At 33.5% G+C, this 72,089-nt stretch overlaps 4 protein-coding genes across 5 annotated transcripts; all 4 read left to right on the top strand.

Annotated features, from left to right (window-relative positions):
* Window positions 1-25,853: 25,853 nt before the first annotated feature.
* LOC133306361 (translocon at the outer membrane of chloroplasts 64-like) lies at window positions 25,854-34,646 on the top strand. The gene is made up of 13 exons (XM_061506671.1): window positions 25,854-26,180; window positions 26,578-26,730; window positions 28,885-29,009; window positions 29,325-29,450; window positions 29,564-29,746; window positions 29,921-30,062; window positions 30,423-30,591; window positions 31,180-31,314; window positions 32,177-32,377; window positions 32,770-32,897; window positions 32,977-33,028; window positions 33,365-33,434; window positions 34,153-34,646. The coding sequence occupies exons 1-13, from the start codon at window positions 25,975-25,977 to the stop codon at window positions 34,233-34,235; spliced, it is 1,773 nt and encodes a 590-aa protein (XP_061362655.1). The 5' UTR covers window positions 25,854-25,974; the 3' UTR covers window positions 34,236-34,646.
* A 2,173-nt stretch (window positions 34,647-36,819) lies between these two features.
* On the top strand, window positions 36,820-39,027 carry LOC133306350 (protein C2-DOMAIN ABA-RELATED 4-like). Of its 2 annotated transcripts, none has more exons than XM_061506652.1 (3): window positions 36,820-37,049; window positions 37,177-37,272; window positions 38,539-39,027. In XM_061506652.1, the coding sequence occupies exons 1-3, from the start codon at window positions 36,870-36,872 to the stop codon at window positions 38,827-38,829; spliced, it is 567 nt and encodes a 188-aa protein (XP_061362636.1). In that variant the 5' UTR covers window positions 36,820-36,869; the 3' UTR covers window positions 38,830-39,027. The 2 variants fall into 2 exon arrangements, with proteins under 2 accessions (XP_061362636.1, XP_061362637.1); XM_061506653.1 differs by having other exon boundaries at window positions 36,847-37,025; window positions 38,539-39,018.
* Window positions 39,028-49,499: 10,472 nt separating this feature from the next.
* On the top strand, window positions 49,500-53,382 carry LOC133306359 (probable auxin efflux carrier component 1c). The gene is made up of 6 exons (XM_061506669.1): window positions 49,500-50,865; window positions 50,972-51,218; window positions 51,344-51,429; window positions 51,906-52,063; window positions 52,921-52,997; window positions 53,123-53,382. Exons 1-6 carry the CDS (start codon window positions 49,668-49,670, stop codon window positions 53,187-53,189), a joined length of 1,833 nt encoding a protein of 610 aa, XP_061362653.1. The 5' UTR covers window positions 49,500-49,667; the 3' UTR covers window positions 53,190-53,382.
* Window positions 53,383-61,640: 8,258 nt separating this feature from the next.
* On the top strand, window positions 61,641-63,051 carry LOC133306345 (protein ALP1-like). Its single transcript, XM_061506647.1, has 4 exons — window positions 61,641-61,890; window positions 62,026-62,162; window positions 62,249-62,480; window positions 62,588-63,051. Exons 1-4 carry the CDS (start codon window positions 61,641-61,643, stop codon window positions 63,049-63,051), a joined length of 1,083 nt encoding a protein of 360 aa, XP_061362631.1.
* The last annotated feature ends 9,038 nt before the right edge of the window (window positions 63,052-72,089 follow it).

The following is a 72,089-nucleotide window of genomic DNA, read 5'->3' as shown; positions in this document are numbered from 1 at the left end:
AGCTCATTTGCTCCGGTTATCGCCGTTTGAAGTTGGATAAGCAATTAGCCCAAACAACCCCAAAAACAGCTCCAAACCACTCACATTGCTCGAATTACTGCACTCAATCGACTCAACCATTTGCTCTCAAATTTTTATCCTACAAACTAGACATCTAAAAATTCATTTTGATATATCACACGCTTAATTTGGCGGAGAAACGAAGCGGGAATTAATTTCCCAAATCCGGTCCAGAATCTGCCTCAGGTGCAGGGGCACATGGGCAGTCCGTGTTTCTCTATTTTTTTCAGGCCGAAGATCAACCCAGAATTTCCTAAAATTTTGACACAAGGTAGAGGACATCTCAACCTTCAAAATGGCGTATGGCACGTCCCTAGGGGACCTCTATGGAGGGAGATATGCTCTCCCGAAGTTTGCCTAAAATCTGCCAATTCTACAGAAAATTCGCCAGAGTTTCCTTTGTTTTTCCAATAATCCCAAATTTGTAAAAGATCATTTAAACCTCAAATGTACCTAATAAACACATGATAATACAGTAATAATCCAATGGGTGGCACACACAAGGACCAACAACGCCTTGGGGCACTTACAACCCAATCCAGTTTATAGTTATTAAACATAGAGTCCATATTAGTCATTCTTAAGTAGTTGCAATCACTAACACCTTTTTCATGCATATTTCCATCATACATATTATCATAACCTAAAATAGGCCTAAGGCCCTTCCATCATAATTAGACATGCATCAATACTATTACAATATGGCTTTACAAATTACAACTTGAAACTAAAACTTCAAATTACATTCTTCTAAAATTTCAACTTAATTTAAAAGACAACATAACCAAATACATCACTACTAGACTTAGGCAAAATGGCATGAACAAGATGCTAATGAAGCTACTAATAAATACAAATGACATGTTCATGCCCTAAGTCTAGCCTAGGCCACACGGCCAACAAAATGCAAAATAAGAAACGCTCCATCGCTCACTCTGCGGGCCTCTTGCCCGAGGCTCCTGCTCCACTGCTACCTCCTGAAATAAATGCCCCGAGACGGGGTGAGATATACAAATATATCTCAGTAACCAAGAGGTTCTGGAGAAAACTCCACCCAATGGTTCACTTCGATGCATATCAATAGAATACAACAACCACTTTGAAAACGGGATATAGCAAGGGATTTAGAGAATGGGGAATATAAAGAAAACAAAATACGACGATACGGGATGGTAACCCCAATTCCACGTACGCCCTCGGCATATATAAGCCTATGGGTATCATCCAAGGTGTGTTCACAGAAACCACAACCATGATGCCCAAACCAACCAAAACGCCAAAGACATTCCTAGTGTGCTCCTACCCGGATCACACACCATGACACGCGGTCAACTGGAACTCCCTCCTGGAGACCTATCCAGCGGAAGTCCGAAAATGCCCGAAGGCTAATAAAACTGTCTACTGGCCAGAGACTCGGTACATAAGTACCCATAGCAATAATGCATGAATGCTCATGTGTTATATACTATTCATACACACTTCCTACCGTTACCATCAACTGGCAAGGTGGAACAGAAAAGGGGAACAAGCCCCAGTACCAAGAGGTTACCTTAATTCGTGTTTCCACAAGCTCCGCAGCAGCTTATCCCTCAACTCGGTACACAGCGGAATGCCTACACAGAGGACATTCCCAATCACTCTCAGTTCAACCCATACATGTTAATTTATAATTACACATGCAATGAACCAATTTCTTACCTCAATCCACTTGGTCCCGGACCAAGGGCAATTCACTGATTCAAGATTCGGGATTCAGGTCGACGTACGGCAACCTATACAATAACGTACATCCATCAGTACTCGTCAAATAGTATCAAAACGCAAAAACACAAAAATCCTCCCCATCCTCCCTTGATGGTTCGGCCATTGTAGTGTAAATGTGAGATTTATTTTTCTAAATTTTCTTTCTCATTTTGTTACGTCTCATTAGGTTGTCAATAGGCCAGTTCAAGTGCCGGTTCGTCATTTTCGCGTCGAATTACATCAAAACGCGAAAATCGCCAAATCACCCCTTTTCCCTTGGAGGTTCGGCCATGTAGGTGTAAATTTGAGATTTATTTTCCTAAATTTTCTTTCTCATTTTATAACACTCCCTTAGGTTGTTTAGAGGCTAGTTCAATCGTCGTTTTACCGTTTTCCGACATTTACGCATCGTTTTGCGAAATATTTCATTCTGGGCTCATTTAGGTCTCTAACACAATTCATTTTTTCCCATTGATTCAAACACTCTCCAAGCACAACACAACCCATCTAAGCACCATATAACTACACAAATCATCATCCAAATCATTTTTCAACATCAATTCCTCAATCTTTCCTCAAAGAATCGAATTTTACCCTATGGCATTCCAAGGAATTTCCATACAACTTTAATCATTCCACACCTCATACAATCCTATTATATCAACATACAATCATACAACAACTCATCAATCCAATCCTAACACATTTTCAAAACTCAAAGTCATGACAACCTCAAAATTTTCTAAGAAATCAGTCCACTTTTCAAGATATCGATATGCAAATCAGGGTTCCTGACTTTCATGTCTATGATCATAATCCACCCCTTTAATTAGGCTTGATCAGATGAATTAAGAGTCCTCCATTCGTTCGGAGAAAACACTGTTTTAAGCTATTATGCGCGCCATTGGCGTTTGTGATGATGATCCAATCTATGATGATGAGCCGATCTATGATGATAATCCAATTTATGATGATTATCCGATTGTTGATAATTATCCCATTTATGATGATTATCCATCTTACGATGAAGATTCAGTTTATTATGATAATCCAGTCTATGATAAATCTGATGGAGAATCAAATTATGGAGATTTAAAAGAGGAAGATTTATCATTTGAGTTTTTGTCCAAAAAAATTGATATCAGTGGAGATAAACAAGATTCGAGGACGAATCTTTTCCTAGCAGAGGAGAATGATGCACTTACAGTTGGCCAATTGTACATGGCCCAACCATTGATTGAAGAAGCTTAAGGAACGAGAGAAGAAAGCAAAGAAGGCTGCTGCTGTTCCCAATCCTGAGGAACCAGCAAATGAAGTGGCGGGGGAAGCTACCGAACAGGAAAAGCTTAACGATACCATCGAAGCCTCGGCTCCGGTGGTGAAGGAAAAGGTCATAAAGGAGAGCAGCATTAGGTCCAGGAATCGAGTCAGGGCCTTTGGTTCGATTCCTGGACCTAATGCTGCTCTCCTTTATGACCTTTTCCTTCACCACCGGAGCCGAGGCTTCGATGGTATCGTTAAGCTTTTCCTGTTCGGTAGCTTTCCCCGCCACTTCATTTGCTGGTTCCTCAGGATTGGACAGCCTTCTTTGCTTTCTTCTCTCGTTCCTTAAGCTTCTTCTCAGCTTCCTTTTGTGCTCTGATACCAAATAATGCCGAAGCAGCAACCAATTGGCTAAACAGAAGTAAAAACAAATACAAGGATTGCGAGAAAATACTCTTCTCTTTCTCTTAATTTTCATTAACCAAAAACAACCGAATAACAATAGGGTTCTCCACGCCTTAAATAGGCAAAATAAAATAACAAAAAAGGAAATAACTATAATTATACGCAATCAAAGGAGATAACGCACAATCAACGCACACTCAAACATAATCTAAAATAACAAAAGGAAATAACTAGTAATTATTAAAATTCCCTAAATAAAGAAATAAATTATGGAAATGCCCAATCCAAGCGAGTCAGCTCGGGTGCATCAGATATAGATAATCTTGTAGAAGAATTTGATAAAAAATTAAAACCTATATAGCCAAGACCTAAGAAACAAAAACAATCTTGTAGTTTTTTAGTTTATAAAAATGAATAATACATCTTTTCCTGGAACTAGTAGAACAATTATAGACCAGCCTAGAAAAAGTACTAGTTTTAGATCACCTCTTGAGATATTCAATATTAAAAATAAAGATAAAATAAAATTAGAAGAAGAAATAGATATAGATAAAAATATAGAACAATTTAGAGAATCTGCTCTAAAAATATTAGAACCTAAAAGATTATATGAAGTAGGAAGATTCACTATGAACACAGGACTATTTAGAAATTATTCAGAAGAACAAGTGTCATGTGTAGGAGACCAAGTAGTAGTTTTAGACTGCATGAGTAAAAAAGCCAAAGAACAATTAAAGAAATCTCATAAAAATTATATACATACAGGATTATTTATTATAGGAGTAAAAGGATTAGTAAGAAGTAGAACTGGATGTAAAGTTTTAGTAAATCTTTTTGATAAAAGATGGGGTAAAGATGTACAAAGATCATTAATATCCTTAACTGAAGTAGATTTAAATAGTGATGTAGGACTTTTTTACTGCCCTCCTAATATGACATTACCTATAGAAGATTTTTGTAAAAGTATTAAAATAGGAATACAAACTAAAGGATTTGAAGAATTTATAAGTGGCAGTAATTTAGTAATTACGATAGGATTTATAGGAAAAACTATGCAAAATATAAGTATTAATTATAAGATCAAAATAAATGATGTAATTGAATATATATCAAGTAAAAATATTAAAATTATAAAACCTAAAGAAATATCTTCCCAAGAATTAGCAGGATTAGAATGCAACACTAGTAAATTCTTTGAAGATAGAGAAAATAATGATAAATTAATTCCAGAAAATGGAGTATTTTATAATGATGGAAGAGGAGAAACCTATGTAAGATTCTTAGATTATAGACAAAGGGTTAGCAGAGAAGAAGATACAGAAACAGAAATTAGCAATGAATTAATGTGTAGGATGGAAAATTCATACGAATATTATACAAATAAATATAAACACAAAATTGAAGAACAAAAACAAAAAATATTATTAGAAAAAGATAGGATGTTAGAAAAACAAATGGAAGATGAACAAATAATAGAAGATAATATAATAATTCCAAGATATGATAAATTAACAGAAGAAGAATTATAAGAATTAGAAGAACACGAAAAATTGAGTGGATAGGCAAGTTTCAGAAAAATCAGTGAATAGTGTTTTTCGCGGGTAAAATTACCGCGTTACGATTGCACCGTAAAACGTGCCAGTTGAATTTTGAGCTCTAGGTTTCAAATATGAGTTATAAATGGTTTGTTGAGTTAGGAAATATGATTTTGATGAAATTTGATGGAATTAAGTCATTTTGAGAAAAATTGATGAATAGTGATTTTCCGGTGTAAAAATACTGCGGTATAATTGTACTGATAATCGTGAAAATTTTATCAGTATTTTTAGAAAACAAAAATATGTTATGAACCAGAAAAATACGTAGATTATGGATTTGTAGTGGAAATTGATGATTGGATTAAAGTTAAATCGCGTGTGGGACCCATCCCACTCAAATCCACTTAAATCACCTCACTTTTCCTCACAACTCACGATCTTCTCTCTCTCCTTCCCTTCTTCTTCACGCATGACAGCCCCTCCACCACCATCTTTGTGCAAAATTTTCAATTCACCATAACTTGGTCGTTTCTCCACCGAATCCATCAATTCTTGTCTTGAAATTCGATGGAAATCATCATCCGAACCCATTCCACCGATTAGTTTCCCTTGAAACCCTCTCTTTGGTGAGTTATTGCCCATTTACAGCTGCGAATTTTTGGAGAAATTTGAGGTTCATGGAGTCATTTGAGCTTCCATTGTTTGGAGGAGTCTTGGGGTAGCATCAAGCCTTGGTTGTGAGTATATTTCCATCCCATTTACATGGTTCGATTGTAGTTTATTTTCATGAACCCTACACCTTGATTTCGTGATTGGTGATGTTAGAGAGCTCAATTGAAAAATGTGTATTAGATGATAATGTCTTAGAATGATGTGTTAGAGCTAGAAATGCCATGAAAATTATTGGTGAAAAATATGGATTTTTAACTTAGAAAAATTGATGATCATGACTTTGGACTTTTGAATTTTGGTGTTGAGACTTTGTATGATGAATTGTGGCATGATGGTATGATGATATAATAGGTTGTGTGAAGGTTGGAGTGATTAAAATTGAATGGAAATTCCTTGGAATGTCATAGGGCAAGATTCGAACCTTTGAGGAAAAATGAGTGAAATGATGTTGAAAAATGATTTGGATGATGATTTGTGTAGTTATATGATGCTTAGATGGGTTGTGTTGTGATTGGCAAATGTTTGAATCAATGGGAAAAGTGAATTGTGTTTAGGGACCTAAATGAGCCCAAAGAGAAATATTTCGCAAAACGATGCGTAAATGTCGTAAAACGGGAAAACGACGATTGAAATAGCCTCTAAACAACCTAAGGGAGTGTAATAAAATGAGAAAGAAAATTTAGAAAAATAAATCCCCAATTAACACCTATATGGCCGAACCTCCAAGGGAAAAATGGGGGATTTTGCGGTTTTCGCGTTCTGATGTAATCTGACGCGAAAATGACGAACCGGCACTTGAATTGGCCTATTGACAACCTTATTAGACGTAACAAAATGAGAAAGAAAATTTAGAAAAATAAATCTCAAAATAACACTTCATTGGCCGAACCATCAAGGGAGGATGGGGAGGATTTTTGTGATTTTGCATTTTGTTGATATTTGACGCGTACTGATGGATGTACGTAATTGTATAGGTTGCCGTACGTTGACTTGAATCCCAAAACGTGAATCTAGGAGTTACCCTTGGTCTTGGACCAAGTGGATTGAGGTATGTATTTAGTTCAAGGCATGTATAATTATAAATTAGCATGTATTGTTTGAATTATAAGAGATTGGGAATGTCCTCTATGTAGGCATTCCGCTGTGTACCAAGCTGTGGGATAAGCTGCTGCGGAGCTAGTGAGGAAATTACTTAAGGTAACCTCTTGGTATTGGGGCTTGTTCCCCTTTTCTGTTCCACCTTGCCAGTTGATGGCAACGGTAGGAAGTGTGTATGAATAGTATAGAACACATGAGCATGCATGCATTATTGCTATGGGTACTGCGGTACCGAGTCTCTGACCAGTAGACAGTTTTATTAGCCTTCGGGCATTTTCGGACTTCCGCTGGATAGGTCTCCAGGAGGGAGTTCCAGTTGACTGCGTGTCATGGTGTGTGATCCGGGTAGGAGCACACTAGGAATGTCTTTGGCGTTTTGGTTGGTTTGGGCATCATGGTTGTGGTTTCTGTGAACACACCTTGGATGATACCCATAGGCTTATATATGCCGAGGGCGTACGTGGAATTGGGGTTACCATCCCGTATCGTCGTATTTTGTTTTCTTTATATTCCCCATTCTCTAAATCCCTTGCTATATCCCGTTTTCAAAGTGGTTGTTGTATTCTATTGATATGCATCGAAGTGAACCATTGGGTGGAGTTTTCTCCAGAACCTCTTGGTTACTGAGATATATTCGTATATCTCACCCCGTCTCGGGGCATTTATTTCAGGGGGTAGCAGTGGAACAGGAGCCTCAGGCAAGATGCCCGCAGAGTGAGCGGTGGAGCGCTTCATATTTTGCATTTTGTTGGCCGTGTGGCCTAGGCTAGACTTAGGGCATGAACATGTCATTTGTATTTATTAGTAGCTTCATTAGCATCTTGTTCATGCCATTTTGCCTAAGTCTAGTAGTGATGTATTTGGTTATGTTGTCTTTTAAATTTAAGTTGTAATTTTAGAAGAATGTAATTTGAAGTTTTAGTTTCAAGTTGTAATTTGTAAAGCCATATTGTAATAGTATTGATGCATGTCTACTTATGATGGAAGGGCCTTAGGCCTATTTTAGGTTATGATAATATGTATGATGAAAATATGCATGAAAAAGGGTTAGTGATTGCAATTACTTAAGAATGATTAATATGAGCTATATGTTTAATAACTATAAACTGGATTGGGTTGTAAGTGCCCCAAGGCGTTGTTGGTCCTTGTGTGTGCCACCCATTGGATTATTACTGTATTATCATGTGTTTATTAGGTACATTTGAGGTTTAAATGATCTTTTACAAATTTGGGATTATTGGAAAAACAAAGGAAACTCTGGCGAATTTTCTGTAGAATTGGCAGATTTTAGGCGAACTTCGGGAGAGCATATCTCGCTCCATAGAGGTCCCCTAGGGACGTGCCATACGCCATTTTGAAGGTTGAGATGTCCTATACCTTTTGTCAAAATTTGAGGAAATTCTGGGTTGATCTTCGGCCTGAAAAAAAATAGAGAAACACGGGCTGCCCATGTGCCCCTACACCTGAGGCAGATTCTGGACCGGATTTGGGAAATTAATTCCCGCTTCGTTTCTCCGTCAAATTAAGCGTGTGATATATCAAAATGAATTTTGAGATGTCTAGTTTGTAGGATAAAAATTTGAGAGCAAATGGTTGAGTCGATTGAGTGCAGTAATTCGAGCAATGTTAGTGGTTTGGAGCTGTTTTTGGGGTTGTTTGGGCTAATTGCTTATCCAACTTCAAACGGCGATAACCGGAGCAAATGAGCTCCGAATTGAGCGTATGATAGCTTGTTAAAAAGGGAATTAAGTAATACAAAAATATAATCTGAGAAGAAGGGTTGGTTGTGATCGGTTTGGTCGCAGAAAAATTTAGAGTGAAACATGTTTGAATTGGTAAAAGCGTTAAGTTGGAAATTGGCTAAGTGAGTTTATGGGAACTCCTTGGTCACTTATAATAAATGATGTAAGTTATAAAAATGGTTTAAGTAAGTCTTCCGCAAGAGTTTACGGTTACGGTCACAACTTTTAATTATTACGCCTTTTTATGTTTTAAATGCTCGCGTAATAGTCGGAAAAAATTTATTCTCGTTTTTATAAATGAACTGCTGTGATTGTAACTGCGCTTAATATCATAATTAATGTTAACAATATCGGTACGTAACGGGCTGTTACACAATTAGTAAGAGAAAGAAAAATTGAAGTAGAACAAGTAATTTATCAAGATAATAATAATAATATTAGAGTAAGAGATATAACAGAAGAAGAATATGAAAAAGAATATATGATGGCCGTAGATGATAATATAGAAATAACCAATAATTTCATTGGACAAGAAAAATATGAAGAAGAATCTGAACAAGAATTTGAAGAAAGTGAAGGAGAAATAGATTTTAAAATATTAGATTTACATTTTATGGAAGGACGAGATAGTAATATACCAGGTACATCAGGAACAAATTATACAGAACCTAGAGTTTATAGATCAGGAAATTTGCCAAGACAACCTTATAGAAGTTATGATGAAACCAGAGAAAATAAATTTAAACCCAGGGGAAAAAGATATCCAGTAGAAAAACCTATACAATTACAACCAATAGAATCAGGAAAAATTTTAAATTTAACAGCACATAGTCCTCAAATATGGGATAAAGTAATAGACATTTAGAAAAATATTGTAGTAAATGATTATATAGGAAAAGATTTTGATCATAATCCAGAAGAAATGTTAAGATATTTAGAAACATTTTTAGGAGAATCTGTAAAAGCTATATGGGAAAAATTTAAAGAAGAATATCCGCAAGAGATAAATACAATTTTATCATTAGGAACAAATCCATTCAATTTTGTTAATAAAATACATATGTTATGCACTGGACAAGATCCTAATTCAGGAGAGATTAAGATACAGTATGAAGCAGTAAAAGCATTAGAACAAATGACTATTAAAAATTGGCAATATATAGAACAATTCTTAGAAGATTTTACTTATAATGCTTCTATTTCAGGAAATATATTTAATAGAGAAATAGGAGAAAAATTATTTAGGAAATTACCAGGACCACTAGGAGAAGAAATTTATAAAAAATGGCAACAAAGACTACAAGAAAACATTATGTATCAAAGTTTACCACACTTTGATAATGTAACCATTAGGTGTAGTTTTATAATGTCCTGTCTAAAAGAAAAATGTTCAGAAATACAAATAGCAAAACAATTAAAAGGAGATTATAGTTTCTGTAATAAAATATTTGTCCCACAAAGATATGGAGAACAGAAATCCAAAAGAAGAATACCCAATCAGAATTACAGAAAAAACAAAGGAAAGGTAAGAAAAAATTATTATTTAAGAAAAACAGAAGCAAAAAAGCCATACTTAAATAAACAAAGACATGTCAGAAAATATCATCCAGAAAGAAGTTATAAAAATAAACTAAAATGTTTTACTTGTGGAAATGAAGGGCATTTCTCCATAAAATGTCCTTATAGGAAAAATATGGAAAGCAGGGAAGCTTATTTAGTAGAAAAAACAAATCTAAACCTAATTAATATAGATGAACACATTAGTGATACAGAAAGTATATATAGTGTATGTTCTGAAATTATAGCAGTAAATAATGAATCCTCAGATAACGATGAATTCATAGAAAAAATATCAAGCTATATGAATGTATTTCCAGAATGTAAAGAACATAATTGGGAATATAGAAAAGGAAGTCTATATAAGAGTTGCACAATATGTAAACTATATCCTAGTATGGAAAATAGGTATCAATGTAGTAATTGTTTTGAAGAAAGATGTAATAGATGTGTACCTCAAAAAGAAGATAGAGGAAAACAAATTATGAATTTACAAGAAAAAGATACTAAGAAGATATACATTATGCAAACAGAAGTGAAAGCATTACAAGACCATATTAGTGTACTATATAGTGAAATAAATGAATTAAAAGAAATAATAACAAAACAAAATGAAAGATTACAAGGATTAGAAGACTATTTGTACCAAGGCTCTCAATCACAAATGCTATGTGTAGAACAAATAGAAGAAAAAAGGGAACAAAGTAAAGAAATTTTTAAGACAACTGAACCTATAAGATTTATATGTGATAATAAAAAATTATTAAAAGAAATAAAAGTAGATTGTAAACTAAAATTAGAAAATGGGAAAATACTTTATATAAGAGCTATGATAGATACAGGATGTACTAGAAATGTAATAGACCAAAAGGTATTAGAACAAGAAGATTATGAACAGGCAGATCATATCAGATATAAATAATAATACTACAAAACATAAATACCAACTTAGACCAGCGAAAATAGGATTTCTAACTCAATGTGGAGAATATTCAGATTATTATTCTTTTACAGAAGTAATAGCAAGACCATTAGACATAGGTTTAAGTTTAATAATAGGATTAAGATTTTTATTACAAGATTCTAGAGGAATGCTCCTTACACAAAATAATTTAGAAATATTTAGAAATTCAGTATTAACCCCAATACAAATAAAGAGAAAAGACTCTTTAATTATAGATTATAAAGAAAAGAATAATAATTCTGAAAAGAAAATAGCAAAGCAAAATAGAAATGAATGGAATAATTCTTTAAATAAACAGAGAAAATTGGAATGTGATTGTCCTATAAAAGGACAATGTAAAATTAATCAACTTATTAAAGAAGAAGAATTTTTAGATATAGATTCTTTAGATATTGAAGATAATTGTGTAATAATAGACTTGGAAGACTTTAATGAAGTTTTTAATCCCATACAAGCTTATAATATATTAGAAAACAGTGATATACAAGATTTTATTAGTAAATTAGAAAAGTTAGAAATATTTGGAGATAACCCCTTAAAATATTGGGACATAGATAAACCTATGTGTGAAATAAAATTAAAAAATCCAGATATAAGAATATCTACTAAAAGCATTAAACATACTACGATTGATGAAAAGGATTTTAATCTTCATATAGAAGAATTGAGTAAGCTAAGATTGATTAGGAAATCTGATAGTAGATGCAACACCCCGTTCTAGAACCGGATTGTTATCATTATGTACGGCATTAAGCGCAGTTACAATCACATTGGTTCAATTAGAAAATCGGATAACTTTTTCCATTTTAAACAAGCCGGATTTAAAATAACCAAGTACGTGATCATAACCATATATGCTTCGCGGAATAGTGGGACAAAACTTAATATTATATTCCCATTTTATTTGACAATCCGTCATTAAATGTCTTCATCTCTTTAATTATCAAATTAATTCTACACTTTCTTTATGCTTCCCATCTCTTACTATGTTATAGGATTTCTCATTAGCTACGCGTGGGTTCAAACCGCGCTCAAATCGGAGCACCGTAGCCCAAGTTATGAGATTTCAAGAAAAGGATACGGAACTTTGCAGGACTCCCACGCTCTTAGCGTGGATTCCCACGCCCGTAGCGTGAGATCGTCCCAGGAGGCAGAAAGTCGGCGCCCCCAGCGCCAATGCTACTGTCTCGTTTGGCCAGTTGACGCCCTTAGCGCCAGTTTGGCGCCCCTGGCGCCACACAAAAGGGCTGGATGCCCAAAATAGGGACTTTTGACCTACGTATGATGTTTAGTTCATAACTTTAGTTATACTTATCCCAATTACACAATCTTGGTCTCTATGGAAAGCTAAGAAAATTATCTACAACTTCCATTAAGGCACAAGGGTCCAAATCTATCATATAGGACACTAAAATTGGACACCAACATAGGGTATCTTTGTTTTTACATGGGTTATCAACCTAATTGACAACATATAAATCTTCCATAAATGATTCTTAGTTCTTGCAAGATACTTTCACTCCAAAAGAACATGCATACACCTTCATCATACATATGTCTTCATTACTTTCAACATTACAACAGATCATAATTACAATTCATGGAACTTAGCTACAAAAGGAACTATGATCACTCCCTTGGTTCATAACAACAAAATAGATACCGAAGGAAGTGAGCATAGGCTAAGTCCATTCAATAACTCATGATATACATATGACAATTGGCTTTCATATACAAGTTCTACACATGGTCTTTCTACATGACATGCATAATCCCAAGAAAATGCAACATCTTCATGCGTCTACTAATCCAAGTACGGCCACTTGCCACTGGTGGCTCCCGCAACATCTTTTCCTGAAGGGGGTCCCCACAACACGGGGTGAGATATACGAATATATCTAGTAAACCAGGGGTCCTTGGAGCATTTTTCCACCCCACAGTTCAATATCAGTGTAATAGCAATAACAATAATAATGCATTAAATACATATCCATGCAGTGTGTAAACAAACATCTCCAGGAGAAATCCCTCGAGCTCTCAAGCTGTCCTAAGGATACTCAGATGCAAATAGTCCTACTGGCCAGCTAAACTACTATGTATGATTTACGCATCGTCATGCAACATACCAACATAGGGAAACACCATCCTATGCCACACCAAAGCATACACATACGTATAACAAAGCATTAAACTATTTCATTGCATTTATATACACTATCACAACCACTACCCATTCAGGGCTTGGTGGAACAGTAAAGGGAATTACACCCAAGGTCCGAAGGCTTACCTCAAAGCTTCAGTCAACCTTTGTTCTTCACCAACAGGTTCCGCAACCAATCAACTTTGGTTTCAAACTATAGCTTACTAGGTACACACCTACACCAAGGTGCCATAACATCAACCAAGCAATCCAATGTATATTTACATATATCCATTAATACAACAACAACTCTACATCATAACTTAGCTTGAGCTTACCTATTCCAAAGAGCTAATCAAGCTCCATAGCTTGCTCCAACGGTTGGTCACTCAATGTTGATCCCAATGCCTCAATCCTAACATCATAAAGACATAATCAACAACCAACCAAACCATGATCATAATTGCAAGAAAACCCACAACCAAGTATCATGTTCTTGCAAATTTTCAAAGCATAATCAAATGGCTAACTAAGTTCATTTCTAGCATTTTTCATAACATGCACTAAGCTCCATTCTTCCAAGAGCATAGCTAATCTGCTCACACTATCAAAAACCCCCAAAACACTATTCATCCATAACCCTAACCATGAAATTTTCAAGGAAACAAGGTACAAGGGTTAGAATCTTACCACCAATGGTTACACAACCAAGGATTGATGGTTCCTTAAGCTTCCAAGGAGAGAATCACCTCCAATCACCCCAAAACCTTCAAAGGGTCGAAACTTTGGAGAAGAAAATCCCACAACACAACACACCCCACCAAGAACCAATCTAGGATTAGGAATGAGGGCGAGATTCTAAGTGATTTAGGCTTTTGAATCACTCAAATCAGTTGAGAATCAACCTCCCTAGGTTTTCTCTCTCTCTTCTCTCTCTTTTTTCCTCTCCTTTTACTTCTTCTTCTTCTCTTCTTCTGGCGTCGACGGGAAATGGGGAGGGGTTGGGGTTTTCTATTTGTTATATCACTTAACATAAGTTAAGTGGTGACAAGTGGGTATTAGTTCGTCTATCTATTCAACTCCATTAATTACCAAACTTTACCCCAAAACTCTGGAATAATATTCTAGGAATATTTTCATTTTTATTTTTATATTTTGGGTACTTTTGCCTACACCCATCTATACCTCTTAATTTTCGCAGAGTACACTTTTTACCCTCAAAGTGACTCCAATTCAATTAATTAAGCCCAATACTTAATTTTACTCACTAATACATGTTTAATTATTTAATCACATGTAATTTATTTATTAATTAGGCTAGGGCTATTATAGTCACCCCACCTTTTAGTGATTTTGTCCGCAAAATCAAGAACATACATGTCCTTAAACTCAGGATATTGCCGGATAAGCTCATCTTCCCGCTCCCAAGTGGACTCTTCAGGCGTCCTTCCTTCCCACTGGACCTTCACCATATGAATGGATTTATTCCTCAGCCTCTTCTCATCTCTTTCGAGTATTTTCAGTGGCCCAACTGGAGTTTTCAAATTCTCCCGGATCTCAAGATCATCAGGTTGAACCACATGAGAAGGATCAACTACATATCTCCTCAGCTGAGAAACATGGAATACATCATGCAAATTTGCTAATTGGGGAGGTAAGGCAAGCTGGTAGGCAACCGGTCCTACCCTACGAAGAATCTGGTAGGGTCCAATAAATCTCGGACTCAGCTTCCTCACTCCAAGGGCTCGTCTGACACCCGTAACCGGTGACAGCTTTAAAAATACATGATCTCCCTCCTCAAACTCTAGAGGCCGATGCTTGAGATCATAATAACTTTTCTGGCGATCTTGAGCCTTTTTCAGACGATCTCTAATCATTTTAATATGTTCAATGGTCTCCTGAACAAAATCCAATCCAAATCGCTCTGTGTCCCCAACCTCTGACCAGCAAGTAGGTGTCCTACACCGGCGACCATACAAGGCCTCGTAGGGAGCCATACCCAGACTAGCATGAAAACTATTATTGTATGAAAACTCAACCAGTGGCAGATATCGATCCCATGCAGTACCCTGCTCCAGGGTGCAAGCCCTCAACATATCCTCCAACGTCTGAATGGTCCTCTCGGTCTGACCATCCGTTTGTGGATGATAGGCAGTGCTCAGTCTCAACTGAGTGCCAAGAGCCTCTTGCAATGCTCCCTAGAAGCGAGAAGTGAACTTCGGGTCCCGATCACTAACAATGTCTCAGGCACCCCATGAAGTCTCACAATCTCCTTCACATAGAGCCTAGCTAATCTCTAAGCAGAGAAATCTACATGTACTGGCAAAAAGTGTGCGGACTTTGTCAATCTATCCACAATCACCCATATAGAATCATAACTAGCCTGTGTTCGCGGCAAACCCACTACGAAATCCATGGAGATACTCTCTCATTTCCATTCAGGAACATCCAGAGGTTGCAGCATACCAGAAGGCTTTTGATGCTCAATCTTGACCTTCTGACAAATGAGACACTTAGAGACAAATTCGGCAATATCTTTCTTCATACCAGGCCACCATAAATTAATCTTTAGGTCCTGATACATCTTTGTAGCTCCCGGATGGACAGTGAACTGACCCTTGTGGGCCTCAGTCATTACTTCCTCCGTCAACTGTCTAGGTACAACAATACGACCCTGATATAATAGTACACCCTCATCATTGCAGGATACACCACTCTGGCCGTTCAGTCGTTTAGCACTTTCATTTTGCAGTTGAGCTTCTTTGATTCTGGTCATCATTTCATTTTCGATGCTTGTAATTTCGATGCCACAAATTCTACATGGAAAGATTTTAGATAATTTCATATCTTTGAACCTCTCAATCACATCATAGTCTCTAATCATCATGCTTGCTAAGCTCACAGATTTACGGCTCAATGCATCAGCTACAACATTAGCCTTGCCAGGATGATATTTCAATTCAAAATCATAGTCTTTTAGGAACTCAGTCCACCGTCGTTGTCTCATATTCAACTCCTTTTGATCAAACAAGTATTTCAAACTCTTGTGGTCACTAAATACTGCAAATTTCATTCCATACAAGAAATGTCTCCACTGTTTCAATCCAAAAACGATTGCAGCAAGCTCTAGGTCATGGGTTGGATAACTTTCTTCATGCGGTTTCAATTGCCTTGATGCATAAGCTACCACTCGCCTATCCTGCATCAGCACACATCCCAATCCCTTTTTAGAAGCATCGCTGTATAATTCAAATTCACCTTCCGGGTCAGGAAGTACTAACACCGGAGCAGTTGTCAATTTCTCCGTAAGACTGAAAACATTCTTCGCATTCCTGCGTCCAAATAAATGGAGTATCCTTCCGGGTCAAACGGGTCAATGGCAGTACCATTTCAGAAAATCCTTTAATGAATCTCCGGTAATAACCAGCCAAACCCAGAAAACTCATTATTTATGTAACCATCTTGGGTCTCTCCCAATCAATAACTGCCTCTATCTTGCTAGGATCAACCGCTACTCCATCAGCAGAAATAACGTGACCCAGGAATTGCACTTGAGAAAGCCAAAATTCACATTTAGAAGGCTTTGCATACAATTGTTTCTCTCTAAGGATTTGCAACACAGTTCTCAAGTGATCTGCATGCTCTTCCTTACTCTTGGAATATATCAGGATATCATCAATAAACACAATCACAAATTGATCCAGAAACGGCTTAAAAATGCGGTTCATATAATCCATAAACACCGCCGGAGCATTAGTGAGTCCAAATGGAATTACCTGATACTCATAATGTCCATATCTAGATCGGAAAACAGTCTTCGGAATATCTTCCTGCCTAATTCGAATCTGATGATAACCCGACCTCAAATCAATTTTTGAAAAGACACAAGCACCCCTCAACTGATCAAGCAAATCATCTATGCGAGGGAGAGGATACTTGTTCTTAATGGTAACCTTATTTAACTGAAGGTAATCAGTGCACAATCTCATGCTACTGTCCTTCTTCTTGACAAATATAACTGGTGCTCCCCACGGGGACACACTTGGCCTGATAAACTGCTTAGCCGAAAGCTCTTCAATATGCTTCTTTAACTCGGCTAATTCTGATGGTGACATCTGATATGGAGCCAAAGAAATAGGCCCCACACCAGGCAATAAGTCAATCGTGAACTCGATCTCTCTATGAGGTGGAAGTTGCGGAATCTCATCCGGAAACACATCCACAAACTCTTTCACCACAGGAATATTGTCGATCTCCTCATGACTTCCGCTCACTAAACCCCCCACAAAGACATACCCCAATGCCCCGGCCCTCAAAGCCTTTCTAACCTGCAATACAGATAGATATGGGGAAGAACTAGTAGCAGAATCATGAGCAGAAAGCACAATCCTTTTTCCACAACAGTCTATCATAGCACAGTTCTTCGATAACCAGTCCATTCCCAAGATAACTTGAAGGCTGATCATTGGTAAGCAAATAAAATCCAGCACGTAATCTCGGCCTTCATACTTAAACTCAACATCTTTACATAAAACTGATGTATAGCACTCCTCTCCAGTAGCAGTCACCACTTTTATTGGAGGAGAAATGTCGTACATTTGTAAATTTAGCCCAACGGCCATAAAATCAGACATACAGGAGTGTGTAGCTCCTGAGTCAAACAAGACTTCAATATCCATATTATCAATATAAATTGTACCTTTTATAAGGTTTGGGGCCTTCTCTGATTGCTGACGGTCCATGGTATACACTCTACCAACCGTCTGGGATTCTATCATAGGTGGAACAGTCGAGACAGGAACAACAGTAGCTTGAACTGCCATAGTCCTCACTTCATGCTGAGGACACTGCCTGGAGTAGTGGCCGAACTTTCCACACTTATAGAAAATAACCTCACCCGTAGCACACGGACCTCTATGCTCCTTTCCACATGGGAGGAGGTCCTCTATCAACAAAATTCTTTTGAGTTCTGGGCTTTTTGAATAAGTCGAATGGATTATTCACACTCAGCTTTTTACCTTTCACCTTCTTGTTCTTCCAATAACCTGAGCCCGTTGCTTTATTGGCATTAGGTGCCTGGGCCTCAGAGGACTTCTTGGTCTGGGACCCCTTGTATACTTCTTCTACCTTTCGGCACTGATTCACAAATCTGCTAAACTCTCGGATGTCACAATTTGACATCTTCCGAGACATCTTCTCATTCAAACCCCATTGGAACTTGGAGGTCATCTCAGCTGGAGTGGGTAGGGCTCTCCCATAATTGGCGTATTTTACCAACTCATTGAATTTAGCAAAGTACTGGTCAATTGACATCGACCCTTGCTTTAGGTCATTGTACTCATTCGGCTTCTGTTCCCTAGCCTCCCTAGGGAAGTAGTTATCCAAGAACAACGTCTCGAACAACCGCCAGGTAATTTCCCGGCCTTCGGCTTCTAAGGGCTGCACTGTATTGGTCCACCAATCCTCAGCTTCCTCTTCCAGCATATACACGAAGTAGACCAACTTCATTGCATCAGGGCATCTCATCACCCTGAAGATTTTCTCCATAGCCTGGAGCCATTTGGCTGCCGCCATTGGTTCATATCCTCCCTTAGAAGGAGGTTTGTGTTTTTGAAAAGCCATTAATCTCCTTTCTTCAGCTTTGTGTTCATCAACATGTTCAACACGTGGCTGACGAACCTCGGTGTGATGACTATGACTTCCAGAATGGTGGCTAGCCTCACCCTTATTGTTACCCACTACACCCTCTTCATGTAAAAGAGGTGGAGAAGGCGTGGCAGTGTGAGGAGGAGGAGTGGGTTGCCGGTTATCATGCCTAACACCCCTCAACGTCCTCAACTCGTTCATCATCGCGGCCATAGCATTCCGCGAGTCTTCATTTGTTTTCCTCAAATTTTCATTGGCTTGCCGGCTAGCAGCCAATTCCCTTTGCACGGCTGCAAGTGTTTCAGCCACGGGATCTGACTGCCCACCGGTTGCCCCACGACCACCTCGGGGCCTAACTAGAGCAGCCAACACCGGTTCTTCCTGAGCATTGGTATTCGATGGTCCAGGGTTATTTTGGTTCCTCGTCATGACACTACACATGTTACACAAAGAAATGAGTTGATCAGGCTCACACTCAGTGATCACAAATGCAATAATCATAAAGAGTACCAAAACAACTATAAAGCATTAAACACCAAGCATATATATATATATATATATATATATATATATATATATATCAATAGTCCACAAGTTTCCCTACAAAACTGCTCTGATACCATAAAATGTAACACCCCGTTCTAGAACCGGATTGTTATCATTACGTACGGCATTAAGCGCAGTTACAATCACATTGGTTCAATTAGAAAATCAGATAATTTTTTCCTTTTTAAACAAGCCGGATTTAAAATAACCAAGTGCGTGATCATAACCATATATGCTTCGCAGAATAGTGGGACAAAACTTAATATTATATTCCCATTTTATTTGACAATCCGTCATTAAATGTCTTCATCTCTTTAATTATCAAATTAATTCTACACTTTCTTTATGCTTCCCATCTCTTACTATGTTATAGGATTTCTCATTATACATATGTCTTCATTACTTTCAACATTTCAACAGATCATAATTACAATTCATGGAACTTAGCTACAAAAGGAACTATGATCACTCCCTTGGTTCATAACAACAAAATAGATACCGAAGGAAGTGAGCATAGGCTAAGTCCATTCAATAACTCATGATATACATATGAAAATTGGCTTTCATATACAAGTTCTACACATGGTCTTTCTACATAACATGCATAATCCCAAGAAAATGCAACATCTTCATGCGTCTACTAATCCAAGTACGGCCACTTGCCACTGGTGGCTCCCGCAGCATCTTTTCCTGAAAGGGGGTCCCCACAACACGGGGTGAGATATACGAATATATCCAGTAAACCAGGGGTTCTTGGAGCATTTCTCCACCCCACAGTTCAATATCAGTGTAATAACAATAACAATAATAATGTAATAAATACATATCCATGCAGTGTGTAAACAAACATCTCCAGGAGAAATCCCTCGAGCTCTCAAGCTGTCCTAAGGATACTCAGATGCAAATAGTCCTACTGGCCAGCTAAACTACTATGTATGATTTACGCATCGTCATGCAACATACCAACATAGGGAAACACCATCCTATGCCACACCAAAGCATACACATACGTATAACAAAGCATTAAACTATTTCATTGCATTTATATACACTATCACAACCACTACCCATTCAGGGCTTGGTGGAACAGTAAAGGGAATTACACCCAAGGTCCGAAGGCTTACCTCAAAGCTTCAGTCAACCTTTGTTCTTCACCAACAGGTTCTGCAACCAATCAACTTTGGTTTCAAACTATAGCTTACTAGGTACACACCTACACCAAGGTGCCATAGCATCAACCAAGCAATCCAATGAATATTTACATATATCCATTAATACAACAACAACTCTACATCATAACTTAGCTTGAGCTTACCTATTCCAAAGAGCTAATCAAGCTCCATAGCTTGCTCCAACGTTTGGTCACTCAATGTTGATCCCAATGCCTCAATCCTAACATCATAAAGGCATAATCAACAACCAACCAAACCATGATCATAATTGCAAGAAAACCCACAACCACGTATCATGTTCTTGCAAATTTTCAAAGCATAATCAAATGGCTAACTAAGTTCATTTATAGCATTTTTCATAACATGCACTAAGCTCCATTCTTCCAAGAGCATAGCTAATCTGCTCACACTATCAAAAACCCCCAAAACACTATTCATCCATAACCCTAACCATGAAATTTTCAAGGAAACAAGGTACAAGGGTTAGAATCTTACCACCAATGGTTACACAACCAAGGATTGATGGTTCCTTAAGCTTCCAAGGAGAGAATCACCTCCAATCACCCCAAAACCTTCAAAGGGTCGAAACTTTGGAGAAGAAAATCCCACAACACAACACTCCCAACCAAGAACCAATCTAGGATTAGGAATGAGGGCGAGATTCTAAGTGATTAAGGCTTTTGAATCGCTCAAATCGGTTGAGAATCAACCTCCCTAGGTTTTCTCTCTCTATTCTCTCTCTCTTTTCCTCTCCTTTTACTTCTTCTTCTTCTCTTCTTCTGGCGTCGACGGGAAATAGGGAGGGGTTTGGGTTTTCTATTTGTTATATCACTTAACGTAAGTTAAGTGGTAACAAGTGGGTATTAGTTCGTCTATCTATTCAACTCCATTAATTACCAAACTTTACCCAAAAGTCTGGAATAATATTCTAGGAATATTTTCATTTTTATTTTTATATTTTGGGTACTTTTGCCTACACCCATCTATACCCCTTAATTTTCGCAGAGTACACTTTTTACCCCCAAAGTGACTCCAATTCAATTAATTAAGCCCAATATTTAATTTTACTAACTAATACATGCTTAATTATTTAATCACATGTAATTTATTTATTAATTAGGTTAGGGCTATTATAGTAGACACCGATCAGCAGCATTTATAGTAAAGAAACATAGAGAAATAGTACGAGGAAAAAGTAGGACGGTTATCAATTATAAACGACTAAATGATAATACCATAGAAGATGCCTATAATATTCCAGATAAAGATACTTTAATTTCTCATATACAAGATTGTAAAATATTTAGCAAATTTGATTGCAAAAGTGGTTTTCACCATTTTAAACTAAAAGAGGAAAGTATTGAATGGACAACTTTTACTACACCTCTAGGGCATTTTGAATGGTTAGTAATGCCTTTTGGGCTTAAAAATGCACCAAGTATATATCAAAGGAGAATGGATGAAATTTTCTTAAAACATAAAGAATTTTGTATAGTATATATAGATGATATTCTAGTATATAGTAAAAACATAAAAGAACATATAGGACACTTACATGTAATATTCTCTGAGTTTGTTAAACATGAAATTATAATTAGTAAAAAGAAAATGGAATTGGGAAAAACTTATATTAAATATTTAGGATTAGAATTAGGAGAAGGTACTATGAAACTACAACCTCATATTTCCCAAAAAAATATAGAATCTACTGAAGATTTAAAAGATTTAAAAACATTACAAAGATTCTTAGGATTATGTAATTATGCTAGAAATTTTATAAAAAATTTTGGTAAATATTTAGGACCATTATATAGTAAAGCATCAATAAAAGGACAAAGGTATTTTAATAATGAAGATAAGAAATTAGTTAGACAAATAAAAGAATTGGTAAAAGATTTACCTCCTTTAGCATTACCACTAAATACAGATTATAGAATGTAGTAACAGATGGATCAGAATTAGAATGGGGAGCTGAGTTAAGAAAAAAGCCTAATAAATATTCAGAAAAAGAAACAGAACAAATATGCAGGTACGCCAGTGGAAAACATAAAGTAAAAAATCTTAGTGCTATAGATTATGAAATAGAAGCAGTAATCAAAGGATTAGATGCATTTGAAACTTTTATTGTAAATAGAGAATTTACTTTAAGAACTGATTGTGAAGCTATTGTAAAATTCTATAATAAATTAAATGAAAATAAAAATTAGGAAGAAGAAGATGGTTAATATTAAAAGATAAATTTATTAATCATGGGTACAAAATTAATATTGAACATATTAAAGGAGAAGATAATTATATAACTGATTATTTATCCAGAACTATAACTAATTCTTGATTACAATTTTCAGATGAGACCAGGAAACAATCCTAGAGCAATTATGTATAATCAAGAACAACAGCAGCGTATCCTAGAACAGAATTCTTACAAAGACCAGTAGAACAGAAAACTGTAATACCAGCTACAAACAATTTAAATTTTGGTAATGTTAATCTCCAAATATACCCCAGTTCTAATGTATCTTTCAGACCACTAGTAGGACAAACTTTTACTTTAGAACAGAAATGTATTTTAGATAATTTATGGGTCTCATTTAATAAAGAACCTAAAGATAGAAAGCATTTTATAGCAGCCATGAATGCTTTAGGATATACTTTTAATTTAAGCCAAGAAAGATTTTGATTTTATGTTGTGTTTGAAGGTAATAATCCTGGAGTCTTTAATTCCTGGAAAGATGTTGTAGAATCCACCAGAAATTTTAAAAATCCAAAGTATAAAGGTTTCCATACAATAGATGAAGCTTTTTCTGTTGCAAGATCTTTCATAGGTCCTCATTTTCATATCCATCCTTCTCTCAGAAATTTTACTGAACCATTACCATATCTAAAAGCTTCCAGTAGTCAGACAAAAGTTATATTTTGTGATCATTGTGAGATCTTATCCAGAACAATCAGAAATCTTAATGAAGAGAGAGAATATCTTGTTGAAGAAAGGGAGAGACTTCTCAAACAGATATTTACATTACAACAAGAAGTAAATAAATTTCAGCAAGAATCTTATGGTTTCCCGGCCACAAAAGCGGGTGAGATAGGTAATTGCTCCCTTCTGAGCAATCAAGAAGCTAGCATAGAAGCAGGTTCTATGCCATCACAAGCTCAAACGGTGCTTGTTGATGAAAAAACAAATCCGTTAAAGGTTGTGGCTTTGCCAAAAAGCCAAGAAGAAAATACTCTAGAAATACTAAAAAGAAAAATAGAAGAGATATTAAATGCTCAAAAGGAGATCAGACAGCTAGTAGAACCTAAAAAAGATAAAGAAGAAGAAGATATATCTCCGCCAATTTCTGGAGACTCCATGGACACAATTGGAAGACAGAACATTGGGGACAGAGTCTAGGTGCCAGACCCTATAGCCCAACCATCAAGACTCTATAGACTAGCTATCAGACTTTATGAAAGGTTGTCAGAAGAAAAGAAAATGTCGGCATAATTGTGTCCATAGAATAATTCTGAATAGAAAACGTTGACATGTCATTTTGTAAATATTAAGTGTCGGCAGGGTTTTTCTTTTTTTTAAAAAAAGCTTGTGAAGAAGTTTTGTCAGGAATCCTACTTTTATCTGAAGTGACGATGGGGCCCAATGAGTACCCGACTCAGAAAAGAAAGGATTACCTATTGTATTTTAATTTCGTGTTTCAATTCCGAGTCTATAAATAGGTAGATGGTTTAATTGTAAACATATCGAGTGAAGTGTGCAAGTACTCTGAGTTATAAACCTCCATGTGTTCGTCTCTGTAATCCTTCTCTGTTTATAATAAAAGTATTTTATTTGCTGAAAACATAAGCTCGCTTTTATTCTCTCAGTTCCTTTAGACATCTTTCGGGGATTTCCGAAAGGAAAATCCTTCTCCTTTCCTAAGGTATTACCATGTCTTCTTAAAAGCTTTTATTTTACGCATATGTATATTCTTCCCCTTGTTAGTTTCTCTTCTGTATATTTTATATTTTCTCATAATATAAAACTGAGTTAGGTAGTCTTGCCCCGTCTGGTATGATTAACTGTTCACCAACCTAATGGAGCCAATAAGTGACCTACATAATTAATTAAAGTAAAGATTAAGGTCCATGGTAAATGTAGTTAGGATAAGTGAACAGTAATATAACCTTGCGGATAAGATGTAGAGCCTAGCTGAAAAAAAAAAAAAAAAGTCTGGAATCAGCCAACTCTGACCCAAGCCTACAAACTTGGTATCAGAGCATGGTTCATTCTAGGCACCAAAATATTACTATAATAAAAGACATGGGAAACAATCTTAGGATGTGGAAAGGAGAGTACTGAGTAGGATAAAAGTCATTATAAAAATTTCAAATCAAATCAGTTTAGAATCTTTCTGGAACAAATTCAAAAACTTTATTATAAATCATTTCTACGGAAAAACACAACAAAAATCAGAGTGGGAATTAGAAACTTTCTTTTTAGCCTTTAACGGATTTGTTTTTTCATCAACAAGCACCGTTTGAGCTTGTGAAGGCATAGAATCTACTTCTATGCTAGCTTCTTGATTGCTCAGAAGGGAGCAATTACCTATCTCACCCGCTTTTGTGGCAGGGAAATCATAAGATTCTTGCTGAAATTTATTTACTTCTTGCTGTAATGTAAATATCTGTGGACAGATTAAGATACAATATGAAGCAGTAAAAGCATTAGAACAAATGACTATTAATAATTGGCAATATATAGAACAATTCTTAAAAGACTTTACTTATAATGCTTCTATTTCAGGAAATATATTTAATAGAGAAATAGGAGAAAAATTATTTAGGAAATTACCAGGACCACCGGGAGAAGAAATTTATAATATATATATATGGGGCAGGATATTCTTACACCAGTGTAAGAGTTAGAAATCTTACACTCAATCTTAATCATTTATCCACTTATATCCAATGACTCATATTACTAAAAACTTAGAGCCCTTAGATATAAATGGGATCAACGGATGAGATTAAGAGTGTAACTTACACTGATGTAAAATGATCCTGACCCTATATATATATATATATATATGAGGTAGGATCTTTTGAAACCGGTGTCAAATTTGAATTTTGACACCTCATATGAGAGCCATTAGATAAAAAAAATCAATGGCTCTGTTTTGTAAGCATATGATACCATTGATCTTTTTTTATCTAATGGCTCTAGTACGAAGTGTCAAAATTTAAATTTGACACTGCTGATCCTACCTCTATATATATATATATATATATACACGCACACGCACGCACACCTCTGACTTCGTGAATGGTGTGCTAACCTGGTAATTCCGTGCCGCGCTATCCTATTCTTGTAAGCTGTTAGTAGTGGCGTTTAAGCAGTAGCAACCTCCCTTTGGTTTCAGTGTTTGTGTCTTTGAGGAATTTAATCGAACACATGGCGCCTCACTCTGCCAATCTATGGGTTTTGGTGGGACTTGGTTTGGCTGGAATCCTGATCATGACCAGAAAGTTGAAGAAACATGCCATGAAACAAGACTTTGGTGCTTTCATCCAAAAGCTTCAGCTTCTACCTCCTCCACAACCTGCTCCCCCAAAAGCTCCTCATCCTCTCACTTCCCTCACCTTTGTTCTATCTGACATGTAACTTATCTATCATGCCCACTTGCTTTTTTTGTTCTAGTTTCTCAAAGTTTGTTCCTTTTTGTGGTTTTGCTTACTGGGTGCTTGCTGTTTTGAACTCACATGTTTGCTTTCTACAGTTGGGGTGCTTTTGTTTCCCCTGAGGAATATAAAAAATGTTTTTTCTTTTTCTTATGCATATCTGGACATTTCAAGTGCACAACATGCTATAAACTTCTCAATCCATTAACCCCATCAATTTGTCTTGGTGGAATTTGATTGGTTTTCGTGTTTTAATTGCAAGTGTACATCTTTGTTTAGATGTTTATACCATTTTTATATTCATTTTCTTCAACCTATTGAAGCTTTTGTGGCTACAGTTTTTTAAAATAAAAATTGTTGTCATAAATGTTACCAGATTTGACGTTGATGGGCATGTTACCACGTTTGGACATCCAGAATGGGCAAGGACTCATGAAGCTGCTTCTCAGACATCTCCTGTAGTTTCTGCTCTGGTTGAAGGAGGTGCAACCTGCATTGGGACAACTGTTGTGGATGAACTAGCATATGGGTTGGTTTCATATTCCATTATTTTTATTTTTTCACTTTAGGCTTTCAATGTAATTTAGTGAAAGAGGAAAACTGATAACTGCCTATCTGGTGGACCTTTTCCTTTTCCCTTTCCCTTGTAATAATGGCATTTTATTAGATGCCCCTGGGCTATGGATTGGTGGTAAGGCATGTGTTAGGTTTTGTTTTATAGGCTAAGAGAAGTAGTAATATGATGGAACCCCTTTTTTATAAATCTGAAATTGCAAAATATATAAAGGAAATACAGAAAATAAACACCAAAAGAACTCACTCACTCTAAAGCCAAATACCTAGGCCAAAGAGATCCTTTCCCAAAACCCCACTCCAAATATTCTGAATACATGAATACCTCACACTCCCACACCCCCCTCCTTATAACCTATTATTTAGGAATATTCTAGAATAATTTCCATAACAAACTAGCTAATTCACTAACTAATTTTGCATTGCTAAACTTGGGCCCACTAATCCTAGCCCATCAATACTCCCCATTCAAAATTCACCTTGTCCTCAAGGTGAGGAAGATGATAGGGGATGTAATTGAAAATCCACCAGGGTCCCATTGCTTGAAGCATATAGACCAACTTGGGCCCAAAAACTAGCTCAAAGGGTGGGAGTGCCCAAGGCCTTATAAACCCCACATTAGTTGCCTATACAACCAATGTGGGACTCCAAGTCCCATACCTTGCAAATGGAACCCCAGCATTCCACCACGCTTCCCTAGTGCGTGCCCCCACGCACAACTCCACGTGATGGATGCTCTGATACTGTAACATCCCAATAGCTGGCAAGGGCAGGGAGTGATCGCCGGTGCGAAAGGGCACGGACAATGAGCGGCTCATGCCAAATCTTGCAGCTTGGGGGTTCATGAATGAATCGAATCAACACCCGAAAGAGAGGGATTCCAGAGACTGTGCTGGTATGGGACGGTACAGTTAGGAATGGCTTATAAGAATTAATTGGTACTACGTATACTAACAAGATGCATCTAATGTTCGGTAGCCCGGATCGGAAGAACTCCACAGTCAAGCGTGCTTGACTTGGAGCAATTCTGAGATGGGTGACCGCCAGAGAAGTTTTCCCGGGAAGTGTGCGAGTGAGGACAAAGCACACTGAAATGTCTCGTGTTAGTGTGTGGGGACAGTCGTTGATTCTTGCAAGTTGCCAGGCATTACAGATACCATTTGATGAGACCTTGGGATCTAGGTTGTCAGTAGCGGCCCGTAGCGGGTAGCGGCAGTCGGCCGCTACAAACCGCGACGCTACGCGATATTGGCCGTAGCGGAAGGTAGCGGCGTAGCGTAGCGGCAATACCGCTACCTGCTACACCGCTACACCACTCCCATGTTGGAATTTGATGGAGAATCCGGAGATGATGATAATTTTCTTCATTAGTTTATTTCTTGTACTTGACTATTTGACAATTTTATTGTTCATTTGTGTTTAGTTTTGGATCCTTCCTTTATGTTCCTTGTATTTGACATTGATTGTGGAATTATGTGTTTGATTTTGTGTGACTTCTTATGTTTGACGTTTCTTGACTGTTAGTATAATATATGTGGAATTAATACTTCACCGTAGCGGCAATACCGCTACCCGCTACACCGCTATATCATTTTAAGGGTCGGCCGCTATCGGCCGCTAACTGCTACTGACAACTATGCTTGGGATGCACCACCCCAAAAGTTATCTCAAAAGGTGGGAGTGCTCAAGGCCTTATAAACTCCACATTAGTTGCCCATACAACCAATGTGGGACTCCAAGTCCCATACCTTGCAAATGGAACCCCAACATAATATTTCTTCAGGAAAGTTATGTGGTTTATGAGGTTAACCAAATGGAGTACAGAAAGATATGCACATGGCCAGGAGTTCAAAAAAAAAGAAAAAAGAATCTAGTTAGGGAAAACATTATCCTGTCTAGAAATTTAGTCGAAGAGATCTCCCCAACCTGTGCGTGCGCAAGAATAACCAAATATATCCTGGTTGCATAGCCACCATATGATGTAGCATTAAAGGTTGTATGGATACCTAGATAGGATGTATGGTGTGAATTTAATTTCTTCCCATTCTTCGATGTTCTGGATTTTTGGATTTGAGAAACATGTTTTCTTTTGCGCATTATTTATTTCCAGTATCAGTGGTGAAAATAAGCATTATGGAACACCAACCAATCCTGCTGTGCCTGCTCGAATACCAGGTGGCTCCTCTAGTGGCGCTGCTGTGTCCGTTGCTGCTAATTTAGTTGATTTTGCACTAGGTGAGCTTCTTGATATCGTTTTAATAGCTTATCTTCGTCCATGTTTGTTTCAATATAGACACCTGACAAGTTCATTGTCACTTATGGATGACATTAAAGGAGGTTTATAGAAAATTGTATTAAATCCTTTGGATATGTGGATATGTGTGTGTGTCTTCCTTCATTGACTTGATTAAGGCCTTTCTCTGAAATAAAATAACTAAGTAGCGGGACTATGATGCTTATTTTTGGTTTAATATTGTCATTGATTCACCATATGCCGATATGTGAATATGTTTCTGATACCATCACACTTTGCGTTATCTTATATAACAGGTATTGATACTATTGGAGGGGTGAGACTACCTGCTGGATTTTGTGGCATTTTAGGATTTCGACCTTCATATGGGGCTGTTTCTCATAATGGAATTATACCTGTTTCAAAAAGTCTGGACACTGTTGGTATGGATGATTCAATTATTGTCATGATTTTTGTATGTTGAAACTGGAAGCTGTTATTATGTCATCTGCTGCATTTGTTGAATTTCTTTTCAACTTTAAATTGCCTTTTGCAGGTTGGTTTGCAAAGGATCCTGATATTTTGCGACGTGTTGGGCATATACTTTTGCAAGCGCCAGTTGTAATTCAACGCAATCCTCAGCAAATATTTATAGCTGATGATTGTTTTCAACATATAAATGTTCCTCTTGACAGGATTTCTCAGGTGGTGATCAAATCCACTGAGAAGCTTTTTGGAAGTATGTTCTTTTGCTTGTGCTTCTTTGCAATTAGATATCATCACTATTGTTCTAGTCACCTTTTTATTTGCCTACTTCTTTTGTGCTTTTTTCAGTTGATTTTCCTTTGTACATGAAATTACACTCCTATCAATTTTTTTTCTTTTTCTCAATGTCAACACCAATTATCTTCAGGGCAAGTATTGAAGCATATAAATCTTGAGGAGTATTTATGTACCAAACTTCCTAGTTTGAAAGAGCTCTCCAACCAGAACAGAAATGGTGAACTGAAAGCTTCATTAAAATCACTTACAAACGTTATGAAATTTCTACAAAGGTTAGTCGCTTTCTTTATAATATGAAATATTATTGTAATTTGTAATTTTATGGCAAACATTGGATGGGAAAGAACGGAGTACCTTTTTTTTATGCGACTCTAACTGTGTGTGTTTACATATATTTTGCAACTATGTGTAAATGACTACATGAAATTTCAGCTGGAAGTAATTTCAATATGTCATTTGAATTTTTGCGTGTCATTTCTTTAGGGCTGTTTTCCCTTCAACAATTTTGCTGTTATATTTGTTCTATTCAATGCTAATCATGTCACAACTTCTCTTTTCAATTTGACTTGTTCCTCCTCTCTATGGATGTTTTAATAGTATAGTATGATTATTTTATCAATTTATTTGTACAGACATGAATTTAGACTCATGCACAAGGAGTGGATAAATATAGTAAAGCCTGACCTTCATCCAGCTGTTTCAGCAGATTTGCATGAAAAGTTTGAGGGTTCTGATGTAGAGCTTGAAAACTGTAAATCTGTTAGAAATGAGATGCGTGCTGCTGTCAATTCTCTTTTGAAGGTAATGATTTTTCAGGACTTTGCCTCGTAAATCCTTCTGATTAAAACCAATCTTCATGCTGTCTCATTCCATTAATGGCTGTCATCTTCTAAAATAATTTCGTTCAAGTTTTGTTGTCATCTTGCAGTGTTCTATGGTACATTAAATCATTACTTGATACAGGTTTCATGACAATTTTAATTTAACCTTTTTCTTAGAGAAGAGTATATTCATAGAGAAAGAGAGTGTATAGTGGGAGGATTTTAATGTGTGATTATTAAAGCATTAAAAGGTGTATGAAATTTAACAAACTTATGGTGAATGATAACTGAAACATTGACTTTGAATAAGAAGAAAACTTGCTAAACAAATTCCTGAAAATATACTCAGACATTCAGTGCATCCAATAGATCCTTTGTAAGGAAAGAGGAGCTTGATAATTTAACATCACAAGATACAATTTATGACCCTTAGAAAATCTAACAGTGCAAGATGCTTGTATAATTCTCTAGTTATCACAAATTTCTATTTCTACTAAAGAAATATATTTTGAACAAGAAAAGTTTATTGTATTTAGTTCAATATTGTTTTAACTTTTACGCTTTTAAGGATGAAGGAATATTGGTCATCCCTACTGTAGCTGATCCTCCTGCAAAGTCGGGTGGGAAGGAGATCTTATCAGAGGACTATCAGAGCCGTGCATTTAGTCTGTTAAGTATTGCTAGCATATCTGGTTGCTGCCAGGTAAAATTCTCTTCCCCGTTTGAAATTTGGATAATGTTGTGCTTTTTTCTATTTTACCTTTTCTTTATGCAACAATAACCAAGCCTTATTCCACTAGGTGGGGTCAGCTACATGTATCAATCAACAGAATTGAGCCCTAGCAAAATCCAAAATAATCACTTGTATCTATAACTATCTATATACTTAGAATTTTTGTTCTTACAAAAGGAAATTTCATGACTTTACCTCAGATTCAAATAAACAAATTTGGAGTGGGTAGTACAAAATCTCCACCAAACTATAGTCCCAAACTTTGAAAAATCTTTACAATGGTGACTTGAAGGCAAAAGGGAAAATAATGTCTGTAAAATGAGATGATGTTTGATGAGGCTTATAGACGAATGGGACATGAAGATAAATGGATGTCTTGAAGAGATAATAAAGGAAGTAAAAATAATGAGATGATGATTGATGGGGCTTAGAGATGAATGGGGCATGAAGAAGGACTGGAAGACTTCTAGAGAAAATAAAAGAAAGTAACAAGCAGAGGCACAGATTGGATACCTCTTGAAAAGGTGTTTTGATATAAAAGAAGGAAACTTATCAATTTGTTATTAAAATAAAACCACTCCTCATGAAATCCCGACTAGCGAGTGTAAGGGTGAGGATATCTTTATACGTAGCTTTATTGTTGCATTTTTGCAAAGAGACATTTTATTGGATTTAAATACGTCACCTTTTGGTCACATCGGAGCAACTTTATTGTTGTTGCATGATCGCCGTCATAAAAATAAAACTTCATCTTTTTTTATTTTATTGCTACAAATGATAGAATCATACCTTCATGAATCTTTCATCCCCATTCTGCTGATTATCATTTCAGGTCACAGTACCATTAGGATTTTATGACAAGTGTCCTGTTTCAGTGTCCTTGATAGCTCAGCATGGCGGTGATCGCTTTCTACTGGACACACTACAGACCATGTATACAACTCTCCAAGAGCAGGTTGATATTGCTGCCAAAACTAAATCATCAAGAAATGTTCTCAGTCAGGAACAATCTGCCGAAATTGCCAAAGAGAAGGTATTGCTCTGATGATAAGGATTAATTCAACACATATATGCGTTTATTGTAATTGTGCAATATAACTGGCATTGTTTACTACTATATCAGCAATTATGTTTACAACTAAGCTGTGTCATGAAACAATAAATTGTCTTTCATTTATAATTCATGAACTTGCCAGCAATGCCTGATTGGGTTTATGCATCACCTTTGATTCTTTTATATCTTCATGGTGGGCGTTTATATTTCATTTAATATTGATGTCCAGATTTAGATTGCAACATTCATTTGTTATACACTATACAGAAGTGGTAGTAGCAGAAAGATATGCAGTGGAAGAAAGTCATTGGATTTTATTCAGAAGCTATCTTCTTCTTAATCCCTTTTCTTTTGGTTTGTTAATGATTCAGGGAAACCAAGCCTACAAAGATAAGCAGTGGCAGAAAGCCATTGGATTTTATACAGAAGCTATCAAACTTAGCGGCAATAATGCGACATATTACAGTAACAGAGCTCAAGCGTATCTAGAACTTGGGAGGTATGCACCATTCTTGCTAGCTCACTCTCAAAAGTTATCTTGCATACATTGTGATGATTTTTTCTCTCTGCTCATGCAGTTACCTCCAAGCTGAGGCAGATTGTACAAGAGCAATTAACCTTGACAAAAAGGTGACCTAAATCTTCCAAGAATTTTGTACTTGGGAAGTTTTAAAGCTCTCTGTCATGATTGATGTTTTTGTCATATAGGCTATAACCAAATTTTGCCTTTACTCCAAAGTCCAAAAATATCCTTGGTTAATGAAAATCAAGGCTTGGTAACTAAAATACAATTTTTGGCATGCTATACCAAAATTGTTTTATGCAATTTTAAGTACATGTCCACTTCTTATGAAGCTCCATCTAACTTGTTTAGATTCCTGCTTATTCTATATTTCCTGGGTTGTGATAGTTGTGCAACATTTTATTTTACAATAACATTTCTTCCTTAACTTTGTTTTTACTCAGAATGTGAAAGCCTATTTTCGTAGAGGTAGAGCAAGGGAGATGCTAGGCTACTATAAGGATGCAATTGATGGTAAGATCTTTCATTTATTTCACATTTGTGTGCAGCTTGCCATTTAAAAATAGTGTGAGGAATTAGAGACTAACTGATATGTAGTATTACTTACCCAAAAAAGAACCTATTAATTACTAGTGTGTTTCGCCACACAAGTGATTTCCTTTTTCGTAAAATTATGCACAATGCCTATATTTAGCTGAATTCTAGTTTATGTGCTTCAAGTATTTCAAAATTCAGACTCTTTGTAAAGAACCAATTCAACCCAAAAGCTTAAGCTGGTGGGTGAGGGCTTTTTAATGGTTTATACTATTTTTTAACACGCCCCCTCACACGAGAGCCTACTGGACTTGAAGGGTGGACAATGCACAGGACCACCTACCTATGCTAAGAAAATTCCACAAGAGAAAGTGGGGGCAGTGAGGATCGAACCCGGGACACAAGGCTCTGATACCATGTAAAGAATCAATTTAACCCAAAAGCTTAAGCTTGTGGGTGAGAGTTTTTTAATGGTTTATACTCTTCTCTAACACTCTTGAAAAGTGTAGTAATTCAAATTCTTCTTTTAATTTGAGATGATGCTTCCAAAATTATATTTTGGGGCTATACCGTAAACTTGCTTGAGTAATAGACAGCTAAGTATTTTTAAGGTTCATCTTTGTTTCATTATTGTTCTCATTTTCATATGAAAATTTCATAATTTTCTAAATCATAGGAGGATCATTTTTCTTTGCAGATTTTAATTATGCCCTCATACTTGAGCCAACCAACAAAATGGCAGCCTCAGCTGCGAAAAGATTGAGGAAGTTATTCCAGTAGATGTTTATGTGTGTACACAAGCTATGAGAGCTATTGTCTTTGGCTACCATACACCCCAGAAAAATAATGCTGGTGAACCTATTCATTTATAGTCACAGGGGCAATGTGATATATGGTTTCTACAAAATGATAATGATTCTTTGTCCTTCATGGCAATTGGCAAGGCAATTTATGTACATGGAAAGCTTGTTTTGCTGGTCCTCAGGTTCTGCAGTACTAGTGCTATTGTCAGTGTTATTATGTTGTCCAATTTTGCTTCTTAGGTAAATACATTCTCGGATTGTAATATACCATTCATGTGATGTGAGGCATAGTGTTTATTTACTCTAGCTTAGTTTAATGGATTTTGCCATCAGTGGTTTTCAAATTTGCCAAATGGAATTTTATGTAGAATGAAATAATGCTCCTTGGAAGCACTACAAGATGTTTTTACACTTTCTGAGAGAATAAATTTTTTGTTCTGCTGTTAGTTTCGCACTGTGGCATTGTAAGTAAATTTAGTTGTATCAACTTTCGTAATTATTTATTATCTTCATAACTACCGACTTATCAAAGTACCCAATGAGTGATAAAACATAAAGATGAAAGTAATTTATATCACTAATGAAATCTTTGTAACTGAAGAACATTCTAGTCGTGTAACTCGTATTGAATGATCCAACTAAGTTTTTAATAATTTATTTTGAGAGTACTGATATATTATAGTAATTAATAATTAACATTTAGTCGTGTACTCGGCCCGTTTATTAACTGGGTCGAGTTATTGGATCACTAAAATTTAACCAGTTTAATTAAATTTATATTAAATTATATAATAATATATCATAAGATGTATTTTAATCAATAATTGAGGGTAGTCTAGTGGTAAGTGATAATACTACTCACTCTTATATAACCAGCCCCACTCAAAAGTGAAATATTTTGTCAAATTTTTAAAAAATCAATTTAAGGGAGTTCAACTGTATAACCCCTCCATTGGCTAGCTCGAACCGATGTCCTCACTGGTATTTATATATGAGAAAAGTATTTATCTTTTGAAATAACATAACTTTATGTCATTTTAGTTGAAACCATGTCTTTATGATGTATAATTGATGATTTTTTCTAGATTTTTTGCTCCATAAAATTAGGAGGAGAAAAAAAGGGGGAAATAGAATATAAAAAATTAATAAATATGCATCAAAATGATGTAATTTCATCTAAAATAATATAAAATTATCTCCTTTTAAATAAGAAACATTTTTTTCTTTATATATATATATATGGAAAAAATGTTTGTCCTTTAAAATGACACAACTTATGTTATTTCATTCTTACAAAGAGGTGGGACCCACACCTTTATATTTTTTTGTCAACACTCTCTCCTCCTTTATCTATCTCTTTCTCTCACTTAAAATGACACAATTTTACACCCTTTAAAATGACACAATTTTACACCCTTTAAAATAATACACATTTTTTCCTATATATATATATACCAAGTAAATTTTTGCATGTATATATCAGTTAAATTGAATATACAACTAAGTTTACTCATTAATTACTAGTGGGAAAAAAAGAGAGGAAAGAAATCTCCATTTAATTTTTTTGAAACGATCTCAAACTATGTAGCATCGATATTGACACAGCACACCAGACACGATATGACACGTTAATTTTAAAAATATTAGATTTCAACATGGTAGGACAAGTTTTGATATTGAATAATATTTTTAATTTATGTTGCGTATATTATATTTAATATTCAATAATTTAATAAAAAAATAAAGCTAAACTTATAATACCCATTAATTTTGCAAAGAAACATAAGATATTACAAATATTTATATTAAATTCAATAAAATAGTAATAGTAATCCAACGAATATAATAGTTAGAACTAAAAGCGCAACGCAACCTTTGAATTTTTTTTGAGTTTCTACAACGCGCGTTGAAGTGTCGGACACGACACATTGGAAGTTTTGAAGTGTCGGTGCTTCATAAATCTGAAATGTCACGGATAAAGAGATAAAAAAATTGTGAACATTTAGGCCAAAGATTTCATATTTGTTGGCGACGGAAATTAAATAGGTGTGTTGATAGCATACATTTGATCCTCTCTATTATTATTTTTGGGAGAGATTTAAAACTTTAATTCTGGAACCCGTTCCAAATCAGACTAGTCGTAAATCGATAAACCAATTGAAATATTAAAAAAAAAAAAAAAAATTTCATATGAAAATAAAAATAAAAAGGAAAAGGAAAAGTTGTGGGTAGAAGAAGATAACGTGGGAAACGTTGGTTGATGGGTCCCTCCAATCGAAGTAACTGCTTAAAGAAACCACCGAATCTCATTCCCCAAAACAAAAAAACAAAACAAATCAACAAAACAAACATTGTCTGACTTTGTAATCGTTAAGGTTTCATCATCTTCAATAAATTCATTACAGCTATCCCTTCTACAAACTGGTGGGTCCCATATCTCTCTCTCATCTTCTCTGCCTGTGATGATATATTTATTATCTGGTGGGTCACAGCTTTACCTTCTACGAATTGTTTATTCAGATTTTTTTTGATGTGCTAGTTACGTGTTCAGATAATAATAATAATATATTATTATTATTATTATTATAAAAGAAAAGAAAAAGAAAAGAAAATGGAGAATTCACAATCAGATTCAAGTTCAACACCAAAGTCTCTGATGGAGAACCTGCTAGGCCTTCTAAGGGTTCGTGTCAAGCGTGGTGTCAACCTCGCCGTTCGTGATGTTCGCAGCAGCGATCCTTATGTTGTTATTAAGATGTCCAACCAGGTTTCTCTCTCTCTCTTAAATTTTGTTTGCATAATTCTATTGATTTAAGCATTTTACATGCTTTTTTTTTTTGATAACCTTTACATGCTATTTTTAATCCTAATAGATCTTGTCTAAATCATGTAAAATCGTAACTTTTTTCCCCCTACAGAAACTTAAGACTCGTGTGATTAAGAAGGATGTTAATCCTGAGTGGAATGAAGACCTCACGCTTTCTATTACAAATCCGAATCTACCTGTCTCACTGGTAAGTCACTTAATTCATTAGTTCATGCCTTCTTTCTTTTTTTAAAGAGTTTCTGTTTTGTCTGGACGACAAAATTGTCTAGTATAAGACTAGTAAATTTATTTCGGATCTGTGTATTTATGAATGAGATAACCTTGAAGTGTTAGATCACTGTGCACAAATATGGCCTTTGACAAAGGGTGTTGTATGTGCACAATGATAGCATAACACTAACAGAGAGATTAGTTATATCTGTAGATTTTATCTCTTATTTACAGAGTATTGAAATTTTGGACCTTTACAATATCTAATGGTAAATCTAAGTATATAGCAATTATGATAAGATTGTGTAAAATTACCTTCTTGATTTGTGTTGCTCTTTATTGTGCCCTCAAGAATACACGCCTTATACGAGTCCATAACAGTTCATTTATTTATTTGTTTATTTTTTGGTTTATGGGTCATGTTAAAAATGATTAAAAATTGTTCATGTGGTCTTTGTCTCTATGCTTGGAAGAAAAAAAAAAAAATATATATATATATATATAGAGGTAGGATCCTTTGACATCGGTGTCAAATTTGAATTTTGACATCGGTGTCAAATTTGAATTTTGACACCTCATCTGATAGCCGTTAGATCAAAAAAGATCAACGACTCTGATTTGTAAGCATGTGACACCATTGATTTTTTTTATCTAACAGCTCTTAGATGAGGTGTCAAACTTTAAATTTGACACCGTGTCAAAGGATCCTGTCTCATATATATATATATATACATAGGGAGAGGTTATAGTTACAACTTTTTTTTTACAACCTCTTACAACCATATATCATGACCGTTGATTTCCACCAATCAACGGTTATGATTTTCGCAAATTAAACTCATTAATTAATTATTAATTCATAATAAATGACAACCGTTGATCGACGGAAATCAACGGTTATGATATATAGTTATAAGAGGTTGTAAAAAAAAATTGTAAGTATAACCTTCCTCATATATATATATATATATATATATATATATATATATATATATATTCATAAAAACAAAAGTAAGAATGCGTTCAGACTATCCACATATGATGGTACACAGTTAAACCTGAAACAATTTTGGACTATCTGTAATTGAACAACTATGTATACCACTTTATGAATTGCTTTGTTTAAACTATCTAATAATTCTTTTGGTATTTTTTTTTTCTCTTTGACATGTTCTGATAAATCAATTTTTGTTTATTCTATTGGTTTGTTCATTGGTTGATGGTTGATCCTTTCCAATTGTAGACTGTTTATGACCATGACACTTTTAGCAAAGATGACAAAATGGGAGATGCTGAGTTCGAAATCTTGCCCTTTATAGAGGCCTTGAGGATGAACTTAACTGGCCTCCCAACTGGTACTGTAGTCACAAGAATACAACCAAGTGATCATAACTGTCTTGTAGATGAGAGCTGTATAACTTATAGCAACGGCAAGGTTATTCAAGATATGATCCTTAGGTTGCGAAATGTGGAATGTGGTGAAGTTGAAATCCAACTGCATTGGATTGATCTTCCCGGTTCTAAGGGTTTGTGATATTTTGGGATGTTTATGTATTTACAACTTTATGCTTATAAGCTGGCTTCTGCCCTCTATTACCTTGTTTTGTCAAGTTTTGCTAAGACTTGAGGAACATACTGAACTTGTTTTTATTCTAGTTTGTAATGCATTAGTACAGTTGAGAAATTCCTTTTGTCATGTTTTAAAATCCATCCTTTAGTTTGTGTTTTTTTCTTCACATGTTGTTTAATACAGATAATGCAAGATAAGCTTGCGTATAAGGATTGTCTTCACCTCAACCCTCGTTAATTGGGGTTTAATGTTGCTGAATACATGTTTCCTCTTCATAGGAAACTCAGCTGGTTCTCAGTGTGTATTGGAAGGGTGGTGGTGGTTTTGGTTTGGTTCCATATGCCACACTTCTACCTTATTACGTTAATCCCCTTGTTCTAGCCTAATTCAAAAGTGTGCTTAAAACGGCGTACTTAGTTTTCGTAAGTGTTAAGATAGTTTGAATGGAAGAACTTAATTCACACTATCTTAACACTTGGAAGAAAATTAGTTACACCTTTCTAAGCACTTTTGTTGGAACAATGGTGCGCGCACACGTGTTTCTTTAACTCTAATATTTGGAAGAGTTCTTTGTTCTAAATGACGAATCCTTGTATCATACTTATCTCGACTAATGTTTGAACTGTGCATGTCACTTGGCACTAAGTAAGATAATAAAGAGTAATGGTATGCATACTACTTCCATTCAGTAATTGCATCATCTTTGTTAGTCATTTGGATTGTAAATTTGGTTCACTTAAACTGCTTTTAAAATGGTTTTAATTATTCACACTGCATATACATCAAAGTGTACTTAAAACAATATAGAAAGTAAAGTGGTTTGCATCTTAAAGTGGTTTCCTAATCAATTATTTCATCTCATGTTTGATTTGAAAATGGGATGAAATTTGGAATAGAAGTATACTATAAGTGTTCTCGTGTTAGATACACTGACTATATTTTACTTCTTTTAAAGAGGAGGGATAAAAATGATTTTCCAGTGAGTGCTACTTTTGACTCTCTCTGCCTGGTACAAGAAATTGAAATCAAAATCTTTAAACCATTCCTTTTAGAAAATCTTCAAATATCACACTCTTTTTCTAAATATAACCTTCGCAATTTACCCATTGTGAATGTGACTAGTACATGAAGTGTGAATGTATGGCATGTCTGTGACCAAGAAATTTCTCTTGCTTCTATACCTTTGAATGTATACTATTTTGACCATGTGAACCATTATTATTTTTCACTTTAACACTATTTTGAATGCAATTAATATATGAAGTGAAATACAACTATATTTTGAATGCAATTAATATATGAAGTGAAATACATTTAATAGTACAAAGTGGGTAAGAATTTCTCATATACATTTAATAATACAAAGTTTACTGGGCCCAAGTATTGTCTTCAGCATTTGGACACGTAGTTGGCCCGTGTAATAAGTGCTAGTTAGCTGGGTGCAGTGTCCCCTTTGACACACCAAAGTGAAGGCCATGAAGAGCCCAAAATTTTTTTACTATTTTTTTTATTCAAGCACTGTTAGATTAATATTAGAGATTTGTCTCCTAACACTATTTTCTCTGATTTTAGGATTCAATTTTGTCTTTCTTAAACTCTCACTTTGAAAATGTAAAATGAGTTTCAAAGAGGAAATTATAAAGTGAATAACCATTAATAAAAACCTTTAGCAATGTTTTATATTTTCATGAAAACGGAAAATCACCTGACTAATAACTTATGAACGTATGATAACTTTTAATTTTTCTCATCAATAATTTCCCCTTAGTTTTTTTTTTAGTGTGTCGTACACTAGAAAACTCAAATTATCACAAATTATTAATGTCTAACAGTAGTCATTATTCATGGGCAAATAACCGAAAGGGGAAAAAAATACTTGTTGTAGTTCTTCCTGCGATAGTACCAAATTCGGGATTTTTTTAAAAGTTATATATATCTTGCGATAAGAACTAATACAAATTTAAAAGTTAAAAAATCAACCAACACCTATATAAGGGATTTCTTTTTAATACAGAGTACCAAATTTGGTACTCCTTTTTTCCCAAATTAAAAAAAAAATTCTATACCATTTGAGTCCATACTTTTTTTTTTTTTGTCATGATGATTTACTAATTTGAAAAATGATATAGATACATACTACCAAAAAAGCTCTCCTATATTAGGTACTTTTACTAATTTAACAATCAACAGAGACCAGAGGAGCCCCATTTAATCAATAAAATATAACTAGATAATCTTGCACACTGAAGATACTTTTGGACAAACCCCTTTACATTGAATCAAAGTTACCTACGAGATAGATTTTCTTTTACTTTTTTTCTGGTACATTTAAAGAAATAAAAGAGGTAAAAACAAAACAAAAATAGTTAAAAAAAAAGACATACAAATCAAAGTCTAAAGAGATAAATAGTAAAAAAAAAAAAAGATTGGAGATATAAATTATGTTTTACATTTTATTTTTTTTAGTCAACGATAAGATAATGAATAGTGATTAAAATTAAAGTAAAAGTGCTACTTATCAAGTAATCATATATATGACGAAAAATCAATAGTTTAGGATTGACCCAAGATGTGAAAGTAAATTAAAAGTTTTTTTTTTTTTTTTTGGAGTTACTCAACCTTAATTATCTCTTTGAGACGAGTTGGCTCTCTCCGGTATCCCCACGAGCTTCGACTCTTTGAGCCGGCTATGGGACTAATCCGGAGTGCGGGGGAACAGTGATGGCTAAAGGTTCAGCCCCTCCCCAAGAATGCATTCAGCGGGAATCGAACACATATATTTTCTTCCTTGCCCTTCCCTACCTTTTTCTATTGTTGTATACTATCAAGCACCGAGTCTTCAAAAATCTCGACGTGTCATCTCCGATACTTTTTGACACTTCGATACGTCCCGACATTTCAATACTTGTTGCAAAGACTTAAAAAGGATTTCAAGGTTACGTTGCGTTGCATTTTGAATTCTAACTATTAGATTCGTTGAATTACGATTACCATTTTATTGAGTTTAATATAAATATTTAGAATATCTTATGTTTCTTTATAAAATTGATGGGTATTATAAGTGTAGCTTTAATTTTTATTAAATTATTGAATATTAAATATAATATACACTACATAAATTAAAATTATTATATAATATCAAAATATATCCTAACTTGTCGAAATTTAATAATTTTTAGAATTAATGTGTCGGGGTGTCGTATCCCGAGTCGATGTTGGTGCAACATATATATATATATATATATATATATATATATATATATATATATATATATATATATATATATATGGGCTTACCGTTTCTCAAGCTGCCGGAGATAACTCTATCTCCGGCTACTAAATGATACCGTACAAAGATAGATCAATGGTGATAAAGGAAGAGAGAAAAAGAAAATCATAACCATTCAAAAGTGAACCAATTAATATAAGAAAATAAATAAACAAAACGACGTAGTTTTGAGGTGGTCGAAGATAAACTTATCTCAAGTTGCCGGAGAAATATATATATATATATATATCTTGTGTAAATCTAGAAAAAATCAATTGGATATTCATAGCCGTTGATATTGCTAAAAGGTTAAAAATAGGTTTTCAATGATATGTAACACAAAATAAGAAACAATAAATAAATATTGATTTACGTGATAAGGAATTTGTTCCCTCTAATTAAAGATCTTTGCAGATAAAGAAAATGGTCTTCAAAGAGTCTATCCCCTATAATAGGTCAAATCATATTCGAACTGTCCTGGTCAGATACTCAATTAATATATGGATATATTCAAAAAAATAAATAAATTTCCTAGCTATTCTCAAGTCTATCTTATCTCAAACTATGAGTTTGAGTAAAACCTTTTTCTTCTAGGATTTTTCATCTATTATTTAATATGACTACAAGAACTTTCCTACACACACAATAATTTGTAGGACTTGCAATTTTTAAAACCAAAAAAAAAAAAACTCTGGCACGCAAAAGGAATCTCTATAACATAAGAAAATTACTTTTCCTACCACATAACTCTTACAAAACCCTTTCTTCTAACTACAATTGTTCCATGATTTATTTTGTTTCACATCAGAACTCACTCAGTTTCAAGAGTAAACAATATATAGACTCATCTATTTGATTATTCGTTTATAAAATGGGCAATGAGGTATGAATTCATGACCATTTAATCACATAGGTAAAATGACTAATTTAATATAAAAATTAAATTATTAGGTAAATATCATATTAATAATTTTATTATATTAATATAAAAGTAGCTTTTATGTGTAGCATTTTATCTTAATCGTTTTTCTTTCCCAAAAAGTTGGTTTCCTTATCTACAATCCAATTGCCCATGCAACCACGGCAAAAACATGTCTGCAACAGAATTATCCCACTGCTTTCTTGTTTTGTCTCATCAATTATCTTCCTATTTCCTTGATTAGATGAACCAAAGAACTGTGGGGAGAACAAGAAAAATAATAATAATGAGCAATATCTAAATTATGTATATTAACTTATGTCTACATTGTATATCACATAGTTCAGAGCATGAGGTTTCATCTTCAGGAAAGATGTGCATAATTTTCAATGGAAAAAATATTTCTCGGGTCACCAAAAATAAAGTTATATCCAGTGAGCTCAAAACGACATCGTTTTGGAATTATACGATTAAAAATTATAATGATAAAAACTAATATAACCCTACAATATATTATAATTACAAAAACACCTTGATTTTCGTCTCAAAAAGACGTCGTTTTGAACTTACCGGAGATAACTTATCTCTATTGACTAAAGAAATCCTTTACTCTTTTGAATCATATATATTTGCTAAACATTTTAAGCCTCATTCCCTAAATACATAAATTCCTTTATCAAACTCCACAAATTGTTCAGATACATTGCATACATGTTCCTAACTGTTGGTGTATTCCATGTTTAAAATTGCATTAAATGGGTGTGTTAGCCACCCATTTTTGTTAGCCAATTAAAAAATTGAAGGGCACGTATTGGGAACAAGTGAATTCTTTTTTTTTTTAATTTTTTTTTAATGCAAAAAGATTACGCATTCATTCAAGGGGTTAACCAAGAGGTAAATAAGACAAACAAGTTTATAGATTAAAGAACAATGAAATTAAACAAATCAAATGCGTGCATTCAATTTAAGCTCTTAGGAAACACAAAAACCTGTTGCAATGCGTGCAGATAAACATGCCAATCAGTGTTCCCCAATCCCTTTATTTTCATTCTCCACTGAGTAATGATCCTTATGGCCTCCATCATTGACTTCAACGCATGCTTGAGTTATCATTCCTAGGAGAAGGATTATCTCTATGTATGCAATTTTATTTTCTTGCTTTTGGTAAAAAATGCATTTTCACCAAGCAAGTAAAATGAAAGTGAAAAGTAAAATACAAAAATCAATTTTAGTCTTTGTTATTAGGGTTTAATATCTATTATGTTATAGGAGATAAAAGACATACATAAAAGTATGTAAAACTCATGTTTTCTTTTTTTCTCTTTTCTTTTCACATGACTCCACATAAATCTCATATATTTTTATATGTACGAAGGAAATAATTTTTATTTCCTCACTATAAGTTATCCTTTCTTACAAGTTCTTTACATACTCAAACACTTAAAGTTGCATAATTCTTTCAATTGTTGAATTTTAATTTTTTTACCACTAAAGCTACTGTTAGTAGTAGTCTTTTGCTTTAGTGTTTGTCCTTCATATTTAAAAAGAGTAAAGTATCTTTTTAAGATGGATTCCTAAACCCCATTATTCTTATTATTTGTTAGTTTGCCAAGAATCAATTTGATAGTTAATGCAGAGTGTAAATTCTAATTTGGCATAGCATTGAGGCTCCATTTCATGAGGCTAAATATTAGGGGTGATACTGTAAGATTTTACCATGATGATGCTTTGTGGAATGGCCACAAAACACAATGATGGTAACTCAGCATATGCTGCTACATACCAAAATTCTTCACAAATACTTTTGGTAATTAGAAATTATCATTTAACAAGTGTCTCACTTGAAAGTAGAGAGTATATGGTTGTAACTGAAGCATTTAGGGGGGGGCATATGGTTACATGGCCTAATTGAAGAATTGGGATATGATCTCAATACATATTCATGTGTTAAAATAGATAAGCATGCAAAATTTCAGTAGAAAACCAATGCAGAGGAAGTTTCTAAACAGGTGGAGATTGAAAGGTCAATTGTGAAAATTTTTACAGTAGATAATTCCAACTCTAAAAATTTAGAAGAAATTGTTCAAGCACCACTTCAACAACATGACTCAATTGCAGCAAATAGACCAATTAAGGTGAGAAATTATAAATAGTTTGAGGCATGCAAAGAGCAATTAACTCAGCAAAGAATCAAGTTCAACAATCTTGGATAAAACACATTGATGTGTGTTACCATTTTATCAGAGATGTTAATAGGAGGAATGCTTTTCTTTGAGAAAATTGATTCAATATAAAATCAAGCAGTGTGATAACTAAAGTGATAACTGGGATAAAACATAATCACTACTGTTTGCATTTGATCAATTTTCTGCAAATTTGAACAATTTGGAGTTTTCACCAAAGTGAAGAATTATATGGAGTGGGTTCAATTCCTTATTCTAAAAACCAGAGTATTCTATGAATCTGAATATTCTATGAAATTGAGCATTCTTTGATCCCGAACATTCCTCAATGCATGGACTTGAATCTGTTTGGAATATGAAGAATTAGAGAAGAGTTAGTAGCTGTATTAAATAGTGACTAGAATAAAGTAACTCTAATTTGAAGCTTCCTATTAGAACTACAAATAAGACTATACTTGAACTATTTAGGTGATGGAATAGGATATGTTTTCCACCATGGGGCATAGTATCTATAATAGTGATCTATGATACATAAGTATAGACCTAAACTCAATAGAGAGTTATCGTTAGTAGTGTCTAAGGCAAAGGTTGAGAGTCAAGGGAATGTGTTGGGCAGTTAAAATTGAGATTTTATCTAAAATTGAAAGGAGGATAAAAAATCATAAATCGTCAAATTTTAATGTAACAAAAATCGTAAAAGCGTTTGAAATTTTGATAAAATCGTTTTGATTGAAAAAAAATCGTAAAATCGCAGTTTTAAATCGAGATTTTAACTACCATGGTTGGGCACAAATCACAATGGTTCTGTGGTGAGAATTTAATAGCGTAACAACTTTGGAAATGATGTGATAAAGCCTAAAAGGTAATAAATCTTTGGTGCTACTGTTATACCAAAGATTCAGTGCATTCCATCAATGGAAACATTATATATCAGCCAAAATTCTCTCTCTCTCTCTCTCTCTGCTCTTACGTGTAATGTTTTCATTGGCGGAATACACTGAATTTAAGTGCAACAGATGCACCTAAGATTTATTCCCTCAAAGGTGTTTCTTCTACGATGAAGAGATGTATAAATAAGTGGAAAAGATTCCCTGATGATGAGGCATAACCATTTTTTCCTTATGGATTTCATTAAATGTGAAGCAAGCACACTCACCTAATGTATAAAATGTGAAATGTGCGGAAATGAAACCATCTAAATGTAACCTTATATATGAGTTTTAATGGCTGGCCTAGTGAATGGGGCTAGTGTGACCAATCTGGAATCCTATTAATGTTGGAGTAATATCTCTTTCCTGCAATTCAATTGTTTCTACTTCACTTTACGTCCTTATTCCTTTATTGGTTTAACTTCAGTCAGCACAACAATAAATACATTAATATTAATTCATCTTTTGTGAATTATGTATTAAAACGTACTTCAACAATGAAAAATATATATAATTTTAAGAATACAATCAAAATATCTGAGAAACTTTAAAAAAGTAAAGATTACAAATTTTCGGAGAATTAACTGCATGGCTTTCATTTCTTTCTTTATTTCCCAATCAAGAAGATAGTGATACACTGATACCTTGTCTTGACATGCTTTATTCTCCATAATATTCTTTTCCTGGAACAAATTGAAGTTGATTGTTTCTATTCTCTGCTGAAACATGGAACACAAACTTTGGTTTCTATTTTACTGCGCCATTTATTTATTTTAAATAAAGAGAATATGTTTCTCATGTTACATGAGACCTATTTATTTATTTTATGCAATACATAAAAAAAATAGATAGAATCCACTAAAGAAAAGAGAGAGAAAAAAATAAGACTCGCCTATTTTTTATATGTGCATAAAATAAAATTATAAAAATATATTTCGCTTTGAATAAACATAACACGAGGGAGTGCCCTATAATCCCACCTAACAAAATGAACCCGAAGCTGTTGGAAGTGGCAACCCTATTAGATATGGTTGGGAAAAGGACAGTTCATGTCCACGTGATGGTTTTTACCCTCTTCACCTCTTCCATTTGTCCTCTCTTCTCTCTACACTCCAATTTTTGGAACTTCCATATGCCCTTATCTTGGAGCATGGAGTCTCCATCTTAATTCATCCAACTTTTTTCCAAAGTGGTTCCACAATCATTTCATGTAGGCTATTTAATTTAATTTGATTTCTTTTCATTTTATTAAATAGACTATTCGACAAGAATAAAATAGTTAATTTATTTAGTGAAATTTAAAACTAAATCAATTTTTACTATATCTTAGTAAAGTCGATTGGAAATATAAAATACAAGGAATGAAATTCATAAAAAAATTAAATATTAAATCGTTTCTTATTTTTTAACATTCCAAATTCACTCTAATATTTGTTTCCCTTTCAGTTTGTCAATTGACAGATATCTTGTTCAATTTGTGAGCATCATTAGTCTAAATGCATTAGTTCCATAATTTAAAACTTCATTTCATTCTTTACATATAATCTATAAAAATGGTTTTATCTTTTGCCATGCTCGTGAAAAAAATAAATAAAAAATACCAAACTGCACAAGAATTTAAATTTAACCATCTTAATCCTTTTGTTCTAGGATAACAATGATGACAATAATATAGTTATAAATGTTGGGGTAGGAAATTGTAACAATCAATTAGTGTTACTACCAATCAATTTCATCGTTAGATCTTATGTTGATCTAACGGTTATATTTATTTTCACCTTTGTATGGTTATGATTCCCTGTATTTAATGTGAAAGCATTAAATATGAGAAATCATGACTATACGAAGATGTAAATAAATATAAAGTATTAAATATGAAAAATCATAACCATACAAAGATGAAAATAAATATAACCGTTGGATCAACATAATCGATCTAACGGTGAAATTGATTGATAGTAACATTGATAGTAACACTAATTGGTTGTTACAATATCATTCCCCATAAATGTTAGAAAAATTATGTCAAAAATAATTATGAGAGGATAATTTGTGTTAGAAAAATTGTTTCAACAACAAATGTAATTCCATGAATTCAAGAAGAAAAATATGAACTCATTATTTGACATTGTGTCCTTAAGATAATTTTGCCCAAAGATTCATGGACAATTATTTCCCATAATAAAATAAATTGTCTCTATTCTTGTGATGATACTTTCACATAGAATAACTCAATCGGACTCAATCTATATCTAATCAATCACACTAAAATTGAATGGTGCAAATACAAAAGAATGTGCAAAAGACTAATAGGTAAAACTTCCAAAAAAAAAAAGAAAAATTTGATTCGTAATTTATTTATAAAAAACATATGGTCACTATTTAAATTACACTAATTCCACAATGAAATAACACATCCATTTAGTGATGAAAAACACACATTTTCTAAATCAAACTTCTTATCTATAAACAAAATTAATTCCAACAATAAATGACACCACGTTCTAGATTTTCCGAATTAATATAACACCTTTGTTAAGCATTTATATTATTTTTCAGCGGTCCTTTCTTTATATTCTTCAATAAATTTAGAGGTATAATATTCATACTACCATTTTTTTTACTACCAATTCACTATCATTCTAATAACCATTGAATCTAACTTTTCAGCAACTTTTTTCTCTCTCTTTAGCACATTTTTTGCTGAAAAAATTGATCTAACGATAATTAGAATTGTAGTTGATTTATAATAGAAAAAAATGATGGTATGAATATCCTACATCAAATTATATACATTTGAACAGAAACAACTATTGAAATATAAATTTAATTATTTAACAGTCCTATTCTGTCAATTTATATGATTAAAGTCATTAAACAACAACATATAAACTTTATATTTATTTGTTTAATTTTCTTTATAAAAAAAAAACAAAAAAACAGTGGATCTAGAGAGAAAGAGGCTCTTTACAAAGCACTCTACAAAACAAGTACTTGGAGACATCCTCACCTCAAACCCAAAATGCTTTTTTTCTAAGCTTTTTTATGACAAATTGAGGACCCATTTCAGAAGGTAGAGCCACCCACCCAAGTTTCCAAAGTCATCAAATACCCCATTCCTTGCCCAAACCCCAAATCCAAACACAGTTCAAAACAAAAAGGAAAACAACAAACAAACTGTGAAAATTAAAAAGCAAAATCCCAAACTCTCTCTCTCTGCCTTGTGCTTTGGGGACTGCAAGTGCAAGCCTTCTTGCAGCTCTCAAAGCTGAAAAAAATATTTGCTGTATTCTGCATATAACCCCACTCACTACCCCAAAACCCAAAAACACATGCTCTCCCATATCCCTATATATCTTTTCATCATCATCATCACTACCACCAACTCTATCATAACCTTCACTTCAACCTTCTATATATTCTTTAACTCTCTTTCATCTTGAACGGCTTCTCCTATAGTTTCCAAGAGTTCAGAAACCATTTTCTTTACCCCTATCTGAGTCATGATCAGTTTAATAGACTTCTACCATGTGATGACAGCAATGGTGCCACTCTATGTGGCTATGATATTAGCCTATGGCTCAGTGAAATGGTGGAAAATCTTCTCCCCTGATCAATGCTCTGGCATCAACCGTTTTGTTGCACTGTTTGCTGTGCCTTTACTTTCTTTCCACTTCATAGCCTCTAACAACCCTTACAAAATGAACCTTCGGTTCTTAGCTGCTGACACACTTCAAAAGATCATAGTTTTGGTTGTTCTTGCTATATGGAGCAACGTGACCAAAAGGGGTTGTTTGGAGTGGACTATAACTTTGTTCTCTCTTTCTACACTTCCAAACACTTTGGTTATGGGTATCCCTTTGCTTAAAGGGATGTATGGTGAGTTCTCAGGGAGCCTAATGGTGCAAATTGTGGTCCTTCAGTGTATCATATGGTACACTTTGATGTTGTTCATGTTTGAGTTCAGGGGAGCTAGAATGTTAATCTCTGAACAGTTCCCTGACACTGCTGGTTCCATTGTCTCAATCCATGTGGATTCTGATGTTATGTCATTGGATGGTAGACAACCATTGGAAACTGAAGCTGAGATCAAAGAAGATGGGAAGCTTCATGTAACTGTGAGGAAATCCAATGCTTCAAGATCAGATATCTTCTCAAGAAGGTCACAGGGTCTTTCCTCAACAACTCCTCGCCCTTCAAACCTTACCAATGCTGAGATATACTCTTTGCAATCTTCTAGGAACCCAACGCCAAGAGGTTCTAGTTTCAACCACACTGATTTCTATTCAATGATGGCTGGTGGACGCAATTCCAACTTTGGTGCCTCTGATGTTTATGGTCTTTCAGCATCAAGAGGACCAACTCCAAGGCCTTCTAACTATGATGAAGATGGTGCTGTGAGTGGTAAGCCAAAGTTCCATTACCATGGTGGCCCTGGTGGAACAGGTCATTACCCTGCACCAAACCCAGAGATGTTCTCTCCCACTACTGGGTCCAAAAGTGTTGCTGCTAATGCTAATGCTAATGTTAATGCTAAGAGGCCTAATGGTCAAGCTCAGCAGAAACAAGAGGATGGGAATAGGGACCTTCATATGTTTGTTTGGAGTTCAAGTGCTTCACCAGTTTCTGATGTGTTTGGTGGCCATGAATATGGAACTCATGATCAGAAAGAAGTCAAATTGAATGTATCTCCAGGAAAAGGTTGGTTTTTTTCCAAGTTGGATTTCTAAATCTTAATCTCTTTGGTTGGTTTTTTTTTTTTTCTTATGTGGCTGTTTTGCTTGTGGATATGGTTTTTGATAATCAGTGGAGGGTCATAGAAACACTCAAGAGGACTACCTAGATAAAGATGAATTCAGCTTTGGAAATAGAGGAATGGATAGGGAAATGAATCAAAATGAAGATGAAAAAGTTGGAGATGGCAAGCCAAAAACTATGCCTCCAGCAAGTGTAATGACAAGGCTTATATTGATTATGGTTTGGAGAAAACTCATCAGAAACCCCAACACCTACTCTAGCCTATTTGGCCTCACTTGGTCTCTTGTTTCATTCAAGTATGTTGTTGTCTTCTTGGAAAATATCTCCATGTCTTGCACTTTTCATATGTACAATTCCTTCTTGTTTTCTTTGGCCTTCCAATTTGATTGATTATGGTTGCTGGTGTTGTTGTTCCTTGCAGGTGGAATATTGAGATGCCTGCCATAATAGCAAAATCTATTTCCATACTGTCAGATGCAGGACTTGGCATGGCCATGTTCAGTCTTGGTTAGTATAAAAAGTTTTTTTTTTTTTTTTTATGACAAATGATATATTAAAAACATGGAAATTAACTTGTTCTGACATTTTCTTTTATTGAAAATGAAAATGATGGAGCAGAAAATCTATTCTGATTCCATGTTAACTTTGATTGTTATTATTATTATTATTAAATGCTTTGTTTGAGAAAACAAGTAAGCAAGCAGAAGCAAGAAAGAGTGTGTGATAACTAAGGAAAAAGCAAATAGTATAATATTATGATAATGGTGGTGGTTTCATTTATCAATCTTTTCATTCTTTTTATGATAACTTTTTGCCAAAGTTGTGAGAGGAAGGTGGGGTTGGTGGTGGTGGTGATGATGATGAAAGGTCATTCAGAAAGGGGTGATTGAGTGACACAGTGTGTGTGTGTGTGTTTTGATGGTTGTGGTGATACTGATGTAGGCATGCTTGCTTGCAATCTTGGCTTTTGATGTGAATGACAGGTCTGTTCATGGCTTTGCAACCGAGGATCATAGCATGTGGAAATTCCGTAGCATCTTTTGCTATGGCTGTGAGATTCCTTACAGGTCCAGCTGTCATGGCAGCTGCTTCCATTGCTGTTGGGCTCAAAGGTGTTCTCTTACATGTTGCCATTGTTCAGGTTTTTTCTTTCTCTCTCTTTTCTGCTCCCTTCTAACACAACCAATACAATATTGATTGCATAAGCTCCAAAAATACCTGTACATATATAATAATATATATATTGTCTGCTAAGATAAGCTATTTTATTGTCATCTAAATAAAAAAGTTATTCCATTGTTCTATTTAAATTCTAATTGGTTGAGATTTACTGTACAACAATATGCATTGAAATTCTATGGAGATAATATTAATTGGCTAGGAAAGAACATATTCAAAATTATGTTTGAAGAAAAAATATATTTAAAAATAGAATATTTTAATGTTAACATTATTAGAGAAATACAAAATCATTATTGTGGTCAAGTAAGTACGAGTTCGATTTTCATCACCCCACTTTATTAATAAATAAATAAATAATTAAAATATTTTGGAATTCTTTAATAGAGACAAGTGAACATAACCCAATGTGTGCAGCTCAGTTGGTAATTTGGCGCTGAGTTAGTGGGGTTGGATATGTGTTCGATTCCCGCTGAATGCATTATTGGGAGGGGGCTGAACCTTTAGCCATCACTGTTCCCCCGCACTCCGGATTAGTCCCATAGCCGGCTCAAAGAGTCGAAGCTCGTGGGGATACCGGAGGGAGCCAACTCGTCTCAAAGAGATAATTAGGGTTGGGTAACTCAAAAAAAAAAGTGAACATGTGTATTGTACATCCTTAAGTCTAATGGACTTTTTTTTTATCTGAAATCGTGTTAAAGAAATATAAAATTTCTAACGTGAACTTTGTCTAACAATTTAAGCTTTTGGGTGAAATAGTAACATTGACATGTTTGTTTGTTTTTCTTGTTTGGAATCTGATTGCCAAAAAAAACACAGGCAGCTCTACCCCAAGGAATTGTGCCATTTGTCTTTGCCAAGGAATATAATGTACATCCTGATATTCTAAGCACAGCGTGAGTATATAATTCTTCTTGCTGCTCAATGAGAATTTTCTTTTTCTTTTCCCACCCTTCCTTTTCCTTCATTCAATTTCTTCTCTTTTAATGCTAACCAATGAAGTTTCTTTAACTGGATGCAGTGTTATTTTTGGGATGTTGATTGCATTGCCTATAACACTCGTGTACTACATCTTAATGGGGTTGTGAATGAATGAAATGATGGATGATGATACAAGATTCACATGTGACATACATACAAGCTCGGTTGAGGCTTGTAGAGCATCAGAAAAAAAGTTCAAAGGAATAGAAAAAGTGTCAAGAGAATTGAATAGGAGGAAACCCCAGGATGAACTTTTTATTTTTATTTTTGTATTTGTTTTCTTTTTTCTTTTTGAATGAATTGTCCTTTCTTAGTAAAAATGTAAAATCATGATTGTAGTTAATTTTAAAAAATGATTATCTCGTTAAATTTTACCTCGGATTCCATTTCACTCATCAAATGAAGGAAAAGCATGCAATGGAAACTTGGTTGAAGATGTTAATACTGTTATCATCATTTTTGGATCGCACTATCAATATTAAATTGGCAAACTTAATTAAGGGACTTCATTAGTTAATTTTTCAAGCCTCAACTAAAAAAAAATGCTTATAGCAAACCTGCTCAATTGGTTAAGGATTTGGTCCATACTCTATAAGGGCATTAATTCAAACTCCGCTGACTGATGTGAGGATTTTGTTGATGGATAATATGTAATCTCTTCTGAAAATTCTCAAAGAGGTTGGAGGGTCCTTTCTGACCTTAGTGAGATATCGGTATCTAACTCCACTTAAATTTTTTATTTCAAAAAATAAAATAATAAATGCTTATATATATATTTGATATGTTGATCCTAATTATTTTTTTGAAGTGAATCGAACCTAAATATTCTTGTAAATTTAAACTCTTTAAGTGAGTATAAGCTTAATTCCCAAGTAGAACTTGATCAATTAAATGTGAAATACAACGACAATGATGCTTAAGCTACATATTTATGCTTTTGCAAAATACATTAACATAGTGCAAGAAGGGGGGGCCCGTTACAAGATAGGGGTTTGATTTGAAATGGACAGCATTGGAATATTGGGGGACAACATTCATAATCCATAGTTTCTTCTCCTTATCTTTCACTCTTTTCTTCTTGCTCCTTTCTTCATCTATATTCTTTTAGTTATACACACATTGCCTTTTTGTCACACCTTTCCTTTTCACTCATTGTTTCTATTTTCTGCCTTTGCATGACATCTTTTTGAACCCTTTGTAAACTAGAATAGAAGCCTAGGAGGGGGTGTTCTCAAGCAACCCTCTTCCCCAATTCTACTTGCTCTAGATTCTAGTTGGTATATTAATTGTACAAGGTAATGTTTAACAGGGTGGTGATGCTCCTATAAAATGGGAACTGGGGCAGATTTGTTATCACTTAATCATGTGAGTTTTGTTAGAGTCACTGAGTCAGGACAGTTATAGTAAAATGAGATTTAACAGGAAAACTAAAGATTGAACACCCTTAATGAGAGGTCTCAAACTTGAATCTAGATGTGATATTACTAAGACCAGATTAATTGAGTAATCGATATGAATCTTGGGATATATATAAAAGAAAATATATATAAAAAAAATATGGTTTGGAAAACTTAAATTAATTAAATTCTTAGGTGGAAGTTTAATTGAGGGTTTTAATTAATTGAGGAATCTAACCACAAGAGTGCAGAGATTTGTTTGCTAAGTAAATAATGATATTTTTTTAATTCTTGTTGTTAAGATTTGATTTTGATACAATAAGTATAAAGGCTTTTTTCTTACGTTATCATTTTGTATTGTCATATCATTAAAATGGCTTGACTTCCATAATCACAATTCAATAAATTTAACTTTCCTCTTAATCATGAATAACCGCACACTTTGTCTAATAATATCTGTAACACATTTTTTCAGTAGGAAAAAAAATTTAAATCAAGGTAGGATACGATTCTTGCTAGGTGAGGGAAGATCACCAATTTCAATGAAATTTTACGGTAGGATTACATATTGGGAAAAAAATATCATTTAAAAGGACACAAATTGTGTTCTTTTGGGTGATTTACACAAAGTATGACTAGTCATATTTTCTGTAAATCTAAAAAGTTGCTTTTTTTCTCTCCCCCCAGTCAGATCGCTGAAGTGTAAAGTGAAAAAAAAAAGCAATTTTTCTTATTTATACAAAGTATGACCGATCATAATTTGTGTAAGTCACTAAAAAGAAATAATTTGTATCTTTTTAAATGACACACAATAAACCCTTGCATATTACCTATAAACGAGGAAAATCTATAAATCAAGCCCAAATCACAGTTAACGTGACAAAGATGGGATTACATTTTTTTTTTTCAAAAGACTTTAACACAATTTTTATTATTGAATAATTTAACATTTCTTTTAGTAATTGTCTTTTTTTTATTTTTTTATTGAGCAAGTGTAAGATGCAGCTCCATAATAAAGAGTATGTTTAAAAAAGTGTTGTAGAGATCGTAATGCTAAAACTTTAAATCAAATTTAAATATGGAAATGTATTATTTAAACAAGTTTGTAATTTAAGTGTTTTACATAGTACTCTCTATTTTAAAATAATTGTCTCTTTAAATCAAATTATTTGACACTTTAGAAAATTAAAAAAAAAAGTTGTGAGAACATTAACTAAGACAAAGAATGATATAATCGAATGAACTTATATTTCTTTAAAATTGAGAATATTTAATGAATTTTTAAATCTTTGTTAAAATCTCAAACAATAATTATTTTCAAATTGATGGAGTGTAAGAAAATTCCATATTTTAAAATAGGAAAAAATGTTTCTACAGTCACTGCAGTTAAGTTATCTGCATTTATTTTCAAAACGACGTCGTTTTGGTATTAAAATCTTAAAAAATTATAAATATAAAGACTATTATAACCCTGAAATAAATTAAAATTACAAAAAACACAATAATTTTTGACCCAAAACGATGTCGTATTGAGCTTACTGCAGATAACTTATCCTAACTGCAGAAAAAACAAACCCTTGATTAAATTATCCTTTCACTATTATCTAATCTACTTAAGGGAGATATTAAAAATTAATGATAAAATTAAAAATAATTAATGCATTCTTAATTGTCTAAATTAATAAATAAATTGAATTAAATTAAAATGATATAATGATAATTATTTTGAAATAAAAGGAATAACATATAATACTAATAAATTTAAAAAAAAATAAGAGTGAAAAGTTAAGTGGAGGAACTTTAAGTTCTTTTGAAAAAAGTGAACATTATACATTAATTCTGACGCGCCTACACAACAATAATTAAGTTAGTGACTTAGTGCTAATAAAATAATTTTCTTATTAAAAAAATCAACGCGAATAAAATAGTAAAACATTAAAGGCCGTTTGGAACATGGCTTATCTTAGGATTCTCGGGAAAATAATTTTTTGTAAATGTTAAATTTTCAGATATTATCGTAAACTGAATGTAAAAATTATATTTTTAAAAATCGAGATTCTCGGACAAAAAATTTTTTCTCCTGTACCAAATACCCCTACAGTAAAACTTTAAAGTCTAATTTGAAATAAATTGAAGCTTTTGCAGTAAGAAATATTTTAAAATGGGGAAAATAACATTTAATGCTCATAAATGAAACTGTAAGGTAAAATTTCAAGCGAGAGACCTTTTCTTTTGAAAAATTCGGCAATATATATCAATTCTGACGCGTCGTACCGAGCAATAAAGTAAGGCAACGTTAACCGCAAGGTAGCTTAGCTAATAATTGGGAACACCGATTAAAATGTCAATTCTCACCAATTTTTTTATCTAAATATTACGTGAACATTGTTATTTTTCAATCTGCCATGGGGGCAAGTTCGCTACAGCGGGTAGCGAACTCGATTTGCTGACGTGTCACATTTCTAGTGATTAACAAATACCAAGTAAAAATAAATAAATAAAATATGAAGTTCATTAGCTTGGATAGCGAACTTGGTTAAAACCAAGTTCATTACCCCGTATAGTAAATTTGATGTCTACTAAAAATGTGACACGCCAGCAAATCGAGTTTGTTATCCGCTGTAGCGAACTTGCCCCCGTGGCAGATTGAAAAATAACATTATTCACATGATATTTAAGTAAAAAAGTTGGTAAACAGTGACATTTTAGTCCGTATTCCTAATAATTGAGTGTATAAGCATTTGCTTTGGTGCGCGGGTTCAAATTTTGGTTACATTAAATTTTAGAAATTTTTTGAGAGTCAGAAAGAAACGATCTTCTTCTAAAAGAGGTTCATCTTTTCTTTGGTAACGGTAGTCCACTGTATTCTCTATTCCAACGAGGTATTAGTCTTAGAAATCATGTTATAAACATTCTTGTTAAAATTTTGATTTATCACTATGATTTTATATTTTTACGATTTTTTTTATCAAAATAATATTACTAATATTTTAAACGCTTTTACATTTTTATGATTTTTTACGATTTTTTTACATTACAATATTACGTTTTACGATTTTTTTAATTCTCTTAATTTTACTTAAGATCTTGATTATAACAACATCGATTCTAAAGACAAGATGTTCAGAGAAGATTACGTGAGATATTATCTACCAACAAAAAAAAAGGTAAGGCAACGTTATATAAACTCTCTTTTTTTTTGAAAATTAATGCCAATAAATTAGTAAGACTTTAAAAGTTAAAATCTAAGTTGAGGGTCTTTTCTTTTAAAAATTAGTTGCAGGAAAAGTGATTGTATAATGTTATATAAATTTGTTTTGCGTGCCGTAGTTTTTTTTTTCTTCAAAAAGTGTGGGCCCCACAAAATGTTGTGTGTATGAAAGTTTGTTGTGTCATGTTAAATGACAAATGCAAATCTCATACATTAATTATGACTCGTGTACAATTAATGGAAGTTAATTAGTGGAGGTAAATATTGTTTATTATTTGGGTTATATTGATCTCATGTTGTACGAGACAACTAAATTTTCTATACACAAAAATGGGTAGTTCCACTTTTTTTTTCTCTCTCCTTATCTATGGGTCATACTTACAATCTTATTTCTACAACATAAGATAATTATTTTTCTACAACATAAGAAAATTATTTCCCTTATTATTTATATTCAAATTTTTTTTTTTAAAAAAAAATTGTTACTTTAAATTTTATTTTGTTTTAGTTTTTTGTCACTTGGAAAAATTTAAAAAACATGAATTTCTTTTATTTTACTTTGCTTTTATTTTTTAATAGAAAAAAATGTGTATCATTTTAAAGGATGTAAAGTTGTGTCATTTTAAGGGTGTGTATGACAACCTTCCCGTAATGAGTTTTTTTTTTAATTTCTGTTCTCAGGAATAAAAATGGATAAGAAACTTGTTTGGTAAAATCAGTTTATTTTTTTGTTCCTCGGATGAACCGGTTTATTTTTTGTGCCCATAAACAAAAAAAGAATCAAAAAATTTCTGCTTTTCTCATTTTGGGCCAAAAAAGAGAATCAGTTTTCTCTTGGACTCTCACGACTTCGACCATATCAGACGACAACAAACCCCTCCCTTCAATCTCTTGCGTTCACGACATCGTCTCCTTCCCTTCAATCTATGTCGCTTGTTCTTCTCTTCCAAAATCAACGACAATGATTGTCTCGGCCACCATCCAGGTACTTCATTCTTTTATCCCCTCTCTCTCTCTCAGTTTCAGTTTTAGGTATCTGTGCGCTCTCCTCTCAGTTTCAGTTTTAGGTATCGCTGCACAAATCTGTTTATCTCATTCTTTTGCCGAGACAATCGTCTCCGTTGATTGGATATGAAAATTGCAGTCCGTTCAAATAAAAATAATTTAATATTATGAAAAAAAATTGCGTGCGTACCTACAGATTTATGGTTTGTGTTATTCTTCCACTTCATTGTCTTCATCTTCATATTCATGTTTATCTTTGAATTGCGTGCGCACCTACAGATTTATGGTTTTTGTTCCTATTTATTTGATCATTTTTTTTATTGGATGCGGGCATAGCAATACCACGTCTTTTATGGGAAAAACGTCGGCTATAGTTGGCATTGGAGGTGGACCTGTTTCCCTTATATCTCCTATCCCAATGTTTTCAGATTCTAACAACTCCTCAAGCAAACTCAATTTTGGAGAGACAAAAAAACCATAATTCTGGAGAGACAAAAAAACCATAAAAAGCATAGGGTGCTAAATTGTAATTAACCTTCAATGTTGATGATTTCACCCGGGAAGAGGGGTGGTTGCTGTGGGGACTACAATCGTGCACTGCAGCACATAACAATGTCTAACGGTTAAAACGACAAGGGAATTAGATAGGAACGGGTTTGTTTTCAATGTGTTTTATTTTGGGTTGATAGTAACATGTTAACATTAAACAGGTAGTGTGTCACATAAATCTTGGATAAAGAAAGAAAATGAGTGGGCGGAATAAGTCTCATGCTTGCTTAATTTTTCAAGTCCAAATTTAGTTGATCCTACAGTTGTGGTCTTCTGGAGCTTGCTATATATATTATATAGTGACCATTTTATTACTTTAAATTTTGAATGTTCCTATAAAAGTTTGCCTTCTTAGTTCTGAATGCGTATTACGTTGGAAGTTATATAATATTCATATCTATTTTTGAAACAATCTATTTTCTTTGTTTTGTTCCCCATTATAGCCTGTTTATCTAGAAATATTGGATTATTTTACCATGTCTAAATAATAACCTGGCTGATTGCTCTAGAGCTAGCTTCTTCTTACGGTAGACTAATAATTGTTTATATTCATTGGTGCTAGAAGACTGCAATTATCAACTTAGTGAAAATATCCTTCTTTAAAGAAATTCCTCACAATATGCTCATGACCCTTCGAGTTTTGGTGCATGTCTCATTTATTCTCAAATTGTTCTGATAGGAATTGGGATGGTTGGTTCTTAATTTAATGCATGCTTGGAAATCACTCACTTGGTAGAGTATTATATAATTTTGGTAACAGCCAGAGGTCTTTATGGTACTTAGCATGTACTTATTCCTTAACCTCTGATCTGAGACTGAGATGAGCTCTGTCATTACTCATGACAAGTTACTTGTGCTTATATGGTGTTAGAGTGACCTGCCGTGTCCACTGGTCTTTCTAGGTTCTTACTAGTGGATTGTTTGTGTACAAATATTCAGGTTCTTAACATAAACAGCCGAATAGCCATCACCACAATGCTCATTCTATATGATTAGTTAGCAAGTATAAAAGAGTACTGTCACAACTCACAACACTTAAATGATAACTAATAGTGTCAACAATCTTTGCCTTTCTGACTGGTTACATTATTCACCAGGCTGAGTATGTGCATTTCTAATTTTTGGTGTTATGGTTTATTTTCTGACATGTTATCAGGAAGGAGTATGGCATCCGAAGGGTTCGTAGAAAAATGGACTGATAAAAACACACATCTTTTTATTAATTTGCTGGTAGAGGAAGTAAAAAAAGGAAATAGAACAACCTCTACCTTCAGTTAGAAAGCATGGAAAAGCATTAAAGATGAATTTACAAAACAAACAGCGCTTGATTACACACTGAAAAATAAGATGAATAAACTTAGACAAGAATATTCAAGTTTCAAGAAATTACTAAGCATATCTGGTTTTGGTTGGAACACTGTTTTGAAAACTGCTACAACCGAGGATGCATCTTTATGGGATGTCCACATTAAGGCAACTTTTAACATAGTGTTCCCTATGATTTCTTATAAATTTGTTGATTTTTTAAAACATAATTAGGTAAATCTTTTGTACAGTAAAATCCCCAATGGGACAAATTTTGGAAGAATGGCCTTCTTTATTGGGAAGAGTTAGTTGAGATATTTGGGGATGTTTATGCAAGTGGAGATAATGCCATAAGAAATGCTGAGGTACACCAAATTTCAGATGGAGATGGTGATAATATTGACAGTCTTGTTGAGATGCCTAGCCCTGTACTACATAGACAAGAATATAAAGAAGATGAGCATATGCTTAATGAAGATTTATTTGCATCTGATCCTATTGAGACACCCAGTCCTGCACAACATAGACAAGATAGGACCCCAAATGCAAAGCGTAAAAGAGGTAGTAAGAATACAGATATTGCAATGGCATGTCAAGCCATTCAGAATCTGGTTAAGATTAGACAAAACCAATGCCAGCATAATTATGCTAATTCTGCTACTGCAAAAGTGAATGAGGATCCATACTTAGTTGAGGCTGCAATGGATGTATTGAATGACATGGTAGGATTGGAGGATGAAGTGTACCGCAAAGCAGTTGATCGAGTGGTTGAAAGCAAAGCATGGAGAGTAGCATTTATAAAGGCTCCACCTGAGAGGAGAGCTTCACTCCTATAAATTTTTAAATGAATGAAATTGTGCTGCAACTTTTTAATGGTGTTGAGGACCATATTTTAATTCTTTTTTCATATGACTATGTTGTGGATATTTTTTTATTTTTAATTTTTTGTATGACTATGATGAGGATACTTTTTAAATTTTCATTTCTCGTATGACTATGATGTGTGATTTTTTTTTTGTTAATGTGATTTTTTTTTTGAAATATGTTAGCATGAAATTAATGATGACAATATCTATTGATGCAGTATTGTCATGGCTGATGCTCTTATTTGTCTGACTTGTGGGCAATATTTTGAACCTCATACTGACGACGAATCAATAGATGAAGATCTTGTTATATCAAACTTGTTGAATATTATTATTAATAATTCAATACATACCAAAGAACCCATTAGAGATAGTAGCCTGACAGGTGCTGAATGGGTTACGGAACTTAGATCTGGCCACTCAGATAGAATATATGAGGCATTTAGAATGGAAAGATTTGTGTTCAACAAACTTTGTATGTTGATGACACAAAAAGGCTAGTTAGCAGACAGTAGATATATTAGGGTTGATGAACAGTTAGGAATTTTTTTGTACTTGATTGGACACGGGAGTTCAAATAAGAATGTTTAAGAGAGATTTCAGCGTTCAGGGCAAACAATTAGCAAGTATTTCAGCAAAGTGTTGAATGCGATGCTTCAATTAGCACGTGAGATGATCAAACCACCACTTTTTGATATGGTTCCAAAGGAAATTAAGGACAATCCTAAACATTTTCCATACTTCAAGGTAAGTTTTTTTTTTAAGGATTCAAGTATTTTTTATTTTCAGAATTTTATTTATTTTCCATTTTAATATTTGATTTTAAATATTAGGATTGTATTGGCGCAATTGATGGCACTCAAGTAAGTGCTACGTTACCTGAGAATAAGCAAATACCATTTAGAGGCAGGAAACAAATTACAACCCAAAATGTCATGTGTGCATGTTCCTTTGATATAAAGTTCACTTTTGTGTATGCTGGATGGGAAGGATCAGCAAATGATTGTCGTATTTTTAGTACTGCGCTTGAAACTCCAAGGTTGGAATTCCCTCATCCCCCACCAGGTATGATGAGTTTATACAGCAATGTGAATGACATTTTTCTTTAGTTTCACATTTGATTATCCTCATTATTGCAATTTATATATTGGTAAATTCTTGTCAACATGTAGGCAAATTTTATTTCGTTGATTCTGGATACCCAACAAGGGATGGTTATTTGACACCATTTAAAGGAGAGCGCTACCATTTGAATGACTATAGAGGAAGACGAAATCAACCCAGATCTACTAAGGAGTTGTTCAACCATAGACACTCTTCTTTGAGAAATGTAATCGAACGGTCATTTGGAGCTTTGAAGAATAGGTTCCCAATTTTGTGTAAAATGCGTTCATTTTCATTTCGGAAGCAAGCTCTCATTGTGATTGCATGTTGTGCAGTACATAACTTTATCAGGGATCATCAGATAGCAGACAAAAATCTAGCATATTATGCAAATCCCAACATTGCAGCATCAACCCATACATCTGCAACTATAGATGATGAAGGCTCCTCAAATCAAGTGACCCAAATAGACATTATTAAGAAAAATATTGCAAACCAATTAGCTAAAGATAATCAATTGCCCCTAATATGATTTTGATGAATCAAGATACATATTCGAAATACATTGGAGACTTGTCATTTTTTTTGTTCAATGCAACATCAATTATTTTTTGCTTTAAGTATGATGTCATGAAAATTTAGTTGAGTGATGTGACTTATGTATATGTATTTATTTATTCATTTGTATCATTAATATTAAGGTAATAATATGATATTAAAAAATAAAATGGTCAAGGGAATGAGAAACAAAAAAAATATGAATTGTGAAGATGATTGAAAAATAATAGTTAAAACTATATATTAGCATTTGTCGTAAAAAAAACTATATAATAAAATATTATAAATTTTAAGATTATTTTTTTAAATATAAAATTTGGCATTTCGGTTACAATCTATTGTCATTTGCTATTTTATACAGCTGATGAAATCTATAAACAAAAGTAAAGAAACAGATTTTTATTATGTTATCAACGTAATTCTGATTCTCGGAATAAAAATAAAATGTGTTATCAAACGTAATTCTAATTCTCGGAATAAAAATAAAATATGTTAACAAACGTAATTCTGATTCTCAGAATTGTTCCAAGGCACAGAATAGAAAAGAATCATTTCTTTTCAGAAACAGTACCAGGAATCAGAATGGTTGTCATGCGCAGCCTAAGTGAGAGAAAAAGATAGATAAATGAGGAGAGATAGTGGATAAAAAAATATAAAGATGTGGATTTCACCTCTTTGGGAGAATGAAATGACATAAGTTATGTCATTTAAAAGGACAAATATTTTTTCCTATTTAATATCTCCACTAAGTAAAAGAAGAAAGCATTACTAGCTAGATTGAGATGATAATATAGTCAAATGATTTATATTCTTTAGTATTTAATAATTTTCTTAATTTTTATACATGTAAAACACTAAACAAAGGTTATTTTAAAATAAAGGGAATAATTATTAACATATTTAAAACTGTTTGTGCTATGTTATAAATACACCTATCTTTTAAAAATACTTGTATAAGTGGAGTGTTAATTGAAATGTAAATAGTGCTTAATTAAAAAAATACTCTACTAGTGAAACACTTGAATAGTTAAATATTGTAGTAGATAATTTCGTCTAGGAGTCTAATCTTTAATTAATTAAAGATCAAGCAAATAAACTTACACAATTATTAAAGAGTTAATATAAAGAAAATGTTTAATTTTTTTCAATGACGTTGAAATATATCCTGTAGGGAGAGTTTTTCCGTCTATATGATTTTATTTGAATCAAATTGTACTAGTCGAATAATCGATGAACCAATAAATGATATCTAAAAAAATATCATGTTGTGAGAAATTAATAATATATTTGTATAATTTTAATTTATTTCATGATTACTTTCGTCTTTATTTTGATTAAAAATAAATTCAATTTTAAAACTATCATATAAGATGATATAAAATAAGGGGAAATAGACTCTCATGTTATACGAGAGTAAAATTCTCTCGTGCACACATAAATTAGAGGTGAGACCTATTATATTTTTCTTTTCCCTCTATTATCTCTTCTCTCTCCTTTAATATGTGTGTGTACGAGAGTATTTTTTTCTTATGTAATCTGAGAATAATAAAGCCCATAAAATAATGAATTTAAAGTTTTTAAAACTACTTTAAATAACTTTATCTAATATTCACTAAAATATACATAAAAAAGTATATGGAGTCCATATGAATTTATATGAAGAGAAGAGAGAAAAAAAATATAGACAGTACACATTTTTATGTATGTATTTTGATAAACATTAAATAAAATTCACTACAAGAAAAAAGTTTATTTGTGACGAGAAAATTTCGTTATAAATTTTGTCACAAATGATAATTTTCGACACAAATAATTAAATTTCGTCACAAATAAAATTGCGACACAGGAATTTGTGACGAAATTTACTTGCGACGTAAGAATTTGTGGCAAAATTTCATAAAATTTTGTCACTAATAAATTTTTTTCTTGTAGTGATTATCTAAAACAACTTTTAAAAACTTTAAACCCTAAAATAATTGCATTTCCTATGACAATAGAAATACTAAAAAGCTTTTACGGGTGTAGTAGTAGCTTTAAATATGATTTAGTTGAGATTAAGAATCAAGTATATAGAGTAATCATAATCACCATCTGTATTTTCTTCCTTCCTTTTGACCCGCAAGATGAACATGTAATGGGCTTAAATACCTGTCTTTTCGAAGTTAATATGATACAGAGATAGATAGTGGTCAGTGGCTGCATGACTGATCAGCAATACTTACTTGGCATGACATGTTTGAATTGAATGGCATATATAGTCCCTACCTAGAAGCAGGTAGGTAGCATTATAGAGACATAGAAGGTTCTTCATTGGGGGTAATGACTCGGTTGCCAATAGCATGGGTTTATGCTATGAGTCAGATGAACCATAAGATGTCACCCCTTCATTGTGCATTTGTCAGTGCATTATTGTATTTGTCTCAATGGTTCACCCCACAACTATATGTCCTGAACATATTCCAGAGCATGAGGTCAAGATGCTTCTCCATTGATGTTGTTTATCTAGGGCTCATTATTAATTGAAGTGCATATTTGGAAATTTTATACATTGTTATTTCCTTTTGGACAAGGGAATTCAGATTTTTATCTTATATCTAAGAGAACTTTAATATAACAATTATTTATTAATTAATTTAAGTTGGTATCAGTGATTAAATGAGTATGAATATGAGTTCAATTATCACCACCTTCATTCCTGTTTTTTTAATAAATATTTAACTGTAAAATTTCTTAACATAGATAAACGAATGTGTGTATAATCCACCATTAATGATTAATATGCAGATATTTCATGTAGGGCACTATTTTCCCTTTACAGTCACGCAGAGAAAAATCCTACCAATTAATTTTAAAAATTAATGGTATTTATTTTTTGTTGAATATTTTTTTGAATCAATCAATATATAAAACTTTATCTATTTGGTTAAAGTGAACATGTACATTAATTGTGATAAACATAATTAAATCATTAATTTATAATAGTTAACTCAAGATTAAATAAATGAATTTGATGTTTGTCATTTTAAATGACATAAGTTATGTCATTTTAGGAGAGAAATAGACACAAAGAATGAAAATCATGGAGGAGAAAGTAAGTGATTTTTTTTTAATTTAAATCTTAAATAATAAATATTATTTTGTGTTTATCTCTGTCTTAAAATGACATAAATTTATGTCATTTAAAATGACAAACACTTTTCCCTAAATATAATTAATGTAAAAAACTCTTACATACGAGTAAAATTAAACTTTCAATATTTGTTCTGTTATAAAAAATTTATTAACTATGTATGAAATCTTATCTAATAAAAACTTTTATATGTAAAATAAAAAAAGGAAGTTGGAAAAAAAATTTCATATCAATATAAGGATAATATATATACGTCAAATCTCATATGTTCCATAACATGCTGTGATTTCTAATTAAAATAAAAATCACATCAATGTTTAAAAATCTTCCATCAAATGAGTAGTAGAGATGGAGAAGCATATGTAGACATAGACTATGGTGCACTTTGCTTTTCTTGAATTTGACCTTCTCCCCAAGATTCAGTCGCTTTATATATGAGTAGTCTACATCCTCACAGGCATATTGCAAACATGCAGTGAACTATTAATGATATCTTTGACGAATCTACAAAATTGCTTAAGAATTCAAAATACTAATCCAGTAAAATATAGAAATTAGTCAATATTCCAACTCTTATATACACGTATGTCTGCCCCCAAGACATTAGATATAGTGACACAATATTTATGAATAAAAAGGTTAATCTTGATGCACAAGATTTTATAACTAGCAAAGATATGGGTAAAAGTCGATTTTACATAGTTTTATTATTGTATTTTTGTAAAGAGACCGTTTCTAAACTTGAATTCTGGTCATGAGAAAAAGGGAAAAATGTATATTATTTTAAATGATACATTTTATATTCTTTCATTCTCACAAAGAGATAGGACTCATATTTTTAAAAAAAATTCTTTCCCTCCACTCTCTCATGATCTATCTCTTTCTCTCATTTAAAATAACACAACTTTATTTCTTTTAAAATGATGTACATTTTTTCCTAAGAAAAAATCTTACCTCCAAAAATGCTCCTAGATGAAAAAAAGAAGCACACGTGCATCCAAAATTTTGATTCCATGAAGTATCAGTTATTGATGGTTAGATTTATAGAATCTACATAGTAGACACTAATTATTATTTTTAAGAAATTAGCCAAAGTCTATGCGGCTCGTCTGGAATTCCAAATAATGAGTTATATATTGCTCTAGTCATTCCCTGCACCGAGTGAAGCTAAAAAGGAAACTGTATACAGTTTAGAAAAAGCACTACCACTAGGGTGTATTCTGTGAAAGCAATGTTAAAATGCAACTTGATTAAAAGTTTTAATTTAGTTTTTCCCCAAACAAAAATCTTAATTTAGTTTGTGCTTTGTAGCTATATTTTCACATTGAAACCATAACTATTGGAACATATAATCTACATTAAATATATTTTTGCATGTAATTAATATTGCTTCAATGGGAAATTCAGAAATATCGGGTAATTGGCATCAAATAATAGTTTCTGGTGGCCACATTTATTATTTAATCTATGCCACGAAAAAAATATTTGTAGATATATTAAGTGTTCTTTATTTAGTACTTTTTTAAAATTTCTTAATAAATTGTTTTAAGGCATTTGTTAAAGAAAACTTCATAGAAATATATGTGTTTAATTAACCCAAATTAATTTGATAATGAAACATCAATTTTTTTAATTTGAGGTTTCCAATCATGCGCGCAAGAAGGGAAAAAAAAAAGGTTTATGTTTCCGCACTAAAGCAGCATTAATTCTCGATGCACTCATTTCTTGATGACATAAAATATAGCTGCTCATGGAAATTGTACGTACAGTACCAATATATATATATATATATATATATATATATATATATATATATGGGAAAATTACTCTTATATTACATGTGATAAATTTCTTTTTTACACACTCTTCGATAATTGTGCTATTTTTTTTTTTTCAGGTGTTGAAGCCCACAATTTTATCTGACATGAGATAACTTATTTCCTTTAACATAAGATTAATAAAACCTTATATAAATATATATATAAATAATTTGTGTTTATTCCTAATATATTGAATGATGAGTGGATATTCTTAATTCATGGTGGATATTCCTAACGGTGTCCTACGATCAAAAGGATATATATATTGAGACTTCCATTATTTTGTGATCATATTATTTATATGCCTTTAAACAGAGATATTGTGGGTCTATAACCAAATAAATAAATAAATGTTATAACATAATGGAAAACACTTTCATATCTTCTCCCTAGCCAAACTAAACTACGGTACTACCTACTACCTAGCTGTTTATATACATATGTTTATTATTGCTATGAACTCAAAATCCGTGTCCCATTTATAATTACAAAATTTTGTTTCCATTTTAGATAGCGGAACCAAATAGTAATTTAAAAACTTGTATTAGATAATTATATAATATGTTTATTAAACATTCACTGCGCAATAGATTATTAGATATGAACGACGACAAAAATTCAAGATAACACACACACACACACACACATATATATATATATATATATATATATATATAAAAGCATGCTTGGTTGATAAAAAAATTTCACTAGCATTAATCATGAGTTCATGACCAAATATATAATGGCTGGATGGGAAAACGACAGAGGATTTAAAGCTAGTGATCTCCCCATGCAGAAGAATAACATATAAACATATATATCTAAGCTTCATCTTCTACTTCCAAATGATTCAATTCGCATTTTGCTCCGTTAATTATATTATATTATTCATGCTGTGATATCATCGCTTTTTATCCTAAATCTCTTACTTTTTAGCAACAAGTTAAAATCAATGCTCAATTTTAGTCAATGGGCACTTAGAAACAACTTTAATTACGTCATTATGGATGTCAATAATATCGTACATCACACATTTTACGTAATGATTAGTTATCATAAATTCTTTATCATTGTTTTAAAGCACTATATTCAGTCGAATCACATAATTAACCACAACAACCAACCTAATTAAAAAAGATTAATATTGCTTTTTTAATCAAAACTCAAAAACTAAATTAACCTGTTTAAAAAAAATTAAATTGATTTATCGATCCTATACCATTTACAGTTTTTTAATTAGGTCGACCTAACATATATAGTTGCATGTAAAATGTTTCTGAATGAGTTCCTCTAATTTTAAAATTTCATAATCAGATCTATGCCAGCATACAATAATAAGTTGCTAACGGTAATCTGAATTTAAGAATATCATTAAAATTTTGTATATTTAGAGACCTAAAAAGTTTATATTTGAGTCTATTTAAATTCTAATTAGACCTCTCTTAATGTTGGGAAATTGTTATAAAAAAAAACTATATATTTTTTAAACTTCGGAAAATAATTACAGATTTTTAAAATATAATGACCTAATTATTATTATTTTTATTAATATCCGGACTTACAGACTAATTTGACAAAGGTTAAATGAATTTCTTTCAATTATAGCTTGTTTTTCACATATCTTATCAAATATGCACAATCAATCAAATGCTAAGAAACCTTACTGGACACAATTAACACTTAATGTATATGTTATTCACATTTTTTTGAAGAGTTTACATATTTGATATTATATATCTATTAATAAAGCTTTTTTAAAAGGAAACTTATTTTTAAAGTAATGATATTCAAACAAGATTATATTTTCCTTACTTTAGTAGTGTGTGTGTGAGAGAGAAAGAGTTGTGGGTAAAGTTTTGATTGTCTCCCACTAACTTGTGTTGGGTCGGCCATTGCCTAGACAATGCTTTGTGGGTTTTCCACGTTTGTATCGCCTTCTACTCTGCTATATATCTTCATACATGTTTATTTGTAAAGTGCTCACATCACTTTTGTTTTACAAACATAAATTTTTAGTTTCATGTAAATTTTTTAGGGATAAGATATTGTAACAACCAAATAATGTTACTATCAATGTCATTATCAATCAATTTTACTGTTAGATTGATTTCGTTGATCCAACGGTTATATTTATTCTCATCTTTGTATGGTTATGATTCTCTATATTTAATAATTTATATATATTTTTTATCTTTGTATGGTTATGATTTCCCATTTTTAATGATTTCACTTTAAATATGAAAAATCATAACCATACAAAGATATAAATAAATATAATCGTTTGATCAATATAATCAATCTAACGGTAAAATTGATTGGTTGTAACATTACTTGATTGTTACAATATCATTCCTATTTTTTTAAACATAAAAACGTTTAAAGGTTCACTTTCCGTTAAAGTTTTTAAAATAAGTAAAAATAGTAATTTTTTTTAAAATGCAATGAATCCAAGCTTTTAAATAAATTAATAAAGTAAGGCCTTAAGAAATATATCTATGTATATATATACACCTACAGAATTAAACTCTCTTATTTATAAGAAAATTTATTACAATATGTGTCTAACTTTCTAGGCATTTTTGGTTTTTTCTAAGGGGTTGGTTGAGGAGAAATTTTTTGAATAGGGAAATGTATTACTAGGGAAATGGTTGGAAAGTGAGTTTGGTAGGAAAATGTAAAAAAAGTTGTTTGGTTGACCGAAATATTACCAGGGAAATTTATTTAAATTTGCAAAATCTATGTTCGGGAGAAACTTCGCACCTGTTTTTTCACTTTCCCATTTATCTCAAAATACCACATCTCAAGTGGTATTCTGCAACAGTGAATTTTATCCAAAAATCAACACAAAAGTCATTTCCCCATCTATCCTATTTGTCTATGTTATGGAATATTTTTATATCCTAACCACCTACCCAAGGATCCCTTAAAGAATAATTCTCCAATTATTCTAACAATATAAAACAGTAAGGCAACTAAGGATAGAGTCCTTATCCTAACAGAAAGGAAGTTAAATCCCACTACAACTGGGAGATCTACACAAGCCCAAGAGGTAACCCTTATAAATAAGAGGTTAAAGACCCCAGGTATACAGTCTGAACTCATTTACTACTTCTGCCCACACTGTGCACACACCCACGTCTCGGCTATAAGCCTATTGCTTGTGCGCAATGATGGGGATATTGGCTATAAGCCAACCAAGATACCTATCCATATATATCTCTGAGTGCATACCCTTAAGGTATCATTATACGGTTTAATAGAACCGAACATTGGCGCCGTCTGTGGAAAACGGCAAATTTCGATTCCTATCCATGGTGGACACGCGCAGCATAGCATGAAGCCACAGATTAAAAGGCAACCTCGCGTGCCCTGAAATTGCTGAAACCACATATATATGAGGAGACAAACCCTACCGTAAAAAGGGCTTTTGATCCTACGAGAGACTCTAGAATGGAGCTCTAGATCCAAGCAGATGACGATTTGACAGAGATTCTCGTCGTCACAAGTCAAATTTATTAGCTTGGCCACGGCCTTGAGCTCAGCCCAACGAAGGACTTCAAGTTTAAGAGCTCAGCCTCAGCTTTGAGCTCCAACTCAGCCCAGTGAAGGGCTTCAAGTTTAAGAGCTCGGCCACGGCCTTGAGCTCAGCCCAACGAAGGGCTTCAAGTTTAAAAGCTCGGCCACGACCTTAAGCTCCAACTCAGCCAAGTGAAGGGCTTTAAGTTTAAGAGCTCGGCCACAGCCCTAAGCTCAGCCCAACGAAGGGCTTCAAGTTTAAGAGCTCGGCCACGGCCTTGAGCTCAGCCCAACGAAGGGCTTCAAGTTTAAGAGCTCGGTCATGGCCTTGAGCTCAGCCCAACAAAGGGCTTTAAGTTTAAGAGCTCGGCCACAGCCTTGAGCTCAGCGCAATGAAAGGCTTCAAGTTTAAGAACTCGGCCACAGCTTTGAGCTCAGCCCAACGAAGGGCTTCAAGTTTAAGAGTTCGGCCAAAGCCTTGAGCTCAGCCCAACGAAGGGCTTCAAGTTTAAAAGCTCAGTCTCAACCTTGAAATTCAACTCAGCC

The sequence above is a fragment of the Gastrolobium bilobum genome, unplaced genomic scaffold (genome assembly GCF_033153095.1).
Source record: "Gastrolobium bilobum isolate Gb01-03AN ecotype WA unplaced genomic scaffold, APGP_CSIRO_Gbil_v1 utg3672, whole genome shotgun sequence".
Classification (NCBI taxonomy): domain Eukaryota; kingdom Viridiplantae; phylum Streptophyta; class Magnoliopsida; order Fabales; family Fabaceae; genus Gastrolobium; species Gastrolobium bilobum.
This window is presented reverse-complemented; position numbering and strand designations above follow the sequence as displayed.

Excerpts from the sequence above, each read along its gene's own strand:
- LOC133306361 (XM_061506671.1), top strand. The coding sequence starts at position 25,975 with ATGGCGCCTCACTCTGCCAATCTATGGGTTTTGGTGGGACTTGGTTTG. Across the intron at positions 26,181-26,577 it reads ACCTTTGTTCTATCTGACAT|ATTTGACGTTGATGGGCATG; the intron begins GTAACTTATCTA and ends AAATGTTACCAG. Across the intron at positions 26,731-28,884 it reads GTGGATGAACTAGCATATGG|TATCAGTGGTGAAAATAAGC; the intron begins GTTGGTTTCATA and ends ATTTATTTCCAG.
- LOC133306350 (XM_061506652.1), top strand. The coding sequence starts at position 36,870 with ATGGAGAATTCACAATCAGATTCAAGTTCAACACCAAAGTCTCTGATG. Across the intron at positions 37,050-37,176 it reads CTCTCTCTCTCTTAAATTTT|AAACTTAAGACTCGTGTGAT; the intron begins GTTTGCATAATT and ends TTCCCCCTACAG. Across the intron at positions 37,273-38,538 it reads CGAATCTACCTGTCTCACTG|ACTGTTTATGACCATGACAC; the intron begins GTAAGTCACTTA and ends TTCCAATTGTAG.
- LOC133306359 (XM_061506669.1), top strand. The coding sequence starts at position 49,668 with ATGATCAGTTTAATAGACTTCTACCATGTGATGACAGCAATGGTGCCA. Across the intron at positions 51,430-51,905 it reads CATGGCCATGTTCAGTCTTG|GTCTGTTCATGGCTTTGCAA; the intron begins GTTAGTATAAAA and ends TGTGAATGACAG. Across the intron at positions 52,064-52,920 it reads TACATGTTGCCATTGTTCAG|GCAGCTCTACCCCAAGGAAT; the intron begins GTTTTTTCTTTC and ends AAAAAAACACAG.
- LOC133306345 (XM_061506647.1), top strand. The coding sequence starts at position 61,641 with ATGGCTGATGCTCTTATTTGTCTGACTTGTGGGCAATATTTTGAACCT. Across the intron at positions 61,891-62,025 it reads ATTTGTGTTCAACAAACTTT|GGCAAACAATTAGCAAGTAT; the intron begins GTATGTTGATGA and ends TTCAGCGTTCAG. Across the intron at positions 62,163-62,248 it reads AACATTTTCCATACTTCAAG|GATTGTATTGGCGCAATTGA; the intron begins GTAAGTTTTTTT and ends TTTAAATATTAG.